Source organism: Euwallacea similis, chromosome 2 (assembly GCF_039881205.1).
Source record: "Euwallacea similis isolate ESF13 chromosome 2, ESF131.1, whole genome shotgun sequence".
Classification (NCBI taxonomy): domain Eukaryota; kingdom Metazoa; phylum Arthropoda; class Insecta; order Coleoptera; family Curculionidae; genus Euwallacea; species Euwallacea similis.
Window position 1 is genome coordinate 7,378,033 of NC_089610.1, and position 60,948 is coordinate 7,438,980.

General features: G+C 37.8%; 5 protein-coding genes, 2 long non-coding RNA genes and 1 pseudogene across 9 annotated transcripts in view; 4 read left to right on the forward strand and 4 right to left on the reverse strand.

Annotated features, from left to right (window-relative positions):
- Positions 1-1,943, forward strand: part of Nagk (N-acetylglucosamine kinase) — a 3,187-nt gene extending 1,244 nt beyond the window's left edge. Inside the window, exon 1 of the mRNA XM_066405340.1 lies at positions 1-1,943. This exon is cut by the window's left edge and continues 1,244 nt beyond it. Within this exon, the coding sequence (XP_066261437.1) occupies positions 1-51 (51 nt within the window). The 3' untranslated portion in view covers positions 52-1,943.
- The window catches only part of org-1 (optomotor-blind-related-gene-1), a 13,787-nt gene extending 7,452 nt beyond the window's left edge, over positions 1-6,335 (reverse strand). Inside the window, exons 1-7 of one of the 3 annotated variants that reach the window (XM_066405336.1) lie at positions 5,837-6,335; positions 4,999-5,201; positions 4,166-4,298; positions 3,780-4,013; positions 3,569-3,725; positions 3,229-3,387; positions 2,678-2,745 (exon numbers count right to left, since the gene is read on the reverse strand). In XM_066405336.1, the coding sequence (XP_066261433.1) occupies positions 2,678-2,745; positions 3,229-3,387; positions 3,569-3,725; positions 3,780-4,013; positions 4,166-4,298; positions 4,999-5,161 (914 nt within the window). In that variant the 5' untranslated portion in view covers positions 5,162-5,201; positions 5,837-6,335. Of the gene's footprint in view, positions 1-2,677; positions 2,746-3,228; positions 3,388-3,568; positions 3,726-3,779; positions 4,014-4,165; positions 4,299-4,998; positions 5,202-5,603; positions 5,623-5,832 lie in introns of those variants that run through there. The other 2 variants (XM_066405337.1, XM_066405338.1) reach the window with 2 other exon arrangements.
- Positions 6,336-9,569: 3,234 nt separating this feature from the next.
- Gug (Grunge) lies at positions 9,570-28,323 on the reverse strand. Its single transcript, XM_066405331.1, is given in 34 exon segments — positions 9,570-10,991; positions 11,388-11,461; positions 11,789-11,886; positions 12,000-12,115; positions 12,177-12,330; positions 12,666-12,801; positions 12,881-13,072; positions 13,169-13,327; positions 13,420-13,551; positions 13,612-13,719; positions 13,772-13,936; positions 14,098-14,133; positions 14,207-14,363; positions 14,366-14,497; positions 14,675-15,033; positions 15,088-15,371; positions 15,443-15,664; positions 15,892-16,098; positions 16,383-16,808; positions 17,055-17,232; positions 17,303-17,462; positions 17,523-17,932; positions 17,984-18,159; positions 18,310-18,576; positions 18,637-18,785; positions 18,841-18,930; positions 19,016-19,147; positions 19,388-19,564; positions 19,963-20,101; positions 20,157-20,336; positions 20,392-20,548; positions 20,602-20,687; positions 22,778-22,891; positions 28,121-28,323. Coding segments are annotated over 32 exon segments (5,511 nt in total). The 5' UTR covers positions 22,838-22,891; positions 28,121-28,323; the 3' UTR covers positions 9,570-10,991; positions 11,388-11,394.
- A 297-nt stretch (positions 28,324-28,620) lies between these two features.
- LOC136419154 (uncharacterized) lies at positions 28,621-33,056 on the forward strand. Its single transcript, XM_066405332.1, has 10 exons — positions 28,621-28,741; positions 28,807-29,579; positions 29,631-30,115; positions 30,173-30,369; positions 30,426-30,713; positions 30,761-30,814; positions 30,868-31,048; positions 31,104-31,264; positions 31,311-31,510; positions 31,562-33,056. Exons 1-10 carry the CDS (start codon positions 28,721-28,723, stop codon positions 33,039-33,041), a joined length of 3,840 nt encoding a protein of 1,279 aa, XP_066261429.1. The 5' UTR covers positions 28,621-28,720; the 3' UTR covers positions 33,042-33,056.
- Positions 33,057-33,148: 92 nt separating this feature from the next.
- LOC136419161 (leucine-rich repeat-containing protein 51-like) lies at positions 33,149-33,943 on the forward strand (annotated as a pseudogene).
- A 14,861-nt stretch (positions 33,944-48,804) lies between these two features.
- LOC136417798 (uncharacterized) lies at positions 48,805-49,766 on the reverse strand. The gene is made up of 2 exons (XR_010752855.1): positions 49,627-49,766; positions 48,805-49,176 (listed from the first exon to the last, which is right to left on the reverse strand). It is a non-coding gene; the product is annotated as an uncharacterized lncRNA (long non-coding RNA).
- On the forward strand, positions 48,877-49,719 carry LOC136417805 (uncharacterized). The gene is made up of 3 exons (XR_010752856.1): positions 48,877-48,942; positions 49,416-49,531; positions 49,590-49,719. It is a non-coding gene; the product is annotated as an uncharacterized lncRNA (long non-coding RNA).
- A 1,554-nt stretch (positions 49,767-51,320) lies between the features above and the next one.
- Positions 51,321-53,300, reverse strand: LOC136417859 (uncharacterized). Its single transcript, XM_066403711.1, has 6 exons — positions 52,905-53,300; positions 52,730-52,847; positions 52,195-52,373; positions 51,920-52,140; positions 51,741-51,866; positions 51,321-51,688 (listed from the first exon to the last, which is right to left on the reverse strand). The coding sequence occupies exons 1-6, from the start codon at positions 53,092-53,094 to the stop codon at positions 51,398-51,400; spliced, it is 1,125 nt and encodes a 374-aa protein (XP_066259808.1). The 5' UTR covers positions 53,095-53,300; the 3' UTR covers positions 51,321-51,397.
- Positions 53,301-60,948: the final 7,648 nt, after the last annotated feature.

Sequence of the window (60,948 nt, forward strand, 5' to 3'; positions counted from 1 at the left end):
TATTCCAAGAATTATGACGTGTTTGCAGTGTATGTGAGGGGAAATGCGTGATGATTTTTTTGGTTACATGTGAAGAAAGAGCGTTAAGGGATAACTAGTTGATTTTTCCGTTATAAACAGTTTTGCTTTTAAAGCCATTATTTATACGCAGTGAGATGATGTGTCATGACTAATTTTCGTTTTCTGTGTAGTTATCGTTATTGCGATGAGTGTCTAAGTAATTAATATTTCAGTGATAACGTAAATTTTATTGGTTTTGTTTAAAATTAGGCGTCTAAGATCCGACAAGATTTAGAGTATTTTGATAGTGATTGTGATTCCTTGATTCTTAGAATTCATGTGAACGGATCACTTTTTCTTGATGTAAAATGAAGTTTAAGAAATGTGTCCAAGATAATAACTTTTTAAAACTGTTTTAAAATTTATCTATGTCTAAAAATACTTTATTTCTCTATGCGCATCAAACAAATTTAGTATATGGGACATCCTGTATCTAGGGGGTACTTCGAATTCGAACTGCACCATTGGTGTCTCTAAAACGGCATAAAATACAGTTAGTTAAAGCGAGGTAAAGTTGCGTATTTTTTGCCATTTTTTGAGCGATTTTGTTATGAATAAAGTTGCATCGAAAAATTTGATAATTCCGTATATTTCCAAAAATATCCAAAAAATAAAACAACATTATAGAAAAATGTTTTCAATCTCTGAGAGTACCTTTAGTGGTCTAAAAGTGTGTGGGCCAATGGAAAGACGGTTATAGCTAGAAAAAAAAACTTATCTGAACCCAGCCAATCCATAAGAAAAAACCGTTTCGATCGACGGAACTTTATTTTGAGCCACCCTGTATACTCCAAAAATCAGTAAAAATTGCTGTGTATAATCACAACACATGGATTTTTGTCGCGGTCTCTATTTGTGTACAATTTAAAGCTGGAGGAGGGAAGAAAGGCTTTTTGCCGGGAAGCCCTGTACAACATTTTTTTTTTCTTACCACAACTCGTTAACATTTTTTTGGTCGTAAATTCTGAGATAAAGAAACACATACACACTCTTAATCGTGTCCCCTGTATACCTACTCATACTTAATATGTCTCAACGATCCAATTAATCACCATTTATAGGCCTTAATTTAACTTCCTATAGAGCTTGGAACTTACAACGGACTTATTCTAGTTCATAACTAAATCGACCTTGGAGTCTATGTAAGTGTTTGAAAATGAGTGACGTCTGAAATGAAATTGATGAAGGCGCCTCGCCTCCATAAGGAAAATAGCTACTGTTCCAGGGCTAGTTCTGCGCTCCATTACCCCTTTCCCAAAAGAATCGCAGCCCTTTCTGGGGGCGGCTAAATTGAAGCGTTTATGCAATCAACCTGTCAAATATTGGTTACCATACTTTCAATAATCCTATTAGTCAATTAATAGAATTTGGGCCCTAAGTAAACACGACATAATCGCAAAATCTCTCAACGAGACATTCTGCAATACTTTTACAGGGAATTACGCGGAATACGCACATAACAAAACTCTGCCAAGAACTGAGCTAAAATGAAAACGATGAGTGAGGCCCAAGCACTGATTGAAATAACCCCACTTATGTCTAAGAAATAAATGAAAACTGCTGTCATTGGTGACATTTGAGATTCATGCCTTAAAAGAAACTGCAATGGCAAAGTACTAATGTTGCGTCATTAAGAGTATTTTTTTTGTATTAATATTATTTATTGCTAAATTTGTTTTTATATCACCTCAGATATTTTGAATTAATTTTGGCCTCGAAGTTGTAAAACTCCCGCAGAAACGATTGATTGGAGTGGATGTTGGTTTAGCATAGTTTAAATCGCCGTTATAATTAAACTGTATATTTTACCAGCATAATTAGGTTAATAAATTCAATAAAATTATATATACTAATCCTTAATAAACTTGAAAAGTTGTAGTTTACACGTGCCATATATTTTTCGGATTGCCCCCGCATCTCCATCGCGTAGCAATTGCCTCTCGGTCGTTTCAAAATTCCGTACCGATTTTAAACTGCCGTTCCACGACGATTGATTTTATTTATTTTATCGTTATTCTTTTGTAAACTAACTGGAATTTATTGAAAACGCCGATCTTCTTTGAAATCCCTTTCGTGATCGAAAACAGACCACGGCTTCAATCCGCAGCCGGGAAAATTACATAAAAAATAAAAACCAGAGAGCAGCGAGAAAATAACAAGCTTTTCCATGTTAGGATGGAAAATCTGGAAACGCATGTGAACGAGAACCCCGGAAAGGAAACTTAAATAAAAGGAGACACAGAATTAATTAGTTCCTCAGTCGAGGTGTTTTGATTTCGGAATTGCCCTAAAATAATCAGAGTCGATCCAAATATTTGCCGCCCATAAATCTGGCCAGATCTCGAAAATCCTATTAAGATTATGAAGTGTTTATTTTGATTCTCCTCGACTTTTTAAATTTCGCTCCGTACCGGCGCGCTATTTCGGTTCAAGACCAATAAACACATCACTAAGGAGCAATTTTTAAATAAATATAAATTGTCCGGGCCAGGAGACCTCTTTGAAACGCCTTTGTTTTTGTTTTTTCAATGCTTCCGAAAGACTAGTTTTCGAGATATAAATGAAGTACTTTGATAAAATGATAATGAGGAAAGATAAATTTTATTACTAAACTCACCCGTCATCTGGATCGCAATCTCTAAAGCCTTTGGCGAACGGATTACTGGCTATTTTTAGTTGCGTTATCTAAAAAAGATGGGAAATTGTTAAGTAGATTGTTTTGTAGGCATTAATGCGTTTTCTGGATGATAGATGGTGTGTAAATTACCCCACAATAATTCCAAAATGGCCGCGGGAATCAATCTCCTTGTCAAAGTCTTCTAGTTGTGCGTGTCAAAGTGGTTATAGGAGGACGTTTAGTTCAAAATTGAAACTAACTTAATTCTCAACTATTAGAAAAATAATTTACCTAACCACAAAAGTCCATTTTTTACATCACCTCCCGTATTTACAAGTTATAAATAATTGCATTTTAGTCGTTTGTAATTAATTCTGCACGTTTAAAGCACCACTAATCTCAAAAATATTTAAGCAAAATCGCGGAAACATAGCAACCATCCATAACCATTTTTATGTATCTATGCCACTTCAAAATGGTAACAAAGACATTACCCCCAGCAGCCATTTTGTTCTCCTTATTTATGAACTTCTTCCTATTGAATCACTCACCCTATGATTTTGATACGCTGTGACCGCAGTAAACGAAGTTTCTGGGAACACAAACGTTTTAAAGTTATCGTTGCAATTCTCCTCGTTCTGAGTGTTTTTTGGTGGCAAGTACACAACGTGAAATCGGGGCTGATAGCGGTGCATCGAGTTTAGAATAATCTGAAAGAGATGAAACATTTGAAATTAATATCAATGCTTTTCTCAAAATCTAACAACATTGGTGGCGCTTTGGCAACCGTCCTTCTCAGCTTGCAGCCGTGGAGGTTTCAAAGCAAAACATGGGCACCGTGTTGTCATTTATTGGCGTAGATAAGGAGTCATGATGAATCTATCCACTTACATGACCATTATCATCCAACTGATTATTGGTCAACTTCAGCTTATCAAACGACACAGTCTGCTTCATCCATTGCGCACCAGATGCAGGGCTGTCGGGGTGAACGTGTATCCGAGGAGGTGATACTGGATCGGCCTTGCCAGCCACAACCCAACTGGAACTAAAAATTCCATTTTCTCAAATTATCTTGCACCGAAACATCCCTATTTCCTACCTATGGAAAGCATATCGATATCTCTTGTCGTCCACTGGAACGAAGTCCATCATTAGCATGTACTCGGAATGCAGGTCCAGGCCGCAAAGTTTCACTTGGAAAGTCGGAAACATACGTCTTCCTGCCTTTGTCACGATCATTTCCGTTCCCAAGGCGTAGAATTCGTCCCACAGGTGCTTCATTTCCAAGATAGCGCTGCAGTTGGATAGAGCCGGAGATATCAAACTAGAGACACTTAGAAAGGAACGAAGATGTTTAAGGATTGAACCCAGAGTGTCTGATAAGTTTAGCTGGAGAAAGGTGATATAGGAAAAATTTCGCTTGAAAGTTATCTATTCAATGAGAAATTGCCTTGAGTCGCGGGTGTGTGCGTGTTTAACCTTTACCTGTTATTTTTATTATGTGAATTATTTCTATTGTTGTTTTCCGGCCTCTCGTTTTCTTGCTCCAACGAAAGGGCGTCTGCCTGATCTAAAGGTGAGTACGCTTTTCTGTCTTTGCCCGCACTTTGAAGACATGCTATAACAAAGACAAATATTGTAATAATCTGCCTATCATATCGACTTTGGAACACAACTAGATTGTACCACAATGTGGCCATATCATTGGACCAGCAAATTTGCGTGATATTTCCAAAACGGCAAGGTGACGACCGGTGGATAAAAAACGAAACAAACAGAGTAATTGTAAAAGGCGTAAGTTGATGTTTAGCGAAAAGAAAACGCCGTGATGCGGTTTTTGAAAATCACCAAAGATTCACCATATTTTCCGAACATCAACCGGTTTTCCCTAAGCACAATCCGCACAGTTGTGGTGTAATGTTTTAACAATTCTGGGCACCAAAATTCGTAATTATCGTAGAAATTGGAAAAGTACATGTCGTTATTCAGCTAAAAGATGGTGGCGCAACGCGTTTTTTTAAAATGGCGCCACGTTTACGATTTTCCTTTACTAGAGATGTAGCGCGATTATCGACAATCAATCTCCTCTTAATCGTTTCCTCGCCGTTAATTTTTTCCTATAAACCCTCAAATAACTCTCGGGCGTCAATTTCATCGAGCATAAATCCGTTTTTCCGCTCGACATAAATCAAACCGAGTGCTACAAATGCGGTTATATGCTTAACTAATGAGACCGTTTGATTTACGCCGGCGAGCGTCGGCGTCTCGGTCCGTCGGGACGCCGTTCTCCCCAATTATTTCCAAAAAAAGGTACTCACCCTCGATTTGCTTCATGGGCGTCACTCCCGAATGGGCATAAGTCCAGTTGTCATTAGCACCGTAACTAAACTGAGAGTGATACGACACTGACGTATTATCTAATGGCGCGATCACACTTGTCACACTAGCAGTTTCTTTACCGAATTGCGGTTGCTGATGCATTTTTGCCAGAGAAGCGCGTCACTGATTGCTGGAAAAACTCCTGAAACAAAAGAATTACGTTTTGGTGTAAAGAACGTAGACAACAATTGGCTGTTTGGGACAGGTCGGGGTTACTTTAAAAGATTGTCAAGTAAGTCCATTATAAATTTCGTATCATTTTATCTAGTCGACGATATGTGGAAATTAGCATGCCGATGAAATGTGGCTGTTCGCGTTGCTTTGAAAATAGTTAATCAATTATGCGGCTTTGAACGTGATATATGCGAATGTTCAACTTTGGCGGCATGTGCGTCCAAATGGACGGATTTCGCTAGTGATCCGGAGTGAAAGTTTTAGAAATTTCATCCATTGGGTGTGTGCATTAGCGACTTCCGAAGTCATTTTTAGACCCTAGACGGTTAGAAAGTAGGTGTGAGGAGGAAGCTTGAAACTAAATCTCTACCCTTGAACCTCCCATAAAATCGCTTCACACTTTTACTTTTGGCGTTTCTTGAATAATCGGAGTGAATTCTCTTCGCCATTCTTTTCAGAAAAACGATTTTTTGAAAGTTTCCCAAAACCAAATATTTTCATAACAATATCACTGCCTGTCTTGCCTTGTCAGAACACTCATCGACTCGATAACTAATGGATTCCGACTGGGGGCAAATTCATCACTAATATTTACGTACGTACCTTTCCGATCCTCTCCTAAATCATCGAAACTATTAATTATCTATTTTACAAGTGGTATTTTACGGGTGCATCGCCGCGAAAAACTAATCACCCGGTTGACATGGACTTTTCGTTACGCCGCGCGAAAAGTATAACTTTACGCACCACCAAAAAATCCCGATTTTCGCGGCCTGCCCGATTTTAATGAACTATGTTGATGGACTGAAACTTTTCACACATGTTGTCAACGTAAGCCATGACAGTCTCTGGCTCTTCCAGATTTCTGGGAAGGTACCGATTTTCCCCCACCATCACCAACTCTCTCTGTCCAGCGCCGTGTGTCGAAGAAAGACTCCCATCGTTCCAAAGATGCTGAGCCAGATTCAGGGCGTGGCCAAAGTAGGTTCAGTCGGGAATTCCAGTCAAGATTGGCCAGGGGGCCGGACTGCGTCACCGGGTTTTCAGGTAAAGGAGTTTTGAGCCTTTGCCAGTGGATTGTTTTGGGATTGACAGTGACGGTATTCCGGGAATTTAATTATCAGGAGGTGTGATGTAATTGTTTGGATGGTGATATGGAGGGCATACCTAGTGATCTTCAAGTCGAGCGTTTCGCATTTTTGGGTAGTGTTTTTAGATTTGATATTTGCACGTGCATATGAACAGGTTTTGAGTGGCCGGAATATTGAGATTGTTGGTTTGAGGAAAGAATAAAATGCCGATTCTCTTAAGGAGATTACTGAGATTTCAAGGTACCTACCTATTTTTAAATGATAAAATACACTTACCAGATGCCTACCATAAGGTACGAAGTGGTGATGCCTCTAGTTTTCGAGATATGGAACTGCTTTATTACTCTTTTGAATAGAGTTCGTGATATACCTAAATACCTCTCAGCAAAATATGGTCATGATGGGACGCAGGGAGTGTGTCAAGACTGTACTAAGAGCCCTTAGAAATAGCATTTTTCTACAAGTTCTGACAGGGGAAATTGGATCTTCATGGCTTTAGAAACAGAGGACTTTTGTCTCATATGCGCTTCCCTGCAATTCTGAATATACGAAAGTCATTAGCGTAGCAATAATGTTTCGAAGTCGGATATTTTCAAAAAGTATTGCTCTCACGGTCATCTCCAAAACGCCCCTGATTTTACTCTTCCTAAATGTAAAATTGTGAGGAGCTTCTACGGCATTCATTAAGCATATTTTGGAAAGCATTGGCGTGCAATCTTTTAAGATTCTGCGATTTTCAAAAATTTTCTTCTTCCATTTGGTTTGTTATGGCTTCTTACTAAAAAGAGCGGATTTGAGGCGGGGCAGATTCGCTCACAAATTTCCATTTTGTATTTTGTCATTTGCTTCATGTTCATTGTATCTGCTTATGCGTAACCCCTATAAGCACCAAACCTGAGGGAAACAGAAATATAGCGGATGGTTTAAATATAATTTCCACAGATTCATAGAAAGGGTGATTTTCAAATAAAATTTAATCATTGCAATACGGGACATCCTGTACGATCCGAATCAGTATTTCGTTAATATCATCATCGTAAGGAACTTCTGTGGTAACACACATCCAGTCTTTCTTCGCTACCAAACTCCTCGTAATTCCACTGATTGATAATCTAATCGCACATCCGTAACATCCAGATTGATTTCTCTCCCGACTCTCCAAGGCGTGTCCAACCTAAGTTCCAACCCATCCCCATTTCGTGGCGTTATTCTGGTCGTGGGCCAACGTTCTGCTCCGAGCTCAATCAAAATGTTATGTAAACAGTTAATAAAAGTTCTCTGTGTTCCAGTGTTGGCATCACTCATCACTCGTTCCAGGCTCTCGTAAAGCAACGCGCATTTTATAGACAGTAAAACTGTGCACTTACAGTAAGCGCTTGTCTTAAAAATGCACCCAACTTACATTTTTGTTTACGCTTCTGACTTTTATTGACTCCGCTACTAATGTAAGCGCTGTTTACGTTTCATTTTATGTGTCTAAACATTCGTTTAAGTTGTTTTTGATTTTTATTGCTTTGGGAGGGCCGCGGATTAGCGACTAATTTTTCCACAAGTTCAATCTTTAATCGTCGGATTATAAGAGAGTTTGAGCGTGGCAGAAGAGCCCTAAAATGCATCAAATGAGGACAGCAATGCGAGTCATTTTCCTTTTCTTGGAGCCCGTCACTGCTCCTCTCACCATTCCCAACACAAAAACAAACAAACGCGACTTCTGGAAAGTGATTTATAAACCCCAAAATTAAATGGCCGCCACTTTGAGCTGTATAAACCTCGGCTCTTATATATTGCCTGAACCATATGGTGACGATCAACTTTACGTGTAAAATGTAGTGCGAATGGATATGTTGATTTCCAGATGAAAATGGTGCTAGTTCCTTCCTTTTTGTTGGAGTCTAAAACAGTGAGAAATTGCTTTTTTTCTACGACTGAACTGGGAAAGTTCACTAAGGAATTATGGCGGACCCTTCCGAAACCATCACGACTTTCAACGACTAATTTTCTAGCGTTATAATTTCGTCGCACGCATTTTTGCCCTCGTGAAGGTTGGATATCAAACCGTTCGAAAATTTATAAAAATCAGACAAAACGGTCGGTTCCGAAACAGTCACGTTACGCCATGATCAGTCCTCGGTTAGTAAACGGTAGATCACCCCTTGTGCTAATGTATATCTGGAAACTTGATGAGGGAGCTAGAACTAAAACTTACATTATTATAGACCCCCTTACCCTTAAGAGTCAAATTACAAATGCCCCGTTGACTGGACATCAAGCTATAACAGTTTCCGCGTGAAAAATCTGACCCAACGATATAAAGGTGATTGTGGCTTTGGTTTAGACAAATTTGCCCCCCTTTTTGGCAAATGAGACACTACGGTGGTAAAATTGAAGATAATGACATCACCGTCACGTAACTCATCTTGGAGACGAAATGACGTCGTAAGATTACTAATGCATGGCCGCCTTCCGTTCCAAATGTGGGACAAATTATAGTATCCACATAAATTATAATATTCGCACTTTATTTCAACGGCCATGTGGAGACTAGCTGGCAGTTTAAGTTAACAGGACATTAAAAATTTCGCTGTTAGTTTAGAAAAAATGCCAGTGCCTAAACCGTTTGTACAATTATCAGTTTTGTACTATTAGTGTTCTTGTGCACGTTCGCTGCGTATCCGCTTTTAGTCCATCGAAGGCAGTAAATGGAAGTTATAATCCTATGATCATCTTATAAAATTACGTTTCTGCGTTTCTAAATCAGCAGCTTTGCCATGTACTTTCTAACGTGAAATTTGTTTAACACTACCGAAACCACGTGATATACAGAATTATCCAAGAAGAAATGTACATCAAGAACTTGCGTTTAATACAATCTTCAACCCAACAATATTGATCAGTAATAAAATAATCGGTTCGTCATAACGTTATGCAAAAAAAGGGTTTTATGCTCGGTTTCCTTAGGTCGTTTTTGCAAATGTCTCCAAAAAATTTCATTTAACGGGCAACTAAAGCGTGCCGGAAAGCTATTTTTGCGTGCATTTTCCGAAACGATTTAAAAATACTTCATCGAGGGCATTATATCACCCAACACGTCGATAAATGTGTTGACTCGTGTTCGCGTAGCACTTTAGTGAAGGTGTCGAAAGGGCTTTTCGATGGCCGGAAAACGACCGAGTCGACTTCCGAAATGGAGTCTTATAAATCGTTTATTATTAGCTAAGGAGCGGGTAAAAAAAAATACTCCCAGATCTTTGGTAAAAACATTATATTGACATAGCTTTTTATACGAATAAAAATATATAAACAAAATTGTACACAAAATACACAATATAAGTACCAAAATAAAATGAAGAAAATCACGCGCTAATAGACTTCATAATTACGTTAATTAATCTACAGCTATAGAAAGGATTTTGTTTGCAGGAAAATTGGTTTTCCATACAGAACTAAAGTTTTTGTGTAAAAAAATCGTAATAGTTGTGTACAGAGAACAATTCCCTGTAAAAAAATATAAATCTCCTCTTTAAAACTATAATACAGATCTGTACAAAGCTGCATTTTACAAGAAAAAAACACATAAAAAATTGCTGATGTTTGGGTGCTTTTGACTTTCCCAATACACTGATTTCTTTACACAACAATTAATTTTTCTCAAAATACACAATAGGCATTTTGGCACCTACTTCTCTCCACAAAACAGGACTAGGAGAAACGTTCATCTCTTTAACCATCACAATACTATTACAATTTGTGCGGCAAAAAATCGTCAAAAAAAAGATGATCTAAAATTTAAACATTTCGAGGATTTTATCAATAAATTAACTAACGAAACAGTGTTACGCTTATACCTGCAGGCTCGATTTCCTTAATATATTTCTAGAAAATGTGGAATCTATCTCTAAAATTTACTCTTTAAATATATTATAATCCGCATATCGAACGATAAGTGCGCTCAATTGAAACCTTGAAACTGAAATTTCATATCAAAGATAATTCCAATGTTAACCACATCTGACTGGACTCGGTAATTCGTATTATTGCAGTGCCATCTTTGGAGATTCTACTAAATTTATGTAAAGTTAAGAATAAAAATTCTCCGTCTGATGGCGCCACAAACGAATTTTGCAGTTCAAGGGTCTGCATCATCCTTGCCTTGGTTTGTCCTTCAACTTCCTCCTATTTATTATCCAGGAGGTGCATGCACGTAATTTACATGCTGAGATTCGTATTCGATATGCGTCCCAATAACGTCTGATCACTTGGGTATTATTAAAGCTTTTTAGAGAAATTCTCTATCGAGGATTATTTAGGTGATACCGCTAGAACCATCTTGAGACGTAAATGATGCACAAACTGGGGCTTAAAAATATCTTGATACCCACAGGGCTCCCAGTGACGTCACCTAAAGAATACTTAAAAAAAACTCTATTTTTTACACGTCCAACTTGCTTTCCAAATGTTAAAATTAAATAAATTATAGTTTAAAACCTATCTAAAACTACAGCAATATACAAAACTCTCACTCACCCAGCGCATTTTCCACCTAGTTGCAAAATATAGTTTAAAAAAATTAAACCTCTATATACTTATTTTAAAGTAGGTGTAATCTCGGACTATTAGTTGTCTCTTGCATATATGAGGAGTTACTTGTTTGGAGCAGCACAAAGGGTCTAAATTCGAAATAAAAAGTAGATACAGTTTCTATACACAAGGTGTCTAAGTTGGGGTAACGTCTCCCTTATTTAGATATATGAAATTTCCATAAAAATGTTAAATACCTACATATTGGAACCTTTTTCGAGTCGAGGAATAAAGGATTTATCCAATTTATCAACTCCCACTATATAAAAATTGAATAAATTACTGAATCCCTTGAATTTTGAGAAAAACGCCGTATTGATATTTCAGACGCATTCAACCATTCATCAAAGGTAGAGTTACGGATGTTAATTAGGCAAAAAATAGTAATTCTGGTTATGAGAGAGTGAGAAATCTTATCTAGAACACTTTGTACTGTTTTCTTGGTTTTCCCCAAAGAAACCCCTGAACATGCACTCAAATCTTACCTGTGATTTAAGGTCGGGAGCCGCGCGCCGCCTCTTCTAAAGCCCGCACTTTAAGTTCGCGTTCACGCTGCTGCCTAAAATGCGAAAACTACATAAATTAAGTAACCCCGTTCCCAGGCAACCAGGCCGATTGTTCTATTCTAAAGTTCACCACTAAATAAACGGGAATGTGTACGTAATAATCCTCTGAAAAAAAAATAAATACAATCCTAGTATCAACCTTAGAAAAACGAAACCAAACGGACAACAATGCGGGAACCCAACGTAAATAAGCGAAGCGAAGCAGTTATTTTTTATCTGCAGATGTTCAATTTTTGCAATAATGTACATTCAATGCAAAAATTGACAAAAATACCAGACACCACAACAGACACATAAATGGGGGAAAGATTGACACGGACCTGAGATACTCCTCGTGTTGGGCTACGATGGAGGGATGCGGCGGAAACCTGTCCCTTTCGAGCAGCATCTGTCTTTGGAGCTGCTCATGGGCTGCCGCCTGAACAACAACAATACGCTTGTATTTTACCTTTATCACGTGTAATTCTGCATTTTATTGTCTCCATTTAGGTACGCTCATATAATAATCATCCACCTCAATTCAATAGTTACCTGATGGGCCAGTTGATCAGCATAGGGCCGCCCCAACAAATCGGGGTGATGCAGTCCTAGTGGCGCGTCCCGGCCCGGCATCAGGCCTGGCCTAGGGTAACCAGCTCCTCCAGATGCTAAAAAGTAATTCACACCTTCTCATATCAAATTTAAGATAAGTTCACATAAACTACTGACCTGGAAGAGGAAATCCGGCTGCGGCTGCCGCCGCCGCGGCTTCTTGCTGTGCCTGTTGTTGCTGGGGATGCAGGTGGAGGTGTGTATGCGCGTGAGTATGGGCATGGGTGTGCGCATGGTACTCCGGGGAAATCCCCGCCATCTGCAGTCGTACCTTCAACAACACGGTAAAACACCCTTGATAATATGGGACGGTACTAAATTAATCAAATCTGTTATAATGGTTTCTCATAGAGTAAAAATCATTTAAGAAGAGTTGACCGTATCATCGGCATGGACACACCCTTTGATGTGATGTTTTACTTTTGCATATTTCTGTAGCACAGGGCCTGAGAGAAAAGAAAATAATTGAGTTCTCTCTTTGTGAGGTCGCTGGTGGCATGTTCTTAATTGATGCCCATTTAGTTATCGATAATACAGCAATTTATTATATTTTCGCCATATTCACGTCTCGGAACTTTTAGAAGTAGAATATACTAAGACTCTTACCATGGGATCGGTTGCTAAAGCCAACCTCTCAGCGGCTTCAAGTTGGGCTGCTGCATGTGCGGGATGGTGAGGATGACCTGGTGGTCCCCCTGGTCCGCCTGGTGCCCCGGGTGGTGGTATGCCCAATCTTTCTAATCTACGAATTAAAAAAAAAACATTGAAAACTTTGTACGCTTGAAACAGTCTTTAAGATCAAATCTAGTAGTAAAAATTACCTTTCCCTTTCTAGTTGGCTTAGTTGAGCCGCACTACCCCCGGGATAAAGGGCGAAATGGTGCGGAAGGAGACCTGGACCGCCTGGTGGTCCAGCTAAACCAGCTGCGGCATACCTACGTTGAATTTCCAGCCAATGCGGATCTACAGTGTTAGGTGGACGCATGCCGGTTTTCATGATCTCTTCTTTCAAACTAAGATTGATTTAATATGAGATATGGGAATATTAGTTTCAACCAAATATATTCGTTTGAACCAATACACTAGAGAAATTATTATATGGAGCTTACCGATCGTTCAATTCTCTTTCGCGCAATTCTCTTATTTCCCTCTCCCGTTTCTCCCTCTCCAGATGCTCCAATTCCAATCTTTCTCGCGCTCCCGGTCCGTACATACTACTCAATTGATATTGAAGCATTGGATCCATCACAGACGGGGGGAGCAGTGATCTAGAAATAGAAATGTGGGTCCTGAATTCTTGAAATTTACTTTTGCTATTTTTGACGTGTTATCAATTTAAAAAATAAAATATATTATTTACCCTCTCATATGCCCGGGACTGAAGCCGGCATGGGGTCGCGCGTACTCCGATAGCTGGCGAAGTGCCGGCGTATCCGTAAATCCCGGCCTTGGAAACCTCTCATAGGGTGCTGATATGCTTTCCAGGGGACCCCTTAAAGTGTTCAAAGTTCACACGTGGAATATACATTTAAGAAACCTTCACAAAGCATACCTAGATGGAGGTTTAACGTCTGGTTTATCAGGGGTTTGTATTTTTCTTGCTTGAGCCTGCTGGGCCCTTTCGCGTTCCTCTCTTTCTCTCTCCGCTTGTTTTCTTAATCTACGAAAATTTCTAGTTAAAAGCAATACATAGTTAAAACCTATTTTCTTGCCGTTCTTCTCGTTTTCTCGCCAACTTAGAGTCGGGTACAGGTTTGAAAGTCAGATCGGTCCTTGTGCAGGAATTATGATCTCCCCTGTTCCAGTGCCGTAGGAAAATGGCGGATTGACTTCTATGACATTCCGTGTCCTCTATTCGAGGTTCTGGTGATGGCCCTCTATAAAAAGAAACTTAAAACGCTCCCGATTTCAATCTACAAAGTTTCTGAATTTTTTTGAGAAGATTTGAATGCGATTTTACTCGCGTCAATCCCGCCAAAGAGAGGACTAGAAGGCATAGAAATCTCAAAAAAGTTCGTTTTGAACACCGACAACACACCTTTCAGTTTCTCTGCCTTCTGATACGCCAGTATTGCTAGAATAAATCAAAGCACAGATGCATGTAATACACATGTGACCAACAAATCTGCGAGTACGGGGATATTTACCTGGGAGGTCCTGCAGGACTGTTTTGACCCTCATCTTCAGGCGAACCTTCGTGATCGGGTTCAATTTTCACTATATCGTCGCATATTTTCGGAGGTTGGGTCATAGGCGACGAGGTACTCGGAGGGTGCATTGAACTTTGAAGTTGCTGCTGTGAAATAGGGCAAAAGTTAATAAAATAGACGAAGTATTCTCTTTTCTTGTTACTTGTTGTTGTTGTTGCATGTTTGCTGCCGCTTGAGCTGCATGAGCACGAAGAGCATCCAGGGAGCTTCCGGACATTGGTGGAGGACCTGCAATTAGGGAAAAAATATAAGTTTAATTCTTGATCAAACCTATATATCCGTTACCACAGAAACAATAAAGCAATATCAACATAAGTTCAAATCGAGCGAAAGTCCAACGCAGCTCGGTACTTAAATTATTATATAATAATACTTTTTTTTTTCAAATAAAAAATAATAACTTACCCAGTCCGGAAGAATGATGACCCATATTAGGCGGTTGTATCATCAAATGATGGGGATTGGCCTGGGGCTGTCCTCCTCCTGTTTTTACTCTCATTAACTGTGATGGTGACATTCTATCGTGATGCGTGTGAGTGTGATGATGCGTGTGTTGACTATTTCCGCTAGAAGAAGATGAAGAGCTGGTCTGCTGTATCGTCGTACTCAAACCTGAAGGAGAGCCGCTACGCGGAGGCAAAGTTTTTTGGTTCACTTTATGTTGTACTTGGTGACTGGAACTTGTGCTGGTGCTGTGGGATATGGTGATGCTGCTGTGGCTACCGCCTCCGTAAGGCTGCTTCTCCACGCTTGCGTGAATGGAGCTATAATCCAATAAACTTGGCTAAAACTCTATAACTTCGTTTATATGTACATACCTATTATGTGATGTGCTTTGGTGATGTGTTAAAGTCATTTCGTGGCTCTGATGCCGTTCCCCTCCATGTTCATCCGACTCTCGCGTCTCTCTCTTTGTTGTAAGGGTACTGCTGGTACTATGCTGCGAGGACATAACTGTGGCGCTTAAGGTATCGATACTCTTGGGCGGCCCGGCCATTTCCACCCGGGAAGTGGGTGGAGGAATGGCATGCGGTTGCGGCACGGGATAGGGATAAGGGTAAGCCCCGAATGGGTACGGGGGATAGCCCGGGTGGCCGTGAAACTGGAACAACATAGGATCCTAGTCGAGTATTTTTGCGGAATTACATGAAACCTCCAAACAAAGTTCCTTACGTGCAAAAACGACGGGTGCACGAGATGAGGCGGGGGCATTGACGCCGGATACGAGGCGTGAGGCTGTGCAGGATGCGGCGCTGGTAACGATACGGGAAGGGGGTGCGAAGACGGGGTCGCACTACCTCCGATACTACCGGTACTGCTTCCCGGGCTGATTAAGTTGATAGCAGAGTGGGGTGAAGATGGGGGTTGTCGCAACGGAGGCGTTTGAGACACTACCTGTTAAACGAACGACTCAAATTGAAAATGAATCACATACTAATTATCAAAAAGCTTAGAAAGTATGCAAACGCTTAATTATCTTGGGAAATTATGCAACACGCTGAATTAATTTTGGTAGTTATTGAAAACATTTTATTTAAGTTTAAAATATTTTAATTGCAATACTAATTCTTTCTTCAATTTCTTAATCAACTGAGTAAAACGTTTAGGATAAAATCAAATACCTGCGGAGTTGGCGTGCTGCTTGTTTTAGGTGTAAGACACTTTTCACTGCCTCCGGATTGCGCAGGGCTAGCCCTGCTAGCTGAACCTCCTGAAAAGTCAATCTGTTCCTTCTTTATGTTTTCTAAGGCCGGCCCCGAAGGAGGGCGGTCCGAAACACTTCGTTCGGGGGTTCGCGGAGGTTGTGGTGGGGGTAGATATCCGGGAACCTGGAAAGTGTTAAGTGAGAAATATATACAAAGGACACGATAACTATTAACGAAACAACCACTTTACTGCACATTTTCACCTGAAAAACATCGGTAAACATGCCACAACGCTTAGCCAACATAAATTTCCATAAAACCATTTATTAATGACAATATTTACCATAAAAACCCTACTACTTTATTGCCCATAAATCTCATTAATACTAGAACTGTGATTACTATAATACCCACACATACATATCTATTATATCACCAGTAAATAACAATTACATCTTTTGACCTACCTTGACATCTTTCAAGCTTTGCAAGGGATCGGCAAGATGGCTCGGCGGTGGCGGCACGAATCCGGCGGAAGATGGTGGCAATCCCTGGGAAGCTGGTGGCAAAGGAGGGTAACTGCTGGCATAACTAACAGAGGGAGCACTAGCCGGAGATTCCGGCATTTCCTGTTTAATCTTCAAATTCTGTGGCTCATTCTGCTGTTGTTGAAGATGTGAAGGCTGCTGCGGAGGCTTATCCAAAGATCTGGGGGAATGGGGACGCCCGTAGGGCGGCATAAATCCGTAATGCCCCATTGGTGGGGGCGGCTGGCAGCCGCCGATTGTGACCAAATTTCCGGACTGCATGGGGAGAGGCGGCTGGCCAATTGGAGATGCTGGGACCGAAGCCAAATCGGGTCGATCTAGTTTGTCTTGGCGCGACTTTTCCTCCTGCACGAATAGTTTTATTGGTATTTTCAATTATGGGAAAGACATAATTAAGAACAACGAGAAATAAAATGATTCAAGATATAAAATTTGTTATTTTAAACTAAACACATTGAATCAAAATCGTGAGTTCAAAAGAAAAGTAAAATCAAGCGTCTTCAAATATTAGCTGACTTCTGAACCATGGTAAAGCATTATCGTTCACGAATGCACGTTAGTTATATTTATATTCTCAATCTATTTTCTTACCTCGTTAGATCTAGAGGACTGCGTCGGTGGCAAATGCTGTGCCATCGGCACATTCTGAGGCACACTGAGAGAAGCGATGCTTCCATAGGGTAAAGATTCCCCTCTATTTTGACTGGTAAGTTCCATGGGCTCCTCGCGCGGCTCTAGTTTGACCACCGTTGTGGGATTTGGTGACTCTCTAAAAATTGTTTATTGAAATAAAATTTTTGAGTAACTCTTCTGCATCTTCCATGAAAAATAAATAGTACCTTGGAGGTTCCCTTCCCGGATAACTATAAGGAGACTGGTCCTGCGGCCTTCCATCTTTCAAATAACTGGAATGATTCATATTAACGATAGGCTCCTTGTTTTCCTTAAGATTCATTGCATGATTTGACTGAAGATGACTTAAAGCTGAATCTTTCATTCCTACAAAAACCATTTGCATTAAAGTTTTGTAACTAATTCTAATCTCATGCGAAAACTCACCGAAGCTGAGACTGTCCTTTAAATTCAAATTCGAATGCATATACAATGGACTATCCTTGTAATTCAAACTGTGATTAGATGGCTGGCTGCTGGAGTCTTCCTTGGAGCTTATGCTCAACAATGAGGCGTCATTGCTCGAATCCAATTCCTCTTTAATCAACGGCTTCTCAACTGCCACTTTAGGCACTCCCAACTCAGTTTTAAATGGTGGCTTCTGGTCAACTAACTGCAAGCTTGGCGGGGGTGACTGGGCAATCAACGGCTCCTTAATTTCCTCCTTCACATCCTCAACTTTCGGCTGCAATATTTCTTGTTTAATTACAGGTTCGTTCTTTGTCATCTCTTCTGCTTGTCCGAAGCTTGAAGTAAATTTCAGACTGTCTTTAATGTCCAGTGATCCTTCCAGATTTCTGTTGAATATGAAATGTATAAGCACGAAAATTTGGTAAAGTAAAGTTAACCTTTTGATAAGGTTTTTCCTTTCATTTAAGTCCTCAGGCAGACGTATTGAAACATTCAAAGGTGTGGATTCTCCAGGAGTAGCAGCAGATGTTTTACTCGACGTTATGACAGGTACTGAAGTAGCCACGGATTTAGGCTCCAATTCTTCTGTTTTCAGTACCGGCTTAACGGAATCCTGGCATCAAAAATCATACATAAGTCATCAGAGATTTCAATTTCCATATCAATTAAATTAATTTTAATTATTTTATTAAAATTAATTTGAAATTCCACAAATATACTATAAAATATCTTGAAGGCGAGAAATTCATCTTAATTTTCTTACTTGTCCAAGAACATTATTAGTTGCATTGGAACTGACGATGGTGCTAACAGGAATAGTTGCTGCAGACACAGTTGTAGCCACATTGCTATTATTGCTAGAATCAGCGCTGTTGCTATTATCTTGACTACTCTCAGGATTATCTACATCTTCATTCACTGAGCCTGAGTCTGATACCACACTGGCAGGGCTATCGGCCCGCTCCCTTTTTTTCTTAAAGACGCTACAGCTCTCTTTGTCGCTTAAATCGACATCGTCAAGTTTCTCTTGCTACAAAAATTTAATTTAAGTAGAGAAATTACTATTTTACGACTTTCGAAATGGCATTACCTGTGCCCTCTTCCTGCTCTTATTGGGAGTATCGGATTTGTCGTTTTTGCCCTTCTTAGTCTTCGCTTGAGAGCCCGAAAGATTGCTAGGAGTTCCCGGCTTCTCGCTGCCGCCATTGCTTTTTACGGGCGTCTTTGGTTCCGGTGTTTCTAATTTTGTAAAAAATTAATTTCACTATTTTTGAAAAATAAATCAATTAATCACCTCGTTTTCCTCGGGTTTTACTACTAGGAGGTTGCTCCTTGCTTCCCTTATTTCTTGTGCGCATGCGTTGGGGGCTTTGGTCGGGACCTTCTAAATGGGAAAACATGTACTTCAAAGTATTATACGAATTTATTATGTTAGAGGAGCAATAACAATTTATGTTCCAGCCATTTACCTGCCGGTGGTGTGTTGGATGTTGCTGCAGGAGCGGTAAGCGGAGGTAACTCATTAGTTTTCCTCCAATAAGCGCGACAATCCCAACACAAAATTTGCTTATCCTTGCCACCCGGTTGCCAGTCTTTGGAACCTACGAAATCAAACATTTACATTAACCAAACATCATGAAGATTTCTAGGTAACTGTATTAGGAAGATAATGACACAGGAAATCTTCCAGTTAATAATTTTTTCGTTAGTCCTACGATATAATCATTACATGTAGTTTCCTTGAAATTTAACTCATTCAACTAATGAAAAGAAAATGTCAAATCTAGACTCACGCAATACTGACTTTGAAGTGCTTTTTTTACTGAATGTCTTATACATACTTGTAGTGAAACAATGCGAACAACGATACTGCGAATCTCTGCTATCGCTATCTTCTTCGCTCTCATTATCGTCCTCAGTCACCGAGCTAGTTTCATCAGGCTTCTTTTCACCCGGCTGGGGGGAAGGCCTGCTTTCTGTGGACTCAGGAGCAGGAGTTGCTGCCCCACTCGTACGACCTAAAAAAAGATTCTAGTAGCTACTTAGCCAAAAATGGTTTTAAAAGCAAAAAAACAAAAGTGAATCCAACAATTCTACGTTGATGCACTACAAAAATATACAGGTCACTACACACAATCATCCTAATGCCGTACTCGATATTGACAAATTCGTGAAGTTGTGGCCCTGTATATTTTGTAGAGGTGGCCGTGATGAATGAAACAATATAGATGAGTTTTTCTTTACTGAAAAGCTTTTATTTGTCGTTGACGTATAATGCTCATAATCTTCCTACAAAACATGCACTTGAGGGTTAGTACTCATTTGAGGAGGTTAGGAGTAAAATTGCCTGGTAATAAATTCTTGAATATGAGCATTGTTGCAGTGGCCACCTCTAACCTGGATAACCACAACTTACCTGCAGCCGCCGTACCTCCTCTACTATTTCTGGTGTTCCGGATGCGTCTCAAAGACCCTTGTCTGCGCCTCCTGTGCGGTCGATTGTTGTTTGCACCTGGAGTCTTCTTCCAAAGATAGTAAAACTCCACCAATTCCGGCTACAAGACAATTAAATTAGTCAAAAATTAGTTATATATATTTTTTATAAACTACTGTGTCTCTATGTGGTAATAGATCTTTGCGAATCCGGAAAAAGTTCTTGCCGAACTGCCTCAGACCTTTTACGAATCTTTTGGTCTCCTCTTCGCTCCATTTCTTATCAATTCCCTTAGGAACTGGGCACTTAACCAATGCTTGTAAAGCTCTTCCTGGGTCATAACCCGAGTCATGCAACTAAGCACCAAAACATTAAACCATTTATTAATTCATAGTTTTAGATAAAATCTACCACATCCAGAGCATTGATGGTCGTGTCATCCCTCGATGCCGCATTAGCTCCGTCTTCAGGACAACCTCCATCACACATTCCCGCAAAAGCAGCCATGCTTCGAGCGGCTCGAAGATACATCAAAAGGTCCGAGTCCATAGTCATGGCGGGGACCCATCTATGGATGGGATATTTGAAAAATAAATTGTTAAAGAAGAAGTTGTATCTAACCGCAATTCCTCTCGAATATGAGTATCCTCCGGATCAGGGGGGAGTTGCTCTGGTGGCACTCCTGGCCTATATTCAGGTAGGCGGGCCTATTGGACATGGTGATGATGTTAGAGATTTCAGTGTTTTACATAAAGCCTATATTATGCTACAAACCTAGCTAGGTATACAGATATGTACAAAGTAAGTATAATGAGCGTTTCTGAAAGGTGGTTCAATAAATGGTGACATAAAAATGTGATTTTTTTATGAGTTATAGCTGTTTATACAGCGCAAAATACATGACATAACGCTCGAGAGTTGTACAAAAAGTTGAAAATATATTAACTTTCTTTGTTGTGTATGTGCTATAAGCTGCATAAGTGATAATAGGTATCACCACAAAGCCAATTTTCTATAGTAAGCGTTCCATTATGCGGTATGCGCTCTATAAACTAGTGATAAACTGATACTGATCCTGATATATTAACTTTCTATTGGGCATATTTCGCAAAAATACTGCATAAGTAGTTGAAAATTTAATACCTATAATAAAAACCCTAAGTGCCCAAAATATACAGGGTGTTTTTTAATAAGTGTCCCATGCTTATATGGACTTTTTATCTTAAAAATACCCGAGGAATTGTCCTGTGAAATATCGGATACTTTTTAAAAAAAACCCTGTATATATTATAAATATTTATGGCACGGAAAGTCAAATTACTAAGTATGTAATTCATAACAGACGACTATAAATACGTACCTGCAATACTAATAGGAATAATTAACTTTTGATAGATAATCATGTAAGGACATGAAGCTTTTAGCTGTATCTGACTAGTCTATTCCTTATGCTGAATTCACAGTTTAAATTTCTAAGAACATTTATTGACTAGATTTATTGCTAGCAAGTGTATTTGTAGACAAATATAATGTATCAATAGCTACTTAACATCACCTCTGCAACCATAAGACAACAAAGAAATGACTGAATCACCAATAGAATTTTTTCTCAGATTTCCCAAAGTGAGACCTTTCGATGACATAAAACCAGCTGTTAAGGTAACACATTAAGAGGTGCTCTGCGTGAGACATTGTTGTCTGCTGGATCTTTTCATAGAGAATGTATATAGGCCACTGAGAGCATGTGGATAGAAATACCATGTTTCTGTAGATCCTCACCATCGTAGTAGTTTTATTCCAATTAACAAAGATGATGTAACTCAGATACGTAAAAAAACAGTCAAAATTCGAGCATATTATGTCATAAAAAATCACATTTCAATTTCATAAAGTAAGAAAGAATTTGGAAGTGAACCAACTTTTAGTAACGTCAGATATTTGTAGACGCTCAATGCCGAGGCAAAACGGCTCGACCCATTTGATTGCCGCATAGGTGCGAAAAAGTTAGAAACTGAAGTGATCTAATAAAGGAATGGTTGCAACGTTGCAGAATTTTTCTTTAAGCTCTGTGGATGTTCTTTTTTCTTTGACAAAAATAATACATATTTCATTCCTTAGATTTCCAAAAGTACGATATTAGAGCTTGAAGTTCCCATACTTTTAACTACTCTTTCCTCCTTTTTTTACACTTATTTACAACAAATAAAATTACACCCAAATGTTAGTGACACTCACATTGACATATTGCGAAATCTAACTACCTTCTTTATTACACTAAGGTCGAGTTGTATGCCCTAGTGTTAAACTTAACCTGGGACTTTGACACGTAAGTATTGTACGTGTGTAGTGTATTTGGCACTAAGGCAATATATAAAATCTCCAGTTAACCCGCAGGTGGAGTTCAAACTGAAGCTATACAACCGGGTATAAAAAAATGTTAAGACTATCGACTACCCTACAAAACACACAGTCTTACTGGCCGAAAGATACGTCACCTGTATGTTAATTCGGCGCAGCCTCGTTAGTCGTGACTTTGACTACCATGCTCTTTCCAAAGTCATGCCAATTAGGAATTTGTTTTTTATTTGTATTTACAAGAGGTGCCTTCGCAGTAAGAGATTCCTCCACTTTTGACACGTAAAGAAGGTTATTTCTTGCCTGCCAAATGGTGCAAAAATCTTACTGCAAAACCTCCTCAGCCAAGTACTAAATGACAATACCCAACTGTCTAAGAGAAAAGTCCAAAAAAGTAAAAATTTGGCGGTTACCGTGTGTTTGATCGGATTGGTCAACGTACATAAATATCTTTTACCTGGTTGCTGGGACCCACCCTGATTTCGCCCTGAGTCTGCGCCATCTGCTTCCGTAATTTGCCTATAGCTGAAAGACTTTAGAGGTAGTCTAGGTATTGCTGGAACAAACCAAGTCATTAAATACTGCATAAAAGGCTGTAATTATTGCTGTCTGTTTATTATCATATGTAATATAATAAAAGCAGTGACAATTACCAATTAATCTTAGGAAAATATGCAAGAATGGAATTTGGAAGGTCTTGCACTCGAGAAGTACGCGCACTCGGGCTTTTTTTCTAATCCAGATTGCATGATTGCATATTGATCTAAAATTATCTAGGAGTTTCAACGCACGAGTTACATTCGGAGGAGAATGTGACGAGTCAAATGCTAGGTATACTGCGTGACATAAAAAAGAAAACACCCCGTAAAAATGGTTTGATTTAAATAATTTCTGGTGTGCATATTTCTTATATTAACAAACACAAGTACATCGTTAAAGAATGAAGCAAATAAGATGGTTAAAGCCCGAGAACAACTTAATAATATGCCGGCTCTCCACGTTGTCATATGCACTCATGAACACGTATAGGCAACAATTCAATGAGATGATCGATGTGCTCTTGAGGGTCTCACTCCAGGCTATTTGTATGGCATTACAACGCCACTAGGATTAGTGAGAGATGAGGTAACCTACTATCCACAATATCCCAGACATGTTCAATTGATCATAGGTCTAAAGATCAGGATAGCCAAGGCAACAAATCGATTTCGTTTTCTTGAAAGAAATCCATAGTAATCCGGAGCACACGCAAGACTACGTTATCTTATTTCAAAAACTGGACTGCAGTGTTCCGAGATACGGAAGAAGATACTTATCCAATACTTCTTGGCTGTACATTAGAGCGATCATATTGCTTCTGACGAAAACCAAACGCGACCTGCTACCATGAGCAATAGCACCCTAAATCATTATCCCTACAATCTAGTGCGCCTCGTCGCCTTCTCACTCTTCCTTGGTCATCATACACACCAAGACAAAATCAGGATTCGTTGCTCAAGGCTATAGTATCCCATTCTATGTTGCATTTCACCAGTTCTCTGTATCACTATAATCGATTTTGTAGCTGAAGAATGGTAAGAGGTAGCGCACGTTGGGGTAAATGATTCGGATCCCAATAGACCGTCCATGCCTTCAACGAGACGAACGTGTCTCTTAACGCCAAAAGTTTAAAGCGGCCATCTTGAGTTTCTATAGTTCTACGCCTTCCTGAACCTCTCTGTCTTTGTAACTGACCGCGGTATTTAAACTTCGGTTCAACCTAGTGGTGAACCTCCTGTTACTAAGCATATTGGACAAATCAAAGAACACTTTCTGCAAGTACTGTACACCAATAAACGATATTCTCGCCCCATAAGGTTGATTTGCGGTTGCACCTTTTACGGTCAAAAAAATATCTAAAATTCCTGATAACGCAAAAACGAATGTGAGACTACAATTGATGGAAAAATTTATCGTTTTTAGTATTTATGTAAACGAACCAGTTTTACAGGGTGTTCTTTTTTTCTGTCACGCAGTATATTTGTAGCATCTTTGTAGAAATTTTGGCTCTACGACAGAAATTTTATATTTTTGAATAGAATTTCATCGCGATAACATTTCTATCACTGCCTATCTATTATCGTGGCTACAACTGTTATTAGCAAGGAAATGCTTCATTGTTAGTGCTGAGCAGGTGGTGAATAAAATTCTCAATTAAGAGTTTTCAACACCGCTCGTTTTTGCGGGCGCATTAAGGTAATGTACGAACTTGATTATAAACTTAGTGGCTTTATCAAAATTACAACAGAAACGCTATCAGCGAATTGCACCTCCTCCAGAAATCAGGTAAAATGACGAACATTTTCCAAGTACACAACCATTTCGAATTGCTCGAACTAGGCTACACGTTGTTTCTGCGTCAATTATTCACGCTTAATGGCTTGTTAGTTTTTGCAATTGCACGCTAACAAATGCTTAGTCCGGCCAAAGACTAATACATACATGGACTGCGAAATGAGTAAACACAAGTTCAGGAGTTTTACCGCAATTTACACCATAATTAACACTGAAAAACTACCCAGAGTTCGGAACAAAAACAGTGAATTGTGGACGGTAAACGAAGCGGAAAGTTTCAATACGAGTGTGTTGTCTATTTATTATGTACCCAGCAACATTTTTAGTTATAATCACCTCACACGTCGTTTACAGTTTAATCATTATAAACAGCAGCGCGATTAATAATTTTTAGGCTCGAAAAACTTTTGAAGTCGAATGTGTGCCAAGTAAATCGACCTTTAAAATTTAACGACTGCAGCTTCCACCTTATTGAAACCGATTGGTGTACGTATGCGTGCTTGCTTGTGATTACTAGGATTTGCTGAAAACAAGCTCCTTTAGATATTAAAAATATAATTCCTATAGGCATTAAAAGTGGATTATACATGAATTTACAGGGACACTTCAACGTCTTATAATCTCATTTGCTCGTGTACTAATGACTTACAATGGGATTAAATGCAATGACTATTTGCAAAATCACAAATTCCCTTAGGGGTTTCCAAGTCTCGCACTTAAACTGATCGATCTGGTAGATCGCAGATGACAAACCCCCAACCAAAGCCCAAAAAAAGGCCCCTTTATCCCCCCATTGTGTATTTACATGTGCCGCCTTCACTGAATACAGATCATCGGCCATTTACATGACAATGAAGAGGAGAGCAGGCGATAATCGCCGAGAAATGTTTATTTTGGGCGCTCTCTTTCCCTCCCCAGGCCCGACTATTGATTTGGAGTTATAAAGACCGAATAAGTCACACTTTATGGGTTATTTACGATGGATCCCTTGTCTCTGACAAGAGGGTGACCCTAAATGCGGTTTTCCGCACGATGTTATTGCCTCGGGGACGTGTGCTGAGATTAGAGACGGTAACTGACAAACCTATTTCACCAAATGTTGTAAACAGAGATCCTTTTAGGGGTACTGTAAAGGAAAATAATGTGGCTTTAGAGTCTTTCTATATTAACCCTTTCACTGTAGTAAGCGTTTTACTAAGTCGTGCCTGCTATGCGGCTGTTTTGATTAGGTGCTGATCAACTCGATTACCGCAATTAAGGGAAGAAATGATATGTGTGCTGATACGATATTCCCGCAGTTATTAACATAGCTTATCCAGGACCGTATTTGCTATAATTATGTAATCGATCTAAAGTCTATCTTAACATTAGTCTAAACTTGAATTAAAAAAAAAAACGCGGTAAAAATAGTTTAAGCAAACCGAAAATAATAAAACGATCTAGATGAGTGGTGCGATTCCTACGTCATCATATTAAAAGAAATTAAAAAATGCTAGTACGCACCTGGCAACAAAAGTGCGGGTCAACATGGTTCCCTCCGGGAAAAGTCAAAGTTTTCTAAACAGTCTCTGACCATCCCGAGAAAAAATGTATTACTACGTATAGGAAACACAGAACACATAAAAAATAACGTATTTGACCGGGTGCCACAATTAATGTTCAAAAAGGTCGCGAGTATTCATCCGGTTTCCGTGACACGAGTACAAAACATTTTACGTAGATATACAGTTCCTACAGTGAAAGGTATAAAATTTCCCAAAACAACCCTAGTATGCAAAAATGGGCATAGAGAATGAAGAACTATTGAAAATAATAAACCCATCTCAGTCAAGGATCTTTCAAGTACATTCAATACCAATATTTCTTAGACAATTTGACATTTATACCTAGACAATTTTGATGATTTTATAGGGTATCTCCACCATTATAGAAGCTAGAACAAACATTCATCTAACAATTTTTTAGAAAATTTAACTTCAAATTTAGTGACATTCTTTAAATGTTTCTATCAACAGCTTCTTTTAGGTTCTAACAGAAAGTTTTTTTTTTTAATCGAACACCTTGTGTATCTAGTATTACATATTTTAAATCGTCAGTTCAATAACTATCAAAAAGTATCAAGAATAAAACGATTTTAGTTTCTTTTTTTATTACTGTGAATTAACCTGAAGTAAATTATGTAACAGAAGAGTATGAATGAGTCATTAAAATCTTTGTAAAAAACATTAAATTATATCAAATGTTAAAGTGGGCCTGTATACTATGTAATAAAATTGGTTCAGGCCTGAAACAATGACAACATAAAATTTTACTAAAAAACTTGGCTTGAGAGAGTCTTCAGATCCCATCTATCTACTCCCATTCTGTCCTCAGTTTTACCTATTCCCATATAAATCCATCTATATATAATAAAAGAATCCCACTGCTAGAATTGGGGTTAAAAACGTATGGGCTACTCCAAGAGCTTGTTAATGGGTCTTGGACATAGACATGATAAAAGGGGACATCCATAGGAGAGGTGAGGGTGCCTTCTACACACTTCTTGCAAAAAAATAAGCCTACTTGACTATAAACTTTCTGAAAAAGTTATTCAGTTGAAATCACCATGGCAATTGAGGGATTTTTTTTTCATCTTTCAGATCAAAAACGTATTGAAATCAAGGGGAAGATTTGTTAGGTATATTGATGTACATTAGAGGTATCTTCAAAGTATTTCTGAGGTATCATTAATAACATTAAACTACCGACAGTTAAACGCACTAATTTCACTCACGTTCAAAATTGTTTTGTCACCAACTTTTGGTAATCATAACTGCTTTGTTCACATACATAATTTTTTAATGATAATATATATATTTTAATCGAAAATCGGGAGTGGAAATACGCAGATACACTATCCATTGGTGGATAGTGTATCTGGATAGCGTATCATAACTCCAAAAAATAAGCGAACCAACATAACCCATAATTTTTTACCATTTGCAAAGGGGTAGTAGGTCATGAAAACTCGAGTTTGACGGTTTTCCCCATCTTACTTGCATGTGAAAAAGAGATAGGTAGAGAAAAAAGTGAAGACATCCGCTGTTGCCTTCCAGAAGGGGCCAACAAAATTATAATTAATTATCACATAATAATCGCGGAAAACAAGGCGGAAGACAATGAACAATGAAAGGATAATGAAAAGCTGATTACTGTGTGATTACCATCATAAACATTTTGACAAATTAACTGGCGCCCCCACTACTGGCAAAACATACACTCAGGACACAGTCGCTAATTAGTAATGCTAATTGGATAATAATTAACCGTTGGGACAGATTCAAAGCCCTAGGAGTTACCTAGGCCGAAAAGGATCCTTTGTTCGCATTACAGCAACAGAATTCTATGGTATAATACTAGAAACAAGAACTTAAATGCTAATTTCAAGCATCCATTAAATTAATGGACTCACCTTGGATTGCTACATTATAACTCACGTATTTACACTGTAGGGTCCGATTCGGGGAGCCCGGGAACTTAACGGCCGACTGAACGAAGTCAAACGCACTTTACACACAATTTTCTCGCAATTTTAAAGATTTTGCAATGGAAATTCTAAGGGAAAACTATTAAAAACACACCAAGGAGTTATCGATCTACGGCGGCCATTTTAATCTCGATGCGATTTTCTTTCTTTATTTGAAATTTCAATCATCCTTGTTTAATTAGTGGAGACATCTGTGCTCGTCTGCAGAAAGCAAGATAAAAACATTCCACATGAGCACTGGAGAGAGACATTTTATCTCTGTCTTTCTGTAGCTAAACAAAAGATAAGAAATATTTGTAACAATCCACACGCTCTTTAATTTGGAGTTATTTTAAGTGAAAACACCTTATTAATATAATCATCTAAATACTAACCCCACTTTATATATACATTTTCTATAATTATTTTTATTACAATTTTACATGTTTTCTCACGCATATAGAAGCAAATTTACAATTTTTTTCTAGTAACGTAATTCACTATTAAATTTTACCTATAAATTTATCTCAGAATTATCCAGCAACAATGAACAAAAATTTCTACTTAGTAAGTAGATATCATATAAATAGTGTCATTCAATATAAATTCTGAGTATTTTTTTAAACTTATAGCATCCCGGAGACATTACTCAACGTACAAACTATTTGGCTCACATAATGCAACTGAATAAACAATTGTTACTTCCCTTGGAACTAACTTCATGTATTGCCTGCATATATCAGTGTTTAGAGGGTATTGGCGCCCTTGGGGAAAATACAAACATACCCCAATATCTAGAATCGATTGACAAAGATAAAAGCATTGTCATAAATAACTTTAAGATATTTATCTACAATCCTTGGCTCTCAAAACTAATTCTAATTTCTTCTCTAAACCATTGCAATCCTACCCAATTATCTGCAAAAAATTATTCTTTTGCAATAAACCAGGGAATGGCACTATTTCGTCCAGAACGCAAGGAATCTATTCACTTACTAAAGCTTGTAATAATTTTAATAAAACTCTTAGATTTTAATTTTGAAAAAAAATTTGCAATAAAGCTATTTAGATTTTCACAATTAGTAGCTTCCTCTCCATTGAAGGGCTTCAAGGAATATGCTGAAGAAATAGCAAAAAAAAGCATCTCAATTCCAGGAATGGAGAAAGTGTTCTTTTTACATTATTTGCCAGTTAAAGCCATAAACTCTCATTGTAATTTGAAATTTGAAACTTTAAATTTGAAAGCATTAATTGGAAAAATTGTTGAAATGTTTGGCAACAACGTTGAAAACCGAGAGGGTGGTTTACTGTACAAAGAGATGCTGAAGCAGAGTGACTTTGATTATTGGGCCACTAAAATTTGGCCTCCTTTTCAAGTTAGTTTTTGCAATATTGATGCTCAAGGGTAAGTGTTAGGTCCAATTTAAAAGCCATTGAAATTGAAACCAAATTCTAGAGAATTTTTCCAAAGCTTGCTCAAATACTGGATACCTCACACTATTCGAGCATATCAAGCAAAGGCATATACCTTTTTATATACTGAAAATGTTCCTAATATCCTTAAGGGTCATGTCTTGCTTGAAACCAGAAGGAGATTTTTCACAACCAAATACAATAGCCAAGATTGGCACTTAATTGAGCTTTTATCAAACTCTAAAGCCAACTATAGCCTGGCCTTGGAAATTATTGGAAGTTCCTTTAAAAGCTCAATGACAATCACTAAAAATGAGCTAGGATTTGTGAAGAAATATTTAGAAGAAAAAAGGCATGATTTATATGCCAAAGAAGCCAAAGCATTGCAAAGATTTTTGAGTCATGTTGTAACTGGGCAAAATGATGAATGTATTAAATTTGTGCAAGAATTGTTTTTGTTCAGTGTTTCCTTATTGAAGAGTAAAAGAAGGAGTTTAGGAGCTCAAATTTTGGCTGATCTATGTCTTGGTAAAGCAGCAATATATAAATTGTTGGTTTTCTTTGCTAATATTAGACTCTTTGCAGCTAATAAAGAAGTATTTGATAAGCAGTTAAAGAGCAATCATTTTCATTCTCTTATTGAGCAAGCTGTTGTAGAAATAAATGGTTCTGATTTAGCATTATCCAAATTAGCTGCTTTAGTTGTCGAAGCTCCTGTAACACTGACCAATGATTTCCTACTCACTTTTATTGAAGAATCATGTGCAGCCCTATCTATTCAGGTTGTAACACCTTTTAATATGAAAACACTCAGGGATATTAAAACTTCCTTTTATAGGCTTCAGATTCAGTAAGAAACATGGTGTTATGTGTAGCGTCAATCAATGCCAAGCAGTCTCAAGAGTTAAATGTAGCTCTTTTGGTTATTCTACACAGACAACTGCAGTTACAATTCGAAACAGAGTTGCACACGAAACAAATCTTTAAAAGCGCTCTTATATTGGTTGCTTTGATTCAAGTATCGAGAATAGTAAAAGAAAGGGATAATGAAGTTAACGCAAAGTGGATTTGTTCAGTTTGTTTTCCAGTCGTTGCTGGTTTATTAGTGGAGAAACTTGAAAATAAAGTATGTTTTGTATTGAAATAAGTGCTATTTCACAGTTTTTATTGTAGAACTCCGATATGCTGAAGGCAACATCTGATAAAATTTCTGAGACTCTATACAACGTAAGTTGACCGCTGAAATATTGAGTATTTACCAATACAAAAATGTCTTTTAGAACCTCTGTCAGTTTTTAATGGAAAATAAATCCGCATGGAGCATGGAGAACTATTCCTATGTGGTAGATGCAGTAGTGAAAGTAATAGAATGCTCTAGCATGAAAAGACCTACAATGATTAGTGCAGAATTATTAAGACATTTTGCTGTCATGATAGAAGAAAATACAAATTCCTCTTCAGGTAGGTAAAAAGTAAATTTGAGAATACTGCAGATGCATAATAAACTTATCTACAGAAATTATGCTACAAATATTAAATTTCAAAACAATGCTGCTCTTTAGCACCTTATCAAAATTGGACCAAATCACTCCCCTGCAAAGCCTAACTATTCGTAGGAATCCCGAAACTCGGCTAATAATTCATGCTCTTTGCTTGTCAGATTCCTCCCCAGAAAAGGTATTTTTTATTACTCAATTAATTCAAATAATATAGATTATTTCAGACGCTTTTGACTGCAACTTTGAAGCAGCTGCTTCGAATTTTGTCTGATAAAAGCAAATCCAACGCAACTGAAGCTGCAACTCTTCACTGCTTGGAGCTATTAATGTCCGATAACAGTTTATATGGATGGACTTTGCAGTTCGCTTTTGATGCGATTTTAATGTGCATAAAGCACTTTGAGAATCGCAATTGGAGCGTCCGGTAAGATTTTGGTTGTTTTTGGGTCTGAAGTGGGACTTTTGTCTTTTGTAGTAATGCGTGCATCCAGCTGGAAAAGGCCTTAATTGACAGATTCCTAGGAGTCCACACAAGTACCAGTAATCGTTCTAAATCAGTCCAAGACCTATTTCTTCTCTTTCCCCATCTCGCTCATATGTTTTATGAAGTATTAATTCAAGTTCCTTTGAAAGACTCTTCTTTGGTGGTTATGCAGTTTTTCATTGAGTCTCAGATAAGACCTCTACCGTTCCCATCGGAGATCATTGTGGTGACTCGAGAATCATTTTTAAGGGTGTTCACGACAATAATACTTGAGAGCCCAGATTTATACGGAATTTTTGCTGTAAGGGCTTATGTGTCCCTGTGTCTACAGAATGAAATTTCACAGGTCATTAGTCATGTAATTGATTTCATCACACAGAACTTTGGGCTTATTCGGAAGAAGTGTACTTTAAGGAATTTTGTGTTGTTATTGAAGGAATTAAGTCGAAATTTCAAGTATAATTTCGAAGGTTTAGCAGAGTTTTTAAGCGCCTGTAGCAACTTAGAGCAATTTGATTTGATGCTGTTGAAAGTTATATCTAGGAAAAACAGTTTAATTGCCCTGCAAGGGCTGCAGTCACATTTGACCAGCAACTATAGGCACAGATTGTGGCTGAACAACTACATTCCCATATTAATGGAAGACCATTTGCCTTCAGTTATAAAATTATTGGGAAATTATGTTATTCCTGAGTGTTTGCAAGTGAAAATTTTGTGCGTGCTTCTTGACAAACTTAATGTTGTAGGAAGAGATGAAGTTTTGTTCTCATTATTTGAGAATTTGCTCCACAGTGAGCCAAAAAGTAACTATTTATGGATGTGCTATTTTCAAGTTTCTTTACTCATATTTGAGAGACTTAAAATTGTGCCTAAAATGAAGTTACTGATGCCTAAAGTTGAGCATAAAAACATTCACGAAACCTGCCTTTACTATCTAATTCTATCCACTAATCCTGTCCACTCTGCTAAGAATCAAAATTTAGCAAAATCTACTTTGAGGCAGTTTCAATCACTTCTCAATGATGACATAAGCGAGGACATTTCCCGGACTTTACAGTATGTTTACTCGAACTGCCTTCAATGCCACTGTATCAACAGACAAATCCTAACATTGTCCTTCAAACTCTTAATCGACCACGGACACTGGCATTTCATAAAGTTTATCACGGGATCCTCAATATCCAACCCTGTACGAGCTTTGAAAGATGTTTTGAAATACAGATTTTTAAAGGGATTCTTAGGTGGCGATTGGGCAGCTTTTCAGTTTGTGTGTGATGTTTATAAAATGAGCAACATTGAGCGTAAATTAGAAGTAAGGAGTATGAGAACTTTTTATGAAGCTGAAGAGGAAGTTTATGTGAATTTAGACTGGATTGTGAGGACTGTAATGGGGTTCTTGAAAGAGTTTTGTGAAGGGAGAAAGTTGAATTATTGTGAGTTAAAGAAGAAAAATACATGTGTGTTAAAATAAAAAAACTAATTATTATATATATAAATTTATTTAATTATTATATATAAAATTAATCGATATTATTTCTCCGCCAACAATGCTTCACCTGATTTCCCAGGTAAATTACAATGATTTACATATCTATCTTAATTACCTTGAAGCAAATTTTATTTCTCAAAATCCCAGAGCAAGTCATGGCCATTTCTTATGAGCAGCTCGAGAAGCTGCAATCCTCCAAATCTGCAGATGTTTCCTTCAGAGAACTGCCAGCTATTAAAGGTATCCATGGTAGCATCCATCAACGTATGTTTTTTTAACATCCCCAGTTGCCCTTGTAGAGTATGAGCTCAAGTAAAACCTTCTTTTATTGACAGTTTTTCTTTATAGTAATGGGCCTGAAAAGGGTGAGATACACCCCAATTGGAAAAGTATTTGGCTGAGGCTCTGAGAAGAGCTTTCTTACCTGATCTTAATGGCTAAACAAGTCGAGGAGCTCAAGAAATCTTCATGAACTAATCAGTGCTAACGTTGAGACCTCCTATTAGATTAGCTGGATTGATTTCTCCTTTAATTATACTACGGAGATTGGAAGGTGCTTTTTAATACCTGTTATTGTTGATCCGTACTTAGAGTCTCCATAAGTTTTCTAGCCTGAAAATCCTCTGCTTTCACGACAATTGCTTCGATGACCTAATCGAGCTCTACAAACTAAAATCTGAGGTAGTTGTGCAGCGTCATCTTTTATGGACATCCAGTAGCTAATTATCCTAGATATAGAAATTATGTCGTTCCCGCCCTGTCTCAGGTACATAGATGGTAAATGTAAGGCGATTCGTGTATACAAATAAGGGTTTTGTTTTAGCCCTATGGTGAAGACCGAAAAGCTGCTCGCAATATTCCCAGGGGTGATTTAAAAGTTCTAAGAGGATATGAGAAATAAGTCGCAAGTACCAACGTAGTGGGTAAAGTTTTGCATTATTTTACCTTGTATTTAATAATTTCTATACACGCAAACTAGTGGTCTTTGAATGGTTTGAGTAATTAAGAGAGTTGAATTTGTCCAGGAATTATCATTTAATTAAAATGATAGATTTTATGTATATCTGATTGTTCGTGCTAACAGTGTTTGTCGCCGCACAGTGAAAGGAAATGTCAAAATCTCAGGACAAAAAGAAAAATTCTCTGACTTTTTTTGTGGATTTTATATATTCGTTAACTATTGACAACAAAGAAACTATTAAATACAAATGTGACTAAAAACTAACTATTGATAAATAACTATTTCTTTAAAATATAGGGTAATTCAAATTCGCTGCTCACCATTGGGATCTTGAAAAGCATAAAAGATACAAGGTCACTTAAATTGAAGCAAAATTGCATATTTTCGAGCTTTGTTAAATGCCGGATAAAAATTTGGTAAATTTCTATTACTTCTGAAGATAATCGAAAAAAAACAAAGTTACCACAAATTACTTTTTTTCCAGTTATTTATAGAATTTAAAAAAAAATTCACTGCCTCACAAGCACGTTTTGCTCCTTTATAAGATGAAGTTAGTGATTGTTCCCAAATTCTGAAACGTTGTACTTAAAATCTGATGACGTCATCTTATAAAGAAGCAAAAGTGTTCATGAGGAAGTGAAATTCATTTTAAAAAATCTCTTCAAATAACTGAAAAAAGCCATTTGTGATAATTTCGGTTTTTTTCGATTATCTTCGGAAGTAATCAGAATGTTACAAATTTTAAAACGGCATTTAACAAGGCTCGAAAACGCATAACTTTGCCCCAATTTAAGCAACCTCATATCTTTTATGGTTTTCGAAACACCAATGTTGAGCAGCGAATTTGAATTACCTTGTATAACTAAGTTAAATCTGATACATTTGAAAATACATCGCCTTGACCACGTGCTTTCAAAACCCAAACAGCATGGTTTACAAATTTATATTATCTGTATGATGATCCTCGCTATTGTAGTACAAACCACCGTATCTATCATTCATGCTCCTTATATAATTTCCAATTCAATCTTACAATTAATTACATATTTCACTTCAAGGTGATAAATGTTCGACGACGTAAATTAATCCAAGTTTACCTTCTATAATTAGCACAATAATCAGAGTTACCTTACGGAGAGACTTAGTAAATTTCGAAATAGTATTCACTCAAAGTTAGTCTTTGATTTGCGTTTTGTTGAACATATCCGTCACCAATCCATCAGCTCCAATGCCTAAAACGTTGGGACAATCCATAATAAATTGGTTTTCGGGCTGTATCGCTTCTCGTTTAAACATCCGCCCTTTAAATTTAAACCCTGGTTTCGATTCGGCATTTTTCACAAGAGAACCGCCATTTTTTGTTGGTGAAACACCATCAACAACATCTTTTGTAGGCTCACGACTGGTTGGTGGTGCAGATCCTTTGCTGAACACTTTCTCGTCGGATTTGCCATTTACTATTGCTGAGGACACTTTATTATCACCATTAAATTCGCCCGTTTTATTACTTTTTATATCGTCCGATTCCATGTTTTCTTCCCTATTTTTAACTGTCGAGGAGACAATCGTGGAGGAGCCGTCAGTACTGATTATAACTACAGCGATATCTCTCGTTGATACAGAATTCTGTCGCCGAATGATAAGATTAGGTTAAGAATCGCATCATTACTTTTAATTTAGAAAACTTCCATAGCTAATCCATCAGCTCCAATACCGACAAGCCTAGGACAGTCTGTTATAAAATTATTTTCTGATTTTATTTTTGGTTTGGAGACTCCACTATCCAACCTATATCCATCACTATCGTCACTAGTGCTAGTACTTTCGCTGGGGCTTGGAGTAATTGATCTAGGTGCACTTTTAAGGATTCTATTCACTGATTTTTCACCGTCACACTGATCACCCTCGATATTGTTAGCACTTTGAGGACATTTTGCCTCTACAACTATAACTTCAGTGCACTTTATATCTTCTTTAGGACATCGGGAGCAGCTTTTTAACTTCTTTAGACAGTTCATTGCGGCTGTGGAGTATTCGTATTTACGTGACGAGAGCGTTTTGTGTAATATAACAGAAAGTTGCAATCCAGCAGAGTGTTTTTTCCGGTTATGGTAATTTGGTCGGTGAAACTTGTTGCAATCGCGATTAAATTTGCATTTTATCTCACACAAAAAAGAGAACGAAATGTTATCAATTTGAATAAATTTCAGTCTTAAAACGGCAAGTTTACGCGCTTTTTATGCGTATGCGCTGCGATGCAATGAAGATAAACCTGTGTGGCCTACCTGTAAACATGTTTTTTCGATACTCGTTTTAAGAAACACCATAGTTGAGTCTGTTGAATGACTAGGTTAATACTGAGCCACATGTTACTCACCATTGATGTTACAATAGAAAATGCTTTATCAATTAAATCTAAAGACACCTTGTGTTTCGCATTTGATTTATGCTTATTTTCGGTAAATCTAGTAGTACGAAAAAATCGTATATACATCGCGGTTGTAAAATATTTATGACCCTTTTTATCATGTGTAGATACACAATACAGGGTGTCCCCCATTAGCCGTTTCGGGAAAACTATGAATAGCAAGGTTACGAAAGTTTAATGGTTTGATAAGACTTTTAGGGCGACCTCATCTAAAATATTTTCAATGACGCCACACTTCCGGTTGTACCGGAAGTCGATACTTGTTTATTTAAAAGGGAACCCCCTATATATTATTACATTTTTGGATTTTATGTTCAATTTTAAAACAAGTTTATTAATACGTTGGCTTTCTTAGAATTAATAGTTTTCAAGATATATGCAGTTGAATATTGAATGTGACAGATGGAGATGTCTGCAGGATTGCAAGTTGTTTCAATTTTTAATACTCCTTTGAAATATTACAAAAACTTAAATGTTTCTACACTTTTGCTCGGTACTGTATTTTGAAAACTATTCATTCTAAGATAGCTAGTGTATTAACAAAATTGTATTAAAATTGAACATAAAATCCAAAAATGTAATAATATATAGGGCATTCCATTTTAAATAAGCAAGTAAGTATCGATTTCAGGTACAACCGGAAGTGGGACGTCATTGAAAATATTTTAGATTAGATCGCCCCAAAATTCTTACCAAACCACTAAATTTTCGTAATTTTACTATTCATAGTTTTCACAAAACATCTAACGGCAATTCCCGGTGGGACACCCTGTATAGGAAAGATTATTTCATTTTATCTCTTTTTACGTACAGTATCGGACAAAATTAGAGCAACTTTTAAAATTCTAATCTATTTTTAGATTATTTTCGCCAAAATAAATTCTTTTATTATTATTGTTAAATCTAAAGTGGTTTACCCTTTTTTACATGGAATACAAATGTTTAAATGAATTTTTAATACAAAAAAATAACAATAAATGGAATGCACTAAATTTGTTTGCGACAAAATAAGAGCAACTCGTTTTAGATTTTGTTCATTTTTCATTATTGTTCGATTTATCTTCGGAGTAATAGTTGCAAATATGCCTCGAGGTGTTCATTATTCCGTTGACCTTAAACAAAAAATTATTACAGCCTATCAAAGTGGTAAATCACAAAAAGTAATATCTGAAGTGTTTGGCATCAGAAAAGATGTGGTTTCAAAAACCATCAAACAATATAACCAGCGAGGAACGATAACAAACTTGAAACGTGGTGGTCGGAAAAGAAAAACTTCAAAAAAATTAGATCGCCGCCTTATAAGACTAAGTAAAAATAATCCTAAAATGTCCCCTCGCCAGCTAATATCAGAAGTAGGGGAGGAAAACCTGTCATTTCGGAAAGTACAACGTCGGTTAGTGGAAGGGGGTTTAAAAGGAAGAAGACCAGCCAAAAAACCCAAACTTTCAAAAAAAAATAGAGATGATAGGATGTTATTTGCAACATATCATAAAGATTGGACACCGCAACAATGGAAAAGAGTTCTGTTTTCAGATGAATCGAAGTTTTGCTTATATGGAAGTGATGGAGCTCAATGGGTACGTCGTCCAGATGGACAGAGGCTCAACCCAAAATACGTAAACACTACAATTAAACATGGAGGGGGGAACGTTATGGTTTGGGGTTGCTTCTCCGCTATTGGGACTGGTCCAATTTATAAAATTACGGGCAAAATGGATAGATTCGTCTACCAAAACATTTTGAAAAATATTATGTTGCCTTATGCCGAATGGGAACTACCATTAAAATTTATTTTCCAACACGACAGCGATCCGAAACACACGGCTAAAATCATTAAGGCTTGGTTTGCGCAAAATAAAATAGAAACAATGAAGTGGCCAGCCCAGTCACCAGACCTTAATCCTATTGAGAACCTGTGGGAGATTGTAGACAACAAAATTCGAGAAAAAAATATATCGAATTAAGATTTATTATTTCAAGAAATTGAAAAAGCTTGGAAGTCTATTGATCCACATATAATAACCAATCTTATTTCTTCTATGCCCAGAAGATGTGAAGAAGTCATTCAGAATAAAGGGTACTGGACTAAATATTAATTTAAAGCCGTTTTGTGATAATTTAAAAGCGTATTATTGTAAATAATTATTCAGTTGCTTTAATTTTGTCGTGGTTTAATTTAAAGAATGTATGTTTATTTTGATTTTTTCCTTAAGGATTGTTATTAACTTTTGATTTATATGTATCAGTTCTAAAATACCTTTCATATTACATTTATAATTAAAAATCTGATTTTCAGAAAACATATTTTTAATTAAGACCAATTTTACAGAGTTGCTCTAATTTTGTCCGATACTGTATATCAATAAATAAAAACTCATTTCCTGTTAATTTCAAGTTCCTCTATAGACCTACTTGAAAAGTAGCGGATATAGATTACTAGAAATGTTTGTACAAATATGCAGTAGTAGCTGCTATTGACACCATCGTTGGAACAATGAGAAATGAGTAAAAGGTGATAAATAAGCAGAAATTTTAACTTCACGTATCAAAGTTCGAAAGCATTTCTGGTGATTATTATCGCATAGTCACTGAATTTAATGTTACAGCATTAGAAAATGTTATAAGTTTAGGTATGTGTTAATTGCTTAGTAATACATAAGCCTCAAACTTTAGTGTCTTCTAGTTTTTCCAGGGTTTCTTGAGAGAAAAGTAATTGTGCTATCTATATGTATCAAGTTTGTTTATTGAAGTTATTTATTGAAAGAAAAGAAACAACAATTCCTTGGCAATCTCAAAATTTAGTCCAAAAAAACTTGTAATAATGATCCCTTATTAATAGAAGCCAGAGTCGTACCTTGCTTCACTCTTCAAGAAAACAACAAAATTGTATAGAAAATACAAGTTCTAAATGTAAAAAATTATTATAAATTTTGCGAAACCTTGACCATGACTATGTTAACAACCTCAAATTTGGTTCAAAGAACTTAATCATCATCTTTGATTCAACAAAATCCAGCAGCGTACTATGGCTCAATTTGCAAGAAAACGATTGCATAGAAAGCTTTTCTCATTTTCTTGATAATGTCCTAAACAGAAATTCATCTATTTATACTTATTAAACCACTAAATATGTTGACGTAATAAAATGTGAGAAGTGTGAGTTATTTCGATCGCTTAACCTTCGAAACTCTATTACCTTCTCATTTCCTGAATCAAAATTTAACATCAGGTAATGTTATGCAAGCTAATGTTATGCAAACTGCTCCAGCTTAAAGTCTTAAATTTCGCTAACTGAATAATCGGAAACAATGCTAATGTCTCAAGAAATATCACACTTTTACTGATAATATCAGCATCACAATCTATGATTTAACTGGCTGACTCATTCGTATTAGGTATCTCCTCAGCTTACATAGTAAATTGCAAATTATGACTCAATATTTAATATTGCCTAAAACAGACCGGTTTTAAATGACAACATTAATATAAACATATGTATACTTGTTTAGTATCACCTCCATGCACTGGGTGGAATTATTTAGCTGGAAACACATGCCAGAGACCCGGTCAATCAAGTACTTGTTGAGACATTTCCACAGATGGTTTATAACCTCATCACAATGACGCGCGATATTAAAAACACCGAAACTTGTGCCTACAGCTTTTATCTTACTTATCAAAGCACATTTTCCAGGAAATTATTACAGACCGATTCGCTATATAAAAGCGATTGATTCGTGATAAAGCAGTCATTTCAAAACCAGTTACAGTTGCAAACGCACCCGAAAATGTGGAATATAGTCATAGTGATAGTGCGCTTGGTTTGATCGCCGTACAGTCAATATGTCCAACAGTGACCACGCCCGAAATAGTGCAATTTGTGACGAAGAGTGTCGAAACACCTTGAGAACCCAAAGTGTTCCCAAGGAATCTATTCGAGAAAAGATTTTTTACTTAATCAAAAAGAAGTACCGGAAATTGCCCAGAAGGTGAATTGTTGCAGAATGGTGATCGATGTTCCAGACTCTTTGTTTATCGACGTTGACGGCTCTTTATTGTACCTTTTTTAATAAAAATGTTCGTGTAAAAAAGGACACATTTTTTGTTTGAAACAATTAACAAAATGGACTTGGTGGACGTGCCAGAGGGTTGGGGTATCGGGCCAGATGGTTCGATTCTGATAATCTTCAGCTGAATAGAAGAATTCAATGCCTGAGAAGGTTCATTTGAGGATATTTTGCTGCCTTCCTACTTGATGATGGGGGCAAAAAAGCAGCTACAAGAGATTGCATCATGTTGAACCATCTATTTGAAGAATAAGCAGGTTCTAACTTACTGCGACTTATCGTCATAAGATAGTTATTAGGAATTCAAGAAAAGCATCATTTTGTATGTTTTATTGTTGTTGTAACTATTATTTTATTAATGTTTAGTTGTATAAACATATGTATGTTACAATAAACAAGTGTGCTTGTAATAACCGAACATACGTGTTTCTTTTCCCTTGATTTAAGGCGTAATAACAACAGTAAGTACTCCAAAGGGATTTATTATTATAATAAATTGTCTGGTGACTAATGATTTTTAACTCACTACTAAAACATGTGAGAGTATTTTATAACCGTTTTCAATTGAAATCATACTCAAGATTTATCTTACGATGATTGTCTATGAAGCATAGTTTAATAATGCAACGTAGGTTCTCCTATTTAATTAACTCGCAAATTGAGAAATTTACAATTTTTAGCAAAAATTGCATATCATGCAAATTTCAATGTGATAATGGAAAAAATTACGCAGAGATTAACGTAATAACTTTTATTTTTATGTTTGATACATTTTCAGGTCGCCTTACTCACTTTCTAAATTTAGGAATTTCCCTGCTATTCATGGGAAATAACCTATAAAAGGATTTTTTATTTGCAATGTAACATTTACGCAATTTTTGCCTTCAATATTCTGGTATTCATTTTACGCATTTCCCAAGTTTAGTAATGCAATTATGCTACTACCTCTCACCTAAGTTTATTTCACTCTTCAGGGTTTATGAGATCTCCGCTTATTTGTTTCGTTCATTCAGTCTACGACTGATGAACCCAAAGCGGCAGGTTATCAGCAATAATCATTAGTACGCATAGTATGCAGTTCTCTGTCTTCTTTAAGCACGTTCACTATACTCAAATGTAAAGCAAATTTACCCCAAACCATTCTCCACGTAACAGGTTAATTCCAGTTAACTCGACTTCGTTCATTAAATGGCAAGTATTTACTATTATTTTATTTATTTCCCGTATATCAAATTTGGGTAATTTACTTGTAATAAATGTATTAGAAACATGTAATTTTTTTAACCGTATTTATATCAGTAATCGTAAGTATCCTGCAGAGCAAAGACAAGCTGTGGTTGGTCAGTAACACTGATTGCCCCTCCCCGACTTATAAAAAATCACTCAGCTTGCTCAGGTACATCTCGATTTTTATGGAACGGAAGATTTCTTGCAAGAAATAGTTTAAATTTTGAAATCCTATACAAGATAATTGACGAAATTAATCAAAAAATGAGAATTGGTTTTGATAAGTGAGTCAGCGAATTGACTCTTTGCCCAGCTTGGTTTCAATTCATTCCCTATCTGTATTAATCAATTGCAACCAGCAGAATGAGCCGAAACAAATTTATTTGCAAATTTCGATTTTGTATTTTTCTGTCTGCCATTCCCGGATGGACGTAAGTAGATAACTTCTCGACTTTTTTAAAGTGGCATTTTGTGGCATTGTAATTTCTTCATATTTTCTTAGCTTTTTTATTAGCACATTGTGCTAAAAATGCTAAGAGAGCGATCCACAAACAGATGATAACTTGATTTTTGCCTTGTCAAGTTGAAATAATTGAGAGAATAGTTCAAAACTTACCGGGTTTGGCATCAGGTACTTTGTTGTGTTAAAACCTGTCTTCTTGCATCCAAGTCAATGTGGCAACCGCGCCATCTTCTGTCGAGCGTTATTTTTGTTTATGTATGACGTCAAACTCTCTTTTTTAAGGATACAACTGAAACCTCTTATGTCGTGTGGCGGCATGTTGCCGGCCGGTTTTATCACGTTTTTGCTTGTATTTATCCATATAGTTTAGAACGTAAATAATTAATTTTTTCCAATAAGCCTTAGCTATAGTTAAGAAGGTTACTGGTTACTTTTCCAGGATGCAGTGTGCGATCTCAGAGTGATCCAAATGTAATTATCCAGTCCATAACTATCTTGGCGGCCATTTTACAGAATGGCCTCACTTTGGCTCTGCGAGAAGGGTCATACCCGCTCCTGGTCGCATCCAAATGGAAGCCCCATGTATTTGCGGGTCCTCTCAACTAGATCATCATCTCAACACTCCAAGACTTCAAATTTTACCGGTTATCTAGTACTTTTTATACTCATACTCTCCGGTAAGTCGACAAATAAAAACTTTATGGCATGAGCACTTGCCTTGAATATATAGAAAAAACGGACATGTCACTAATGACAATTGTGGCTGATAAAACTATTGAAATTAGAAGCTGCGCATCATAGCCCTTGATATCTATTACGCCTATGGTGATTTGTCAGGAAAGCTTTAGGAACATGTCGGGCATCTTTGGATAGTTAATTCATTTCAGGAAATATTTGTGCATTTTATAGTAATGCATTAAATCATTCACTATGCAGAACTCGCGGCTTTCCATGGCCCAAAGCCATTATGGTAAGTGTAACAGGAAACGGCGAAAATGGAGTCGAAGTCGAATTTCGATCATTTATCTTGAAACTTTTACAGAAGTTTGTAATCTCCGATGCATTGCGATAATCTCACATTTGGTAAGTAAAATTTGGAATTATTGTCTCTAATTGATCTAAACCAGAGGCATATCTTGCTTTAGTTTTAACAACGTTCCCCAAAATCCTAAAAAATTTCGCTCTCCAAATACTGATACAATCGCCATTTTGCCTGCCCTTGCCATAATGGGATGAATCTGTGTGTATAGAACAAAACTTATCAGGGCTTTTTTTCTATTGTTATTAGAATCTCCCATTTCTATATACGCTCATGTCTACCGTATATGATTAAATTGATAACCTCTTTGGCGCATTTTAAAATTTATTTCATTTCGCAAAATCATCCATCGTCCATATTAGATAAACCCAGCTGGGAAGTGGCAATTACCTTAAAAAGTCGGTGGTTTCCTTCGGTTTCTGATCGCGTTTATTAATGGCGATGATTAAATCAATTCCTGTGAACCCTAATGTTTAATTTTTTGTCGATGAGACGAAATTCAATCGATAGATAATCACAGTTATTAAAAGATTAGTAAGTCTTGCTGAAACATGCCTAGTTGTAACATTGAAACAATGATAAAATCGAAGATAACGCGGGGAAACCACCATTTGTGATCATTTGTATAATAATCATATTGATGATACACATGATTATGTTGTTCGTTTAATTTCCTTTAAGATTTGCTAATAATTTAATTGATTAAAGCTTTAATATCCATCTTCAATACAAGTACTTCATGTAATAGTTCCATACAATCTGCGAATTTAAACGCTATCTATAACTTGTAATAACACGATTTTTCCCAGTAAAATCCTTCGTTTTATTAGTCAAAACCTGTTCAAAACTTATCTATAGGCACACACTGCAATAAGTTAATTACCCTCAATAATACAACAATCACATTAATAATACGTATCCAAAATCTTGGAATACGTTAGATAAACTGCTCTCTGTGTATGATAATGATGTCAGTTAATTGATATCGTCAGATTATAGTAATTATCATCATAAACCGATTATGAAATACATTACTGGCCCTCATATCTCTTTATTTGAGAAAAATATTGTTCTTATTTCATTACTTTTTTAGTTATTATTGTGCAATATGAGCAAATAATGAAAGCCAATGGTTAGTAAGGTTGTTATTATAAGCAGGGCTATTTGGACAAAAATTGGTTATAATGCAGCTTAATCATCCAAATCTAGAACTCATCTTTCATCATCCAAATTTCCAATTGGAATTGCAAACCTCTAAAATCAGTAATAATCTCGGTTACTTCATACTATTCAATGATACAATTTGGGAACAAATTTGAGGACACGTTTTTGCTGGAAAACGGTTGATTCTACTAATTTCAATAGCCTATTATGGAATTGGCAAATACGTCCTTTAGCAATAGAAGACGATTAAAAACATGACCTTGACAAAGTGTCTTCCAATATAGGTCTTAATATTTATTATTGTAATATAAAAGAACAGAGCCTTATTGTCATTTAGGATAAGTGAATGTGGACTTGCAATAATAAAATAAACCCCCATTTTTGTTTTTTTAAAAGTTTATTTTTATTTATATGTTATTTTTAGCCTGGAAATAACTTTTTTTAGGGCCTTCAATAATATCCTACTTAAAATGTTAAACACTTTCATATTCTAATGTTAAATGAATACTAAGCAATTTGTTACATATTTATAAAAAAAAAACTTAATGACCACAATTTGACCATAAAACGCTAAACTTTACGTACCTTATAGCTTATATTATAGCCTATTTTTTTAGAGCAGCATCAAGTGTATCTAGACTTCTCTGAAAGTACGTATCGACAACAAAACTGTACCTTCACGTAACTGACGTAGGAAAAATTTGGTTTTCTATTTGGTAAGGGAACATTATAGGTTCTCATCACCAAATTGTCAAGAATAAAACCACTAGTTACTCATTTTTTTATCCTAAATTTTTTTTAGATAGATCCCGTCGTAAAACATTTTAAGATTCTTAGATACATTGATGGCACCTTGATATTTAGAGCTTACTGGTCTTTGTGGAGCACATTCAGGATAAATCTTCCATTTAACAGTATTTCGTACTTTTGCAGGAGCGCACGCTGTAGTATCAGAGTCCATTTTAAATATGAGAAGGATAGCCTAAAATCAAGGACTTTTCTAGATTTATGGTGCAATAAAACCAAGTTGCCTCTTTTGGGTATTTGAAATCGAAAACTTCGTTCTATTTGGGTTAAATAAAAAGCATCTTACGTTTATTTATAATTTTTAACGCTCCCAATGAGCGGCTATGTAGTACTAGACTCTTGGCGACACATGCTTCTTGTAATAAGGAATTTATATGTTATCTAAATCCAGGTCTAAAAAGTACCCTTATACAACAAACTCATAATGCTGCTTTGAGAGGTATAAATCATACAAAATTTTGCAATTGACGTATTGCAAATCTTTATAAATTGTCGTGCTTAGAAATTAAAAGGTGTGTATAGATATTTGATGCAGAGTAACGTTAGTTGACCCAAACCGATAGGTAAAGTTGCTACAGAGGTAAGTACACCTATAAAAAGTCCTACTAAAGAGATTAGAACGCTGAAAGTTAAATTTTGTATACTTTAAACTTTAACTTAATTTTTTTAGAAAAAAGGTATTTGTCTAGAGTCGTCGTCCTTATATGCTGTTGCTTATATGCTTATATGTCTGCATAAGCGGTGGACCAATATCCAACCAGATATACACAAAGATCTTGTTTTAAAATTTGTTAGGTTCAAAATTAATGAGAATTTAAAGAAAATGGAACGAGATTTCCTGGAAATTTCGTTTTCAAAAAAGTTCATCATGTGGTTGGTGCTCGCACAATACAATCTATCATACACTCAAATGTTTATGATTTTTTTAGATCATTTTATAAAACTATGTTTTTCTCAATAACGATAAGTTGTGATGCTTATTATATTTTGACGATTCCGATCCAATAATACCTTTTGATTACACAAGTATCATAGTCCAGGATTATAGCACGCAGCAGCATGTATAAAACATTCTTTATGATGCATATATAATTGCTACGGTAGCAATGTTAGAAATTTCAATAAGTCCAAGAATGTTGACAGATCCAATTCAATGTCTGTGGACTAAAATAGGCTAATAGCACATCATTTGGTTGTAATATTGATGCGTTATAAAAAATATTAAATAATTGTGTTGAAAAGCCTTTAATGCCCTTGCGACATGTCGACGCACGTATATGTATGTTACGTCAAGATTAACATACAGATTGTTGCCGAGTGGAATTTGGCGCAATATCGGTTTGTAAACAGTTTCTATTTTCTATACAATGGTGATAATAAAAGTGCGAACTGAAGGCAAATATTGCCTGCAGTTTCACATATAATTGAGAGATCTACAAATCTATATTGATCTCCATATCCTTGAGCTATATGCATTTGCCAGCAAGAGACGAAAGGAGTTAACCAATACTGTTTTCTGGTTTCCTCGTTTCTATAAAAATTACCTGCATCATTAAACTTATGTAGGTAAATGCACCAAATATATCTTAATCCACCAGATATTCCATCACTTTATTATTATTTCCCTATGTTAATCTGTTTTATTAAAAATTTTCCTGGATTTCCCCATCAGCATGACGTTTCTCAATGGGCACATCCGCAATCCCCCTTTTCACCAACTTCTTTGTCTGTTCTTCATTTTGTGAGCCGAACGTGTCTACAGCGGTAGATTGAGTTTGTGCAGACTCACGTTGCGTTTGACGAGGGTAAAGAATTAGAATCCATTTTGTCTATTAGATAGTAATAGTTAAATTCAAGGGTTGTTGAATTAGAAAGTTACTTACATGTTAGTGTTTTTTGTCCAGACCGCTTGAAGTGAATGACAAACACTGAAACCTGCAACTGTATTAGTCCCAAATTGGTGGTTCACTCATTTTTGCATTGCTTATCTTGTTATCTAAAGCCGGCTGGAGTTTGAGAGCTATCATGTTAAACACAAAATAAGATTAATCTTTTTATACCTATTTTTTGGCTTTCAACGATAGAAACGTAGCCAATATGTGAAATGCAGGTTACCCACTATACACGTTCTTTATGGAAGACATATATGCCAAAGGTCATTTCGGATATATTGATTAAGTTTACCCAGGATATTTTCTGAGTTTTAAATTTACGTTATATATGTATCTTTTGCTAAAAAATAAATTTTTATGAGTTAACTATAATAACAAATTAAGCCTCAACGTCATTAAGAAGAACATTCCCCACGCTACGAATAATATAAGTAATTACTCTATAACTTATATTTAAATTCTTTAATAATCATCGTCCTTATTTTCATATTCATTGAAATCTATCATTTCTAACCCATTAGAGCTGACATTTAGGTTCATCGGCACGTTAACAAAACCCCAGTTCTTAGGTGTATCTACTGGTCTTGAGTTATTCGGCTTTGAGCATAATCTGCAAGAGGAGGAAGCTAAGAGTCCATACCAGGAACATGAGGGGGTGTGTCTAAAAGCTATCAAGAAATGAAGAAAATATTTGAAACAGGATCTAGACCAAGATTTTTAACCTTTTAGGGCAATTGCAGATTGAACTGTTGTATCTGTAGTGTCTATTCGAGCAGCTAACGCGTAAAGTAACAATCAAGGGGATATTGCCTATACTTTCAAGAATTCCCCTTTCAATATAATTTCTATGTTATCAAATATCTAACACTTTAAATTAACAGATGCGCATATAAACATTGCGAATTAAGTACAAAATGCAATAATCGTATAGAAGCTGAAATAAAGTCCATCATTAATGCATTGTCATATAATCTCAGCTTCATATTACTATATATTTATTACATTATTATTATATATTGTATGTATACGATGAGTCTCGTTTAAGTCTGTTCATTTATGTTACAAGAAACGTACATTTTTTTAAATTAAATGCCACATGCGTTATTATTGAAGAATGGGTGTAAAAGGTCGATAGTCAGAGGCGTTACGCTCGGCTGCTGAGAATAATGAAAGAGAATCGTATTAACATGCCCAATAATACTGGTATCTATCACCTAATTTTTCAAACTCGTGGCAGTATTGGCGACGAGATAAGGAGGTAATTTACTAATGTACTATTCTGATTTTATCGCTTCTATGCGAATTATCTTGCTGACGAAGTTACCAGGAGTTCGAAAAACCAGGCCTAAACTTTAAATGATGAAATCAGAACTGAGTGTTTTTAGTGAATTCGTTATTTCCATGCAAAATTAGTTCGTTGCTAGATTTATCAGGATATTGATGTAGTGGCCCCAAAAATATAAAAAACGTCTATGAGAATATTATGGCTCGTAGATGAGGCAGATCTATATAAGGTCATTCGGGTTTTAGTTAATCATTAAAGCGATATGTTTTTTTTGACAATATGGCGAAGCTCATTCCCCGTTGTGTATAACACAATAATTAGTTTTAGCAATCTTTGGTAATAACGCTAATCCTCATCTGCTAATGTTGCTACATACAGTTCCATTTATTTACAATAAAGCTACAACCACGTCTGATTTTAACTGCTTTATAATAAATATTGAAATGTAGAATTACATTAACTGAACGGTGATTACATCTCTGTACTTACTGATGCGGAAATGTTCCAATTTGAGCTATACATATTGTGAACAAGTACTCACACTTATATTGTAAGTACCTACATAACTATGCAAACAGCTGTCGATTAAAATATTTCATCAACGCTCCCATTAGGACCGACATTGTCTTGCGGAGGCACGTCCGTGATGTGTCGTTTTGACCTGGTCTTTGGCTCGCCTCCTGAGGAACCGGTGCTTGAATCTGAAACGCCTGATGACGATCCGTTTTGGGTGTCAGGGTTGCACTCTTCTACTGGAGAATCCATATTGTTAGTCGATTTGATTCTGAAAGTGATAAAATAAAAATATATTAGTTTTGTTATGGTCACTTTATACTATATATCAACTTTTGGCTTTGAGCCAAGTTGGTTAAGATGTAAGTGCAGAAAGCTGAAATCTTACTTCAGCTCTTGCCTGCCTTGCCTGCACCAACTAAGTTTTAACCACATCCTTCCCGGAATATATTAATTCCACTTTTATTTATTTATTGAAAAATATGTTCCAGGTACCATTATTTGTTTTAGAACCTCCAAATGAGTTTTTTTGTCGACTTTTGATTCGAGCTAAGAATATAATGTTTATAATAGTTTTCCATTAAGGGCTTTTATAGGAAAATGGCTCAAGGCAATATAACTAATAGGTAAGTGGGTTTTAATCCATTGTGACTATTGATTTTAGTAGGAATTATAATATTGCAGTTTCACGATAATTTTGGGAAAACCTATACGAACTTACCAGTGAACTGCTCTCCAACACAAGCTAATACACAGTAACAATATTGAGGTTTGAACGAGAGCCTTAGGTTATTCACAAAGGGCTTTAGGGGGTAAATGGCTCTACAGGTATAAATCGGTATATCGATTGATGAAATTGGGTCTATTGCACTTGACCTCCATTAGACCATACCATGCTACAGTCTTATTTTTAATACGTTGTATCTGTTCAAAGGTAGTTTTCTATGCATAAACGCTTAGATAAGATTAGACAAGTAGAATAGTATTATCCCTAGATTATATGATTTGCAGGTACCCATGTTTAATGCGTTTATCCATCCAATGCGATTATTTTGAGTTCCACCACTGCCTTTTTAAAATAGTTTTGTTACTAACCGAGATTTTTATAGTTGCACTATGTATAGTAAAAAATGCTTTTAGCCGAAGGTGTGCTATATTTGAACAGATAAATTCTCTGGTATGATATGTAAGTACATTTTCACTTACGTAAGCGGATTTTTATGCCAATCTGTTGATAATTTGTATTATTTAGTGAATTGTGAATTTGGTCAATTAGTGAATCCTCGAATTGCTGTAGTTATTTGTAATTGCTTTAAGGGTGTGCCGTGCAACAACTGAAATTCCTGGTATAATCCGGATTTCCTCTTAACTATATCAACGTTCAACAGCAACAATATCGTTCAATTTTTTACCGATCTTCAACCAACGGAATTCAAAAATGATATCTACGTGTATGTTTGGTTGCCTACACGAATTCACTTTTCATCTTAAACCACAATACTTACAAGGATGAATACGATCTAAATCATGCGCCTGGCTTTTGTAAATATTTACATGTAATGTTCATAATCTGCAGGTGCAGCTTTTGCGAAAAACAATGAAAACTAAAACGATTATTACATCGCTCTAAAAATACACCGGATGTTATAGAATCGCACCCTTAAGTGCTTTAACTCTTATCGGATAATTCGTGTATAATAAGAAATATGCTATTAAAAATATTGTTAAATATTGAGTCTGGTTCTTTGAAAATAAGCTATTAGAATTCTTCTCCTATCGATTTAATGACCATTCCTCGTAAGCTGCGGGTGCAAATGGCGTTGATGTCATGCAGTGGACAGAAATCTCTTTTTTTCGGATCAAATCATAGTGAGCACTAATTTTAACCTCAAGATAAAAAAGAAAAATAAAATAACATCCGATACTCGTCCGTTAGGCATTATTACAGTACTTGTGGACATATTCCTGACTCTGCTTTTGACTCCTTCTTCCGTGAAAAATTCGTACTGTAATAAGTATTCTTCTGAATGTGTGACGTAAATAACCATTTCTCCCTTTTTTTTGATAAAAACCGTTAAATGCTAGAAAAGAAAGACAAGGAACCACAAATTTGTTTTAATTATGGTTGCCATGGTAACGAAAAAGTGTCAAACAAAATGTTATCGATGATTTTACGGTTTAAGATGCGTCGTCTTCCGGTGTTTCGGATTAAAATTATTTCTAATTTATTATGAATACTTGTTATCTTCTGGAATCCAGGTTACTGAATATTCATGGATAAATTTCGTTCATTTTAGGGACACAAAGTCGAACCAGTTTTAGGTTACTAGAAAATCAACATTGAAGGCGTTTCCAATCTTTCTTAATGTTTCTAATCGTTTCGTTCAAAAACTCAAGGACTCATTCACGTTTACTGAGACAACTTTATTTCAGTATTACCAAGTACAAAAACATAACTTAAAACCAATGACAACTTCTGCAAAAATCCAAATCTATCGAATGGTCCAGTAATCCGAAAAGCTGTTCCTCGCCGATTTGGCCTGGTCTGTCTCCGAGGCACTCACATCCCGACGTTTCATCACCACCTTCTTCAGAATATCCCCCACTCCGCTATTCAATATGGCGTCAATGCAGCTAGTGCTAGACGATTGCTTGGTAGGCTTCAGCATCTGCTTTTGATGTAGCTGCAACGTTTGGTGGTCCACACAGGAGATTGAGCGCTCTCGGTTTAACATTGCTGACGATGTTTTTGGCGGGGGTGGTGCATCATCTCCTACTGAAGCCTGTAGAGACAATTTTAAAGTTTTAGTTGTGTGTTAAACTTGTGTAAGTTACCATTAAAGGGCAAGAAATTTGCTGGGAATAATAGGACTCGTTGGACCCTTCGTCAGGCTCGCTGCGTTTCATGGCGTTTTGCAGGATTTCTGATATTCTTTGAGAGCATTTCAAGGTTTCTTGAACCTAGATTACATCTCTGTGAACTCGACTAGGATACTGTTAATACGAATTACAACCTCATCCATTGTAAGCATTACATACTCCATGGAATTCTTTTCAGTTACATCCCTTTGGGAGCTCGTAAGGCTCTTAGGGTCCTCTTCCTGATCATCCACAGTTTTTTCGAACAGACCATCAGAACTAAAAGTTTGCTCAGTGGATAAATGACGCAAACGAGCGTTGCTGTAGTTCAACCAGAAATTGTTCCATTCTCCCACTTTATTGTCCACGTCTTGAACTAAGACAGACACAATGTGATTGGTGTATTATATTGACGATAAATAGTTCTTGCCTGAGGTGTTGGGAACGACACTATCGAAATATTCGCTATTGACTCTTTCAATCCAACTGAGGTAGCTGGAGTTGGTATGAGAAACGCTATTGTCTTCAGATTCCAGGAGGTTCTTGAAGAAAATCGGGGGATCAGTTGTACTGTTGTGGCCAGTGGACGAATCCAGAGAAATGGCAGCTCTGGATTAAGGATTTTTAGGCAGGTAATAAAATAGCATCAACAGCTTTATCAGAGGAAGAAAGGCTAGTGCAGGTTGTCTACTGAAGCTAGGATGGCTCTTCACGATTACCTTCGATATATTTATTTCTGGTTATTGTCTGTGCTCCATGTTTCATGAACGAGACTTTTAATTTGCGTAAAACGTTTGTTGCATTAAATTGCAGTAAACACCAACTATTTTCGAAAAAAAGATTATTGCGAAATTTCTTTTTAATACCATGAAATTATCCTTCACCATATCATCAAGAATTTACAAATAACCTAACTTTTTCTCCTTATTTTTTATTTAAACCTATTTGTGCTAAATTATTTTTACCTGCTTCCTTTCCCAAACTCAGCGGCTAAATGCTTGATATTCCTTTTCTCTGTTATAGCAGCTAAACTGTGTCTATACTGCGGCTCCTTCCTGTTCTTTTCTGCCGGAAGCAAATCGTCTAAAATTGAATAATTTCACCTTGATAGTACAGCAATTTTCGAGGGACAAAATCCACCATCTTCAGTACTGCTAGTGGAAGTAACTCTATCTTCTCTAAACGGAACATTAGTAGTAGCTCTCCTCACCACAGTACCACTACGAATAAAGTTCGATTCTGAGGTATCTGGAACTTGCAAATCCACCACGTTCTCTTGGCTGGAAGAGCTGTTGTCTGAAGACTGAGAAGTACTACCATTATTTGACATTATCACTCTTTAATGGTGGTTAAAATGAAACAAAGTTGATGATTCACTATTGATTATAAAGGCGGGCGACACGTGAATTTACAGTGACGAATATATTTCACGTACGGATCTTAAGAGCGGCCCGCTTTTAGCACAGTCGGTTAGGCAATTGCCATGCCAACGATTAACTATACTTAAATGGAGATTCGAGTCTCGTCCTCCTGCTAAAATAATGGAATTACGAAATTAGCATTTTATTTTCGTAGATATAACATAGAGTAATAAGTTCATTAGTTCCAATGTTCTGGGATGGACGAGTCCCATTGGGCATTGAAGTAATTCTCAGCAATGGCTTTTCCTAGATTGTATGTCCTGGCAAAGTCTAATAGAAAAATTGAATCTCTGAGCGGCAGTATTCGGCTCGTTAACTTGAATTTAACCATGTTCGAAGACGAAAAACACGTATCTGTGTAACCCATGAGTTTTCCTGGGCTTCAAGCTTCCATACTCGACTAAAGTCTAACCGCTAGGCAAATTGCAACCCTTTATATTGACCACTAGCCAATGTGCAAAATCGAACAATTACACTTAATTCTATTATAACTATAATAGAGTTTATTAACCCAAAATTGGGATTTGGTCGAGTGAGAACATCCGGATCAACCATGCTCAAAGTGTGATATTTATTATACAGTACTGTTCTAAATTGTCCCCCCCTTGTTTATTGATAAGCAGATAGATAGATTTTAATTTTGTACCAATACCGAACATTCTTTGCTGATCTCCTGCTTAAATTGTCAGTGCATTAATAAACAAGCTTTTTATTTAATTATATTTTATTGAACAGAAATTTTGATAAATGAATAGAACGAGATTTTTTTTCAAATTTTATTGTTGACAAATAAAATTTTTTTCTAAAAAACTAATCGGCCAATTTAAAAAAATACCTTTTTTGTACACAGTTTTAAAATACCTTTCGAATGAGGTGTCACTCAACCCATGGTGCCATTTCAAAAATATGGTCCTTTTGGCCTAGCAGCGACACGGTAAATAATTTTTATGCAAAAACATTATCAAAAGATAGTCCTTTTTGTCCTATTTAAGGTCTCTTTTAGGATTTTGAAAAAATCATCCGTTAAACAATTAATAGAAGGGGGGGGGGGGACAATTTAGAACAGTACTGTACGTAATATTGTTGGTATACAAGAAAAAGTGACCAAGTTCATTATTCATACTTTTGAGTTATTCGCCTTTTAACATCCTATTCAGTGTATAAAATAAATCGTTTCAAAAGTAAAGTTTGAAGTCTATTTAACTTTTAACAGACGTACAAAAGAGTGCAAAATTATTTAAAAAATCGATCATTGGCACAATAATAGCGTTGGTATAGAGGAAAAGTGACCAAATAATGGACTTGGCCATTTTCTCCTGTACGTACATATATCGGCTTGCTATTTACGTTATTATATTTGAAATTATGATTCAACATAGAAATCTATTCAACAACAGCAACAAAGAAATTCAACATGCAACAAAAGCGACTAAACTTCAACATCATTTTCTTCTGCGCTCTTTTCGTTATGAGCCGATACAGGGTATTTGTCTCTTACAAAGCTGGTGGTATTCATTAGGGATGATTTCCGTCTTACACAATTTAATTAATTTCACCTTCTTGGATATTGGTAAAGGTTGCATGTAACGTTGTACTAAATCTTTTTTATTCACCACCCGAGTAGATCTACCCCAGACGTCTGCCCTAATGTCTAAAGTTTGAAATTCTTCAAAATAATTATAATTTAACGTTATTAAATTCGATTTTCCTTTGATGTATCTTAACTGCTTAATTTTGAATCAATTCAAATCATTTTAATCATTTTAACAGTGAGTTGTATCTTTGATTATTGTTACTACAGAAATGTTTTAGGTCTGTAAAACCATTGCAAGACCTCTGTTGTGCGTTATATGCCCCAGATATATTTCGTTTTCCCCCTTTTGGACCTTGCAATTGTCATAATGGTTTTCCAGTCATTCTTGCAGTTTACTGGCACGTACATTGCACGTGCGTTCTAGGAAACTTACCAATCGCAAATAATATTTTTGAACAAGCTAATTCCTATTATTAAATTAATGACTTCAGTATTATTAATATATCGCACCAAACTATTAAAATCAATTAAACAACAAATGTTCGAAATGCAGTCGGGTCCGCTTATAACGAGCATGCTGGTACCAAAAAAATATGTCCTCTATATGCGAACGCTCGCTATACAGGGTGTTAATCGAGCACGTGCAGATACTTCAAGGGATGAATCTCTGACCGATTCCAATACAAAAAGTTCCTATTAACATAGGGTCGCAACGGCTCCGTTTGAGGGGTACAGAGTGTTTAAATTTTAATTTTAATTTGGTTTTCTGTGAACATTTTTGGACAGAGATAAATCAGTCGGACGAAATTTAATATTCGGGGGTTTTTCATGATGCAAAATCTAATCGCAATGCAATATCTAATTTTTTTGATTACTGATAGAGGGTGCCACACACGGGGTTTCGTCACAATTAAATCGGCCCCAACTTTTTTGCCCCACACTGTAGGTCACTTTTGAATTAAGGGCGTTATTGTACATTTAGTTTGATTTAGAAAAGTACTCTTGGAGAATATTTCTAGAAGTAACCGTTTTAGAGATAAATGGGCTTGTAAATCAAAAACCCGTCTTTAGGCCGCCATCTTTAAGGAGCGGTAGCTTATTTAAAAAGCATTTCCGGGCACAAGTTGATAGGAATTTTTTTCATAATTTTATACGTAGAATCACCCATTTCATTTCGTCGAAATTGTTCCTGGACACCCAGTATATTATGATTAAATTGTAACACTAGCGAATAATTTGTAAGCTCCCCTACGTGGATGGAGAATAAATAAACGAGTTATGGCAAGTTTCTTGGTATTAGGTGCGCGTTATAAACGAAGTTAATAGTTGAAAAATGTCGCGACTCTCCGTTATAATCGCAGTAGAAATTAATATTAAAAACTGACCAAAAACTGCTCGTTATATTCGAAGCGATGTAACAGTTTCGCAAAAAAATTTGCTCGTACTAAAAAAAGTGCTCGTTATATCCAAGCTCGTTGTATCCAAACCCAAATTGTATTAGGTTTAATTAACGATTTGCCGTAATACTGAAAAATACTCATTAAAACCGAACGCTCGTTATAAGCGGACTCAACTGTAGTTACACTGAGTGACGTTGATTGTTCACGTTTGCCCGATTCGACTTTTTTTTAACCATGGCAGACTTGATAGTTATGATCAACTCATTACTTTAAATATACCATTTTTTAAATTAAATTTCAACACCCTGTATTTCTTCAACGAAGCATTTTCGAAATGTGGTTTATATGGCAAACTGGAATTATTTTTCGATGTAGAATCCGTGGTTAAAATTTTTCGTAATCATTAATACATTCACTGCCCAGAACGCCTCTGGGGCGGTTTCTGAACTTTGGCTACCACGTCGAAAACGCCTAAGAGGCGATTTTTGCCTATTTGAGATATAATGATAAATACATTCGCTAGGCAAACTCAAAAGGTGCTATAAAATCTCTTCCTAAACAGTCACTATTCACGAAAAATCAAAATAATTATAAAAAAGTATGTGGAACCTCGTACAACGGTACAATTCTAATTGGGCAGTGAATGTGTTAAAAAAACACCCTGTATACGTATATAAACATTCCTTAAAATGTCTTATCACCATTTTTTATAGAGGTGGATGAAAAGAAATTTCTTTTCTTGTGAATTAATAGAAAAAACAAAAACGTGTTATTTGTGGTGGTTTGTTACTGTTTACTTTTCACATGAATGCATCTTGTGGACATTTTTATTGGAGTTTTGTACCAATTCTAAGCAAATATGGATGTTATTAGCCAACGTAATCGCAACTTATCCGTAAAAAAATGTACAGTTGTTGGTGCTCTTCATGAAGAAGGAAGAAATCAGGTTTACATTGCCCAACGTCTCAATGTGGCACAGTCGACAATTAGCCGAGTACTACAGCGGCTTTATGCAACGTTTTTTTCATATTTTGAAATTTTTTTAATTGCTCGTTTTTTAAAATACACTACATCACATTTGTAGTAAGTTGATCAAATTTTTATTTATACTATGTGATAATTTTGCGGCCAAGTATATATTACGTTTTAACGATAGGACTACTAGGTGGGCTGTTATAGCCCACACCCCAAAATACCCCATTTGGCATCCAGTCACCCCATCCCCTGCCAAAACCTCTAACGTCAGGTCGTCCGCATAGGCCACAGAAGTAACCCCCTACGGATACCCAGCCATCGGTATCCCGTCGTAATAGAGGTTCCACAAGACGGGGCCCAGAACAAATCTCTGGGGAATTCCACACAACATCTCTCGGACCCCCCCGTGTGGCAACATCAAAACCCGAGCATGCAGGTACGACTGAATTACGTTCAAGAGGTACCTACTCACCGGGGACTTCCTCAACACATCCATGATGAGGTCCCACGACGCACTATTAAAAGCGTTCTTAATATCAATTGTTACCATGACGCAGAAGCCCGCCTGCGTGTAACTCTTTCCCTGATCCCCTCCACAATCTGCATGACAGACCGCATGGTGTCCAAGGTGCTCCTATCTCTGACGAACCCAAACTGTCTCTCATTCACCATGCCATACCTATTAGCTTCTTCCAGCAATCTGGTCTTAACCACCTTTTCAGCCAGTTTCCCGAGTCCGTCCACAAGGCATGTGGGTCGGTACGAGGCCTCCGCCCCCAAATCGTGCTTCGGTTTCTCCATCAGCACAAATCGAGTCCTCTTCCAAAATTTAGGGTACTCGCCCGAGGTCAAGATGCGAAATCACGCAACCCACCATACCCTGGGCCACTGCCCCAAAATATAGTTTCAAGACGTCGTTCGGTATTCCGTCCAGCCCCGGAGCCTTGCGGCTCTTGAGTTCCCCGACTGCCTGCCGGATCTCCTCCGCCGAGACCCGAGGCACCATCATTTGACCCCACTTGCACCTTCTCCCACATGACCCGTGGCTTCACCGGAAACAGCGTGTCCATCTGTTTGTGCATTTCTGCCGTGGGCAGAGGACCCTTGCTCAGACGGCCAAGCTTCCCGGTCACTATCTTGTAACCGAGACCCTAGACGTCCGTCTCCAGCTCTGCACACACTTGCTTCCAGGAGTCCCTCTTGGCGTTCCTTACGGCCGCCTTGAAGACTTTGCGTTTACTCTTATAGCTTAAATGAGCCGTTTTCGTCCCACTCAAGTTACCCCTTCCTCTCTCTCTCTCTAGTCCACCTCCTCCTCGCTCTAATACATGCTTTCCTCCTCTCCGCAACCTTGTCGCACCACCAGTACACCGCTCGTTTTCCATTCACGCTTCCTTAGACTGGTCACAAGCTTCGCTTATCTCCCGAACTATTCTTTCGGGAGTTTCGGCTGCGCCCAGACCTCCTTGCATCGTCACGTACTGGCTCCATCGCCCTAATCCTTTCTCATTCACCGTCCACCCTCCATTCCTCCCACTTGCGCTCGCGCCGACAGATTCTACCCTCCTCCGCTCTATGCGGTAAGAGATATATCTCTCCCACTCTCCATTCCCACCTCCGTTCTTCAGTCTCTCACGCAACCATTTACAAACACACCCGCCATCGTGACGTCGATCAGCGACGTCCCGTTACGGTTACCGAATGTCCACTCGTTCCCGATGTTCTGGGGGACAAGTTCCGTTGCGTCAAGAAACTCCTCCAAGACCCGCCCGTAAAATTCGTCACGCCGGAGCCCAAGCGCCCGCTTTTGGCATTTAGATCCCCGGCAATGAGAATTCTTCTGCTGTTTCGTCCCCTGACGAACTCCTCCAACTGACCAGACCGAGCCACACCGAAAACTCAGCGGTGCTCTTATTCGGGGCAAATTACGCCGAGACTAGCGTAACGTCCTTGATCTCCGCCGCAACGAACACCCGGTCCCGGTGGATTGACCACAAGATAACAGCCGGTGTCAGTCAGATGAACGCGTCGTCGCACCTGTCTCGAAGCAGTCCCTCGCCCGCCTTACACGGCTCCTGCCCGAGCACGACATCGACACCGCGCTCCCTGACCACCTGGAACGTGAGGTCTCTCGCTAGACGGCCTCTGTCCAGGTTAATCTGAAGACAACGCAGCCCTCTGCTCGACCCCGCCATAACCCTATTATACCTCACGCACGCAAGCACACACACAAACACTCACCCGTGCCCCTCCTAGTCCTTCCAAGCCTCCTCTCCTGCTTCTCCCTCCCCGTCCGCTACCAACGACCATGGGAAGCTAGTGGACGGGGAGTCCTCTCCCTCTCACTCGGTCCTGGGAGTCGACGCTGCCCTCGGTCTTCGACGTTCCTTGTCCTCCTCCGTCCTTGTTCCCACCTTTGGCCTTGGGTTCCCCTTGGCCTTAGGTTTTCCCCTGGTCTTGGGATCCCCCTTGACCTTAAGGGATAGGTTACACCCCGGTCCCCCGGCACTATTCCCCCCACTTTGCACAGGGGGCAGAACCGCTCGGTACGGCAAGTAGCGGCCTTATGGCCTTCCTGCGCGCACCTGGCACATAATTGGGAGCGGTCCTCTCCCTTACACTCCCCTGACCTGTGGTCCCTCTCCCAGCACCGATAGAAGCGACCATTCTCATGGCACTCCCGCAGCCAGCATCGGGAGATGCCCACCAAGAGATCCGCGACCCGCCGCACGCTCGCCGTCGCCTCGGCCTCCACCGGAAGGGTGGCGGTTTGGCAGCAACCAAAACCGGGCCGGAGGCTTAGCAGCCGTAGCCGCCCCTGCTCCACACCCGCCGCAGTCGCCACCGCCCCCAACACTTCCTCCCCTGTGGTTACCCTATCTAGGCCGTTTACGAGGAAGGCCACCGGGCGTCCCCCCCTCACTCGACCCTCTCCCAGCTTTTTTGCAAGCAACTCCCGCAACTGCCCCCCCCTTTGACACGGTCAGGAGGACCTCCCCCCTTTTTTTCCCTTACCATGCTCATCTTCACCCCCGCTCCACCAGTTGCCACCACCTGACGCACCCATCTCAGGGCGTCTAAGTAGGTGGTTCCCTCCTCCTTCGTGACGAAGAATACGTCCTCCTTGTCCCTTACATCCACGGGTGCCCCATTAGCCGGCCCGGGCAGGTAGAAGCGGAATTTTACCCCACGTCCCTCCGCCGCAAGCTCACCGAGTTTCTTCAGCTTCCTAGGGTCAGACTCCGGGACCTGAGGGACGACGATTCTCGTCCTTTCCTCCCCCCTCGCGGTTCTCACTAAATCCTTCAGGGTCCCGACGACCTCCTCCCACGCAGGTTCCCACGCAGCTGGCGGTAGAAGACGTACCGCTCTTTCTCCTCCATCCCTTTTCCCCTCCGCAGCCGGCAGGTGTAAACAAGGAAAGTCAGGTCTCCTCCCTCCTGGTAGTCCTCCCCCAGCTCTCTAAGTTCGGACTTCCGTCCCAGGACCCTCTCCTTGAGTAGGCGGGACTGCCTCCCCACTATCACCCCCAGGTCGCTTTGGTCCCCCGCCGCTAAAGGGTCCCCGTGGACTATCTCCGTTTGGGAGAACAGACCCACCTCTCAGCGCTCCTGGATCGTCGCACGCAGCTTACTAGAGGCAACTAGGTTGCGAATCCGCGCCCGCTGCTCCATCGTCCTTCGCTCCTCCGTTATAGTTTGGACAGCACAGGTGACAGTTTCAGCTGCTTCCCTGCTCGCCCTCTCGAGCGCCGCCACCCTCTCTCTAAGAGTCGCCACCTCCTCTCGCAGCCTCTCCTCCTCCTCACTTGCCCCATCTTCCCGGACCGCTCTGCGCAGGACGCTCCGCAATCC

Coding starts and splice junctions, on each gene's coding strand:
- LOC136419154 (XM_066405332.1), top strand. CDS start 28,721: ATGAACAAAAATTTCTACTTA. Junction 29,580..29,630: donor TGCAATATTGATGCTCAAGG/GTAAGTGTTAGG, acceptor ACCAAATTCTAG/AGAATTTTTCCAAAGCTTGC. Junction 30,116..30,172: donor TTTGGCTGATCTATGTCTTG/GTAAAGCAGCAA, acceptor GACTCTTTGCAG/CTAATAAAGAAGTATTTGAT.
- LOC136417859 (XM_066403711.1), bottom strand. CDS start 53,094: ATGTCAAATAATGGTAGTACTTCTCAGTCTTCAGACAACAGCTCTTCC. Junction 52,141..52,194: donor TGTCGTTCCCAACACCTCAG/GCAAGAACTATT, acceptor TGTCTGTCTTAG/TTCAAGACGTGGACAATAAA. Junction 51,689..51,740: donor AAATTTCTTGCCCTTTAATG/GTAACTTACACA, acceptor TTGTCTCTACAG/GCTTCAGTAGGAGATGATGC.